Genomic DNA, 72,089 nt, shown 5'->3' on the forward strand with positions numbered 1-72,089 from the left:
GGGGGGGGGCGCTGTGCATGTGGGGGCGCCGGGGGCTGCGGTGCTATAGTTACACCCCCCCCCAATCCCCCGCAGACTTACCTATCTCGCTAGTCCCGGCGGCTCCGTTCTTCTGCTGAGGACCACCACAAAATGGCCGCCCCCATATAGCACACTGTTCTCTGAAACTGTCTGCTGAATGGGGGTGGCCATTTTGTGGTGGTCCTCAGCAGAAGAACGGAGCCGCCGGGACCAGCGAGATAGGTAAGGCTGCGGGGGATTGGGGGGGGGGGGGGTTGCATGGGCGGCGGGGCGGGTGCTTGGCAGGGCTGCGGGGGGCGCCCCCCTAACGGCGGGGGGGCGCCCAAAACGTAGCTACGCCACTGGGTCCCCCCCAGGCTTCACCCATCCAGGGCTGAAGCCCAGGCCTGTCACCAGCGTCCGTGGCCAGTGGACGCCGGCCTGATTGGGTAAAATCTCAGCTACGTAACATTGTTTTATGCAGGAGAACTACAAGTGCCAGCAGACCTCCCCCGCATGCTGGGACTTGGAGAACCACAAGACCCAGCATGCGGGGCATTAATGGGCCCGCTGGGACTGGTAGTCCACCTGTAAAAAAGAATGTTAACAGAAAACACACACACAGAAAAGTGTAACTTTATTTTACACACATACACACACCTCACTTTTACACCAATATACTTACCAATCCAGGATCCAGCGCTGGCTCCCTGCTCCACAGCCGGCTAACCCTGGACGGACAGCGGGATGAGACGGCTTTCTCCGGTGCAGATAACAGCCTCTGTAGCGCTACAGAGGCTGAGAGCATCTTCGGCTTATGCGTCAGCCAATCAGGGCAGAGCTATGCATCTCCATGGAGACGCATCAGCCAATCAAGCTCTCAGCCTCTGCACCGCTGGGACAGCACTACAGAAGGTGATTGCTGCGCCGGGGAAAGCCTGTTCATCCCGCTGTCCGTGTGGGGCGAACCGACTGTGGAGCAGGGAGCCAGCGCTGGATCCTGGATCTGGGTTGATATACAATGATATAGGGGGCACTAGGATTGATGGGGACAGAGAGATGGTGGGGCAGATCTGCTGCCTTTTTCTGCCTGGCCCTGTACACGACAACAGCCTCCCCCGCTGTGTCACCTCTGCAACTGCATCGGCCAATCCCTCCCCACCATGCGGTTCTCCGACCTGGCTAGTACACGTGACTGCCTGGCTAGTACACGTGACGTCCGCTCCCTCCTCTGCCACGCCCACCACGAGCCACGGCTGCACGCTCCGCCCCCTGGGGGCGTGTCCAACGCGTCTGTTACGTCATCAATCATGACCGTTACGTTGGGGCCAGATTACAGAGCGGTGGGAGACGAGGTGAGACGCGAGCTGGAGGCGGCCGTTACATTGTCAATGTTTCCATCTTCAGGTGGGTTATTTACAGCCATTGCCTGCCAGCATATGTCCCAGTACGGGGAGGGAGAGGAGGCAGAGGTAGCGGGCGGGGGTGTCTGCCACCGCGGGGTTGTTAAAGGCCGCTGCCAAATAGGGGCTGTCAGCAGCTCGGTGTCAGGAGGCAGAGTTCGGGGGCGCGGTCACCGGGACACTCATCATTCACATCCCCTCACTTACATATAGTGAGAGTGTTGACCGTGAGGGTAATTGATTGTCCGTTTTAGTCAAAATTGTACATTGCCCTCCGCTAGGACCAACCATCAATGGGAGGAGATGTTTTCCAGGCTAATCCTTCTCTTCCATGTCCAGCTTCCTGACCTATAGTGTTCTCCATGTCCAGCTTCCTGACCTATAGTGTTCTCCAGAAACCAGGTCAATTAATTACTCATTGAGGGGTAGATTTATTAACTCGGTGAAGTGATGAACTGTCTGTTTTTTTTTATCACCGGCCAATCAGCTCCTACCTGTCATTTTTCAAACCAAGCCTGTAACTTCACAGGTAGCAGCTGATTGGCCCGTGATTGGCCCTCTCGGCTGCCCTGTGCATAAGACCCATGCTCATGTGACCTCAGGGGTCAGTGTTTTGGAGGCGGTGCAATTCAGGTCAAGCCCCTTATTTATAACTGAAAGTGTTGTCTTCAAGAATTATTATTGACAGCCTCCTTTAGCAAATACAGTGGTTGGCTCCGCCCCTGGGACAAGCCATGAGTTAAGTTCCTTACCAGGCCGGCCCCTCCTCTCCAGTCTCCTATCCTCCGCCCTTCTGTATCCTACGCTCCTCTTAAGCCTGTGTTAATCCTCCCACCTCTCCACTTCATACACCGGGTAAGTTAGTAGTATAATGAAACCAATCACCTCGGCGCCCACCACTCTCCTTGTTCTGCTGTTCAGCCTGTCAAAAATGATGTGTGTATATTAGGTACTTGTGTATTTTCACGGTGCCACTTACGTAGTCACGTAGTGTCCCAGTTAGCATCAGCGTTGTGTTCCCGTAGTCAGCATAGTTAGTGTAGTCAGCTTGTGTCTGGGACTGTGTGTACGTTCGCGACTAACCGGAGCTTACCTAGTTAGCGTAGTCAGTCATTGTTACGCAGTTAGCTTAGTCAGCGTTACGCAGTTAGCATAGTCAGTCAGCGTTGTGTCACTGCTTATTACATTGTGTGGGAAGCATTGACCATTTTTAACCTGCCTGACATGACAGGTGTGAATGTGTTCCTGAAACACCCCCACTATCCACGTCAGCCCGAAGCGTGGCGAGCACACGCGGTACGTGTCCTCCCAACCTGTTCATACCCCCACTATCCGCATTGGTGTGGAGTTCATTTTATAAAGTGTGGCGAGCCCGAAGCGTGGCGACGGCAGCGATCTCCTCGAGGGGATGCGGGAAACAAGCCCGCAGTGCAGCAAGCCCTGTGAGGGGCCGTGGATTACTTTACATGTATTCCGTGTCCCCTCGTGGGGCTCGCTGCACTCACCACGCTTCGTGCTTGTGGCTCGCTGCACTACACTTTATAAAATCAACTCCACGCCAACGTGGATAGTGGGGGTATGAACTGGTCGGGAGGAGGTGTACTGCGTCCCCCCGAGGGGCTTGCTGCGCTCCCCACGCTTCGGGCTGACATGGATAGTGGGGGTTTTAAATGGAGGCATTTGCCACTATGTAGCATGGAGCACTGGCAAATGCATCCTTTATTGTGCATAAGACGCACTTGCGTCCGCACCCCACTTTGTGCAGGAGACGCACGCGCGGCTGAACCCCTAACCCTGACCATATCCCTGAAGCGGACACCATATACCGTATATTATATAGATCATTCTTTGCAGTTATAGTATTATTCTCTTTTTTTCCTTGCATTCCCCCCCCCCCCCCCTCATAATTATAATAATGATATTTATATAGCGCTTTTCTCCCAATGGGACTCAAAGTGCTTTACCATTGTCTTAACAGCTCAAAATACAAAACAAGCTTAACAGCCCCCCCCCCTTTATTTTTTTTAGTTTAATATATGTTTGCATTATTGGTTATATTCTAACCCACTGATGAGGGTTAATCTTGGTGTATTTGACAGCCAACATTTTTACTGTAGACCTTGGTATAAAAGATTGTTTTATACTAGCCCCGCTGGTACTAGATATTATAGTATTATGGTTTATATGTAATTGTAAGGGGTGTTTTTGTGTGTGTCATAAAATGGTGTCAGCGGCATAAATGAGTGTGGTATGTAAGGGGCATTTCGGTGTGTGTTCTAATAGGTAAAGGGCATTACGGTGTGTGGCATTACGTGTAATGGTCCTTACCGTGTGTAATGGGTCCTGCGGTGTGTGGTATATTGTATAATAGGCATTACGGTGTGTGGCATAATATGTAATGGGCCTTTTGGTGCATGGCACAATGTGTTAATTACAGTGTGGCACAATATGTAATAGGCACTACGGGTGTGGCATAATGTGTAGTTACTGTATAGTATTATTTCTTTCTTTTTTTCCTTTGCTTCAAAAAGTGATAATGTGGAGAGCGATAAACAACCAGCCAATCAGCTCCTACCTGACATTTTTCAAAATCAACCTTTAACATGACCGATTGGCTGGCTGTTTAACACTCTCCATGTTTTCTCTTTTTAAAGCTTGATACATCCGGCCCATTGTATGAGGCATGAATAAGGATTTTTTTCCCTCTGTGGTGGCCAATGTAGGGGTGTGTAGGTTACAAAACTGGGGTATAAAGTAGTCTTCTCTCCCTTTTTGGAATGTGTACCTATGGCAAGAACAAATTAGTTGTTTATAGATTATTATAGATTTATCCAGCATGCTGGATATTAATCACCGGGGTGGCGCATTGCTATCGCTATGGCCCCTACATTTGGTTTGCTAATGTAAAAAATCATGTGCACCGCAGGTGGGGCAGATGTAACATGTATAGAGAGAGAGAGTTAGATTTGGGTGAGTTATTTTGTTTCTGTGCAGGGTAAGTACTGGCTGCTTTCATTTTACACTGCAATATAGATATCAGTTTGAAATACATAATCCACCCAAATGTAACTCTCTAATACCCTAACATCTCTAATGTAATCTCTATCTCTAATATAATACCCTAACATTACATCTGCCCCACCTGCAGTACACATGGTTTGTCCAGTAGCAAACCAAATGTGCTTTGTGAATGAAACTGAATCAGGCCCTAAATTCTTTATTTAAAATTTACAAGCTACTAAGCCATTTCTTATTTTATTAATAAATGTAATTTTAATGATATAATCTTATTTTTTCTCTTGGTTGCTGCTTGGCTAAACGGCTCAAAACAAGGTGCCCCATTTGGTTAACTTGTTCTCCTTTCTCCCACTGGTATCCAATTAGAGGCTGTTTTTACTGGGCAAAAATGAACTAGGGATTGCATAAAAAATATGGGTTTAGGGGATAATTCTCCAATCCCATGCATTACAGCAGCTCCGGCTGCTATTTACCAAGGATTATGCTTTCCGTGCCTCACACGATCCCTGAAGTGCAGGCATTGTGTGATAAAGATGCCGGCATCAGGGCAAATTGGATAGCCCTCAGTGAAACACAGTATTTGGATACCAGCCTTTATATCTATGGAACTGGCCATCATTCACTGTTCGCTTTCGGCAAACAGCGAACATTGAATAGGGTGAATCAGATTTTCAGTAAAAAGATTCATCGCAGGGAGTGAAAACACCCCCAAAAACCTGTGAATCGGGAGCATTGAATACTGCCTTTAGGGGTAAATGTACTAAAAACCTCTAAATGTGTAAAGTGATGCTGTTGTCCATAGCAACCAATCAGATTCTTTCTATCATTTTCTAGGATGCAATAGAGAAATTATTTGAGCCAGAGTCTGATTGGTTGCTATGCACAACATCCCACTTTTTGCTTTTAGAAGCTTCAGTGTATATATTATTTAGTCTTAATAAATCCCCTAACACTAATTACTTTAACCCTCACCCTTAAGCACTAGTTAAAAGTCTGCCAAAATGAGGGCTTTTGGGATGTACTTTCACTTTGAGCTGTGACAGTATTACTTTAAGGTCTGACCGTTTGTAGCCCAACATTTTTATTTTCACCTACTTTTGTAAAATGAAGTGATAATATATAGGCCCCATATACCACTTTTACACCGCTGCACCCTTTCACACTTGATTGGGGTATGAAAACCGCAACCGGCGAATAACTTACAATGTAAGACACAGTAATAATAAATAAAAATAAATGTCATGAACATATTATCACGCCTCCTTTTTTTCAGGTAGACCTTCTCCACGAATGAATTGTGATGTCAACTACTTACCCAGCTACGTCTCTGGACTACTGTGACATCATTTTTACTACAGCATATTCCAAACGTCAAATTGCAGGAGCAGCTACCCACAACAGGTAAGCAGGCGCGATAATATCTTCCTGGCATACATGTATATTTATCAAATATGTATGGTCTTCCGTAAATTATGTTTAAAGTTTGATGAATTGAGGTCCTTATGTTATTTTATGCAGACAGCGAGCCAAATTGTTTTTTTATTGCATGTCAGTAATACTTTTTTTTCTACTAAAGTAGGTGAAAATAATAATTTTCACCTACTTTGCTAAAAAAAAAGTGATAATTTATAGGCCCCATGTACCCTTTCACATTTGATTGGGGTGTGAAAATCGGAACCTGGGAATAATTTGTTCCGTACACGGCTATGTGCCTGGAGGGTAAAAGCTGGAACCTGTGAATGAAATGTTCCCGACTTGGCAAGGTGCTTGGGGGGGTTAAGCCGGAACCGACGGATGAGATGTTCTGGCCACGACGAGGTGCTTTTAGGAGTGAAAGCCAGAACCGACGCATGAGATGTTCTGGACGCGACGGGATGCTTTTGGGAGTGAAAGCCGGAACCGACGCAGAAAATGTTCCGGCCACGGCGTAATGGTTGAGGGGTGAAAGCCAAAAACGGAGCATGAGATGTTCCGGCCGCTGTGACGTACTTATTTTCTACAAAAGTAAGTGAAAATTATAATTTTCACCTACATTGGCAGAAATGAAGTGATAATATATAGGCCCCATATATCACTTTCACACCATTGTACCCTATCACACTTGATTGGGATGTGAAAACTGGATCCGGCAAATAACTTGTCCATACAGTATGCAGCTATGTGCCTGGAGGGTGAAAGCTGGAACCTGTGAATGAAATGTCAGCGCCTTGGCAAGGTGCTTGGGGGTAAAGCCGGAACCGACGGATGAGATGTTCTGGCCGCGGCGAGGTGTTTTTGGAATTGAAAGCTGGAACCGACGCATGAGATGTTCTGGACGCGACGGGATGCTTCTGGGAGTGAAAGCCGGAACCGACGCAGAAAATGTTCTGGCCACAGCGTAATGGTTGGGGGATGAAAGCCAAAAACAGTATGAGATGTTCCAGCCACTGTGAGGTACTTATTTTCTATAAAAGTAAGTGAAAATTATCATTTTCACCTACATTGGTAGAAATGAAGTGATAATATATAGGCCCCATATATCACTTTCACACCATTGTACCCTATCACACTTGATTGGGATGTGGAAACTGGATCCGGCGAATAACTTGTCCATATGCAGCTATGTGCCTGGAGGGTGAAAGCTGGAACCTGTGAATGAAATGTCACCGCCTTGGCAAGGTGCTTTTGTGGGTGAAACCTGGAACCGGCACAAGAAATGTTCCGGAGTGATGGTTGGGCAGTGAAAGCCGGAACCGGCGCATGAGATGTACCGACTGCTGCAAGGTACTTATTTTCTACAAAAGTAGGTGAAAATTGTTATTTTCACCTGCTTTGGTAAAAGAAAAGTGATAATTTTTAGACCCCATATACCACTTTCACACCGCTGTACCCTTTCACATTTGATTGGGGTGTGAAAACCGGAATCTGGGAATAACTTGTACGCAGCTATGTGCCTGGAGGGTAAAATCTGGAACCTGTGATGAAATGTTCCTGACTTAGCAAGGTGCTTGGGGGTTGAAGCCGGATCCGACGGATGAGATGTTCTGGCCGTGACGAGGTGCTTTTGGAAGTGAAAGCTGGAACCGACGCATGAGATGTTCTGGCCGCGACGGTATGCTTTTGGGAGTGAAAGCCGGAACCGACAAATGAGATGTTCTGGCACGCGACGAGGTGCTTTTGGGAGTGAAAGCCGGAACCGACGCAAGGAGTGTTCCGGTCGCGGCGTGTGAGTTACTTATTTTCTACAAAAGTAGGTGAAAATTGTTATTTCCACCTACTTTGGTAAAAAAAATTTGATCATTTATAGGCCCCATATACCACTTTCACACCGCTGTACCCTTTCACATTAGATTGGGGTGTGAAAGCCGGAAACCGACGCATGAGATGTTTTGGCCGTGACGAGGATCTTTTGGGAGTGAAAGCCGGAACCGACGCATGAGATGTTCTGGCCCGCGACGAGGTGCTTTTGGGAGTGAAAGCCGGAACCGGTGCAGGAAATGTTATAACACTTGATTGGGGTGTGAAAACTGGATCTGGCGAATAACTTGTCCATATGCAGATATGTGCCTGGAGGGTAAAAGCTGGAACCTGTGAATGAAATGTTCCCACCTTGGCAAGGTGCTTGGGAGGGGTTGAAGCCTGAACCGACGTATGAGATATTCTGGCTGCGACGAGGTGCTTTTGGGGGTGAAAGTTGGAACCGGCGCAATAAATGTTCTGGCCGCGGCGTGGTGTTTGGGGGTGAAAGCCGGAAGCGGCGCATGAAATGTTCCGGACGCGTTGAGGTGCTTTGGAGAGGTGCCAGATCCGGAGCATGAGATTGTCATGCTTTTGCGATGGGCTTGAAGGCGGGTGAATGCCTAAACTGGCGCATGAGATGTTCCAGGCACTGTGAGGTGCTTTGGGGGGTGATAGTCCCTAACAGCTCCTCAAGACTGGCTGCTGCAGAGCACATACCCGGGGACCTGCTCAGTTTGAAAAACTGAGTAACGGGTCCACAGTTAAGGGTCTAATACAGGGGTGGGCAATAATTTCAGCTGGGGGGCCGCTTAACACTTCCAGTAAATGTTTGAGGGCCGTGCCCAGGAAAAGGGGGTGTGGCCATGAAAAGGGGGTGTGGTGACTCAAATGGGGGTGTCCTTGAGTGTAGTGTACCACACCATAAACCACTTATACACATTATGATAATGATCCAAAATGCATGTTATGCAACCGGGGTTAGGCCAAAATTCACGTTATCCCTCACAGATTGAGCCCAAATTTACATTATGACACCCGGATTGAGCCCAAGTTCATGTTATGTAGATTGCACTGGGCAGAGTATACACCACAGTGTCAGATATAACCTGTTTTAGAGGTTTAGTTCCCCTGCACTCTCCAAAGGCACACCAGATCACTAGCAGATGCATACTTCTCTAGTCACCAAAGCATTGGCGTTTCTGAGTGACAGCCTAGATGGGACGTGTGTGTATAATATATATATCTATATATATATATAGATATATCTATCTATCTATCTATCTATCTATCTATATATAGATATATCTATATATATATATAGATATATATATATATATACACACACACACACACACAGGAGTGTACAGTATACATGTCATGCATATATACACGTGTGTGTGTGTGTGTGTGTGTGTGTGTATATATATATATATATATATACACACATACAAACAGGAGGGTACAACATGCATGTGGGAGAATATATATTATATGCACACAGATACTAATATATATATATATATATATATATATATATATATATATAGTTATATATATATATATAGTTATATATATATATATATATATATATATATATATATATATATATAGTAAGGGCCAAGAGGAGGACACAGCATAGAGAGCAAACAGTAGACTCCTACTCATGGCCATGTCTCCACCTAGGGCACTGCAGCAACTGCAGCCGCAGCCGATACTCCTTTACCTGCATAGACACTGGATGGAATGCATTGCCTTCCAGTTCCTCGCCGCTGCACCTCCCATTCTCTGCTCTGCAGCACACGTGGGCTGGCGCGGCTCAATCGGAGCTCACAGGGACCCGAAAGGAGACTGAAAGAATCCAATCCGAGGCTCTCATCTTTGTCTCCGCCCCCCGATGCCGCCCAGCGTCTGACGACAAAAAGGAAATCCCGGCCAGCCACCCCGCCGTGAAAAGTAGTACCAGGTTACCTCAGCGGCGCCGCATGCTGTAGCGGGCCGCTTGTTATTGCTACCTGGTGGGGGGCAGAGTGCCAGGCAGGAACAGTTCGCGGGCCGCATCCGGCCCGCGGGCCGCCTGTTGCCCACCCCTGGTCTAATATGTGCTGTAGCATGTATTTGCAATCACTGGGGCAGGAACTGATAAGGATGACTTGTGTTGTCTGTATAGTACTGCATTTATGTGTGTTACGATGTGAGACACATTATTAATAAATATGCATGTATGTCATGAACATATTATCGCGCCTCCTTCTTCTTTTTTTCAGGTAGACCTTCTCCAAGAATGAATTGTGATGTCAACTACTTACCCAGCTACGTCTCTGGACTACTGTGACATCATTTTTACTACAGCATATTCCAAACGTCAAATTGCAGGAGCAGCTACCCACAACAGGTAAGCAGGCGCAATAATATCTTCCTGGCATACATGTATATTTATCAAATATGTATGGTCTTCCTTAAATTATGTTTAAAGTTTGATGAATTGAGGTCCTTATATTATTTTATGCAGACAGCGAGCCAAATCAGGGCTGATATCAGTGCGGGAGATAGCAGTGATATTGTCTGCATTGCTTTTTTATTGAATGTCAGTAATACTTTTTTCTACTAAAGTAGGTGAAAATAATAATTTTCACCTACTTTGGTAAAAAAAAAAAGTGATCATTTATAGGCCCCATATACCACTTTCACACCGCTGTACCCTTTCACATTTGATTGGGGTGTGAAAACCGGAACCGGCGAATAGCTTGTTATGTACGCGGCTATGTGCCTGGAGGGTAAAAGCTGGAACCTGTGAATGAAATATTCCCACCTTGGCAAGGTGCTTGGGGGGTAAAGCCGGAACCGACGGATGAGATGTTCTGGCCACGACGAGGTGCTTTTGGGAGTGAAAGCCAGAACCGACGCATGAGATGTTCTGGCCTGCGACGAGATGCTTTTGGGAATGAAAGCTGGAACCGACGCAGAAAATGTTCCGGCTGCGGCGTGATGGTTGGGGGGTGAAAGCCAAAAACGGAGCATGAGATGTTTCGGCCGTTGTGACGTACTTATTTTCTACAAAAGTAAGTGAAAATGATAAATTTCACCTACTTTGGTAGAAATGAAGTGATAATATATAGTCCCCATAAACCACTTTCACACCACTGTACCCTATCACACTTGATTGGGATGTGAAAACTGGATCCGGCAAATAACTTGTCCATATGCAGCTATGTGCCTGGAGGGTGAAAGCTGGAACCTGTGAATGAAATGTCACCGCCTTGGCAAGGTGCTTTTGTGGGTGAAACCTGGAACCGGCACAAGAAATGTTCCGGCGTGATGGTTGGGCAGTGAAAGCCGGAACTGGCGCATGAGATGTACCGACTGCTGCAAGGTACTTATTTTCTACAAAAGTAGGTGAAAATTGTTATTTTCACCTCCTTTGGTAAAAAAAAGTGATAATTTTTAGACCCCATATACCACTTTCACACCGCTGTACCATTTCACATTCGATTGGGGTGTGAAAACCGGAATCTGGGAATAACTTGTACGCAGCTATGTGCCTGGAGGGTAAAATCTGGAACCTGTGATGAAATGTTCCTGACTTAGCAAGGTGCTTGGGGGTTGAAGCCGGAACCGACGGATGAGATGTTCTGGCCGTGACAAGGTGCTTTTGGAAGTGAAAGCTGGAACCAACGCATGAGATGTTCTGGCCGCGACGGGATGCTTTTGGGAGTGAAAGCCAGAACCGACGCATGAGATGTTCTGGACGCGACGGGGTGCTTTTGGGAGTGAAAGCCGGAAACCGACGCATAAGATGTTCTGGCCTGCGACGAGATGCTTTTGGGAATGAAAGCTGGAACTGACGCAGAAAATGTTCCGGCTGCGGCGTGATGGTTGGGGGGTGAAAGCCAAAAACGGAGCATGAGATGTTTCGGCCGCTGTGACGTACTTATTTTCTACAAAAGTAAGTGAAAATGATAAATTTCACCTACTTTGGTAGAAATGAAGTGATAATATATAGTCCCCATAAACCACTTTCACACCACTGTACCCTATCACACTTGATTGGGATGTGAAAACTGGATCCGGCAAATAACTTGTCCATATGCAGCTACAGTATGTGCCTGGAGGGTGAAAGCTGGAACCTGTGAATGAAATGGTACTGCCTTGGCAAGGTGCTTTTGTGGGTGAAACCTGGAACCGGTGAAAGGAATGTTCCAGTAGCGGCGTGGTGGTTTGGCGGTGAAAGCCGAAACCGGCGCATGAGATGTACCGGCTGCTGTGAGGTACTTATTTTCTACAAAAGTAGGTGAAAATTGTTATTTCCACCTTCTTTGGTAAAAAAAATGTGATCATTTATAGGCCCCATATATTACTTTCACACCGCTGTACCCTTTCACATTCGATTGGGGTGTGAAAATCGGAACCTATGAATAATTTGTTCCGTACACGGCTATGTGCCTGGAGGGTAAAAGCTGGAACCTGTGAATGAAATGTTCCCGACTTGGCAAGGTGCTTGGGGGGTTAAGCCAGAACCGACGGATGAGATGTTCTGGCCACGACGAGGTGCTTTTTGGAGTGAAAGCCAGAACCGACGCATGAGATGTTCTGGACGCGACGGGATGCTTTTGGGCGTGAAAGCCGGCACCGACGCAGAAAATGTTCCGGCCACGGCGTAATGGTCGAGGGGTGAAAGCCAAAAATGGAGCATGAGATGTTCCGGCCGCTGTGACGTTCTTATTTTCTACAAAAGTAAATGAAAATTATAATTTTCACCTACATTGGCAGAAATGAAGTGATAATATATAGGCCCCATATATCACTTTCACACCATTGTACCCTATCACACTTGATTGGGATGTGGAAACTGGATCCGGCGAATAACTTGTCCATACAGTATGCAGCTATGTGCCTGGAGGGTGAAAGCTGGAACCTGTGAATGAAATGTCACCGCCTTGGCAAGGTGCTTGGGGGTAAAGCCGGAACCGACGGATGAGATGTTCTGGCCGCGGCGAGGTGTTTTTGGAACTGAAAGCTGGAACCGACGCATGAGATGTTCTGGACGCGACGGGATGCTTCTGGGAGTGAAAGCCGGAACCGACGCAGAAAATGTTCTGGCCACGGCGTAATGGTTGGGGGATGAAAGCCAAAAAAAGTATGAGATGTTCCAGCCACTGTGAGGTACTTATTTTCTATAACAGTAAGTGAAAATTATCATTTTCACCTACATTGATAGAAATGAAGTGATAATATATAGGCCCCATATATCACTTTCACACCATTGTACCCTATCACACTTCATTGGGATGTGGAAACTGGATCCGGCGAATAACTTGTCCATATGCAGCTATGTGGCTGGAGGGTGAAAGCTGGAACCTGTGAATGAAATGTCACCGCCTTCCAAGGTGCTTTTGTGGGTGAAACCTGGAACCGGCACAAGAAATGTTCCGGCGTGATGGTTGGGCAGTGAAAGCCAGAACCGGCGCATGAGATGTACCGACTGCTGCAAGGTACTTTTTTTCTACAAAAGTAGGTGAAAATTGTTATTTTCACCTGCTTTGGTAAAAGAAAAGTGATAATTTTTAGACCCCATATACCACTTTCACACCGCTGTACCCTTTCACATTCGATTGGGGTGTGAAAACCGGAATCTGGGAATAACTTGTACGCAGCTATGTGCCTGGAGGGTAAAATCTGGAACCTGTGATGAAATGTTCCTGACTTAGCAAGGTGCTTGGGGGTTGAAGCCGGAACCGACGGATGAGATGTTCTGGCCGCGACGGTATGCTTTTGGGAGTGAAAGCCGGAACCGACGCATGAGATGTTCTGGCACGCGACGAGGTGCTTTTGGGAGTGAAAGCCGGAACCGACGCAAGGAATGTTCCGGTAGCGGCGTGTGAGTTACTTATTTTCTACAAAAGTAGGTGAAAATTGTTATTTCCACCTACTTTGGTAAAAAAAATGTGATCATTTATAGGCCCCATATACCACTTTCACACCGCTGTACCCTTTCACATTAGATTAAGGTGTGAAAGCTGGAAACTGACGCATGAGATGTTCTGGCCTGCGACGAGGTGCTTTTTTTTGAGTGAAAGCCGGAACCGGTGCAGGAAATGTTATAACACTTGATTGGGGTGTGAAAACTGGATCTGGCGAATAACTTGTTCATATGCAGCTATGTGCCTGGAGGGTAAAAGCTGGAACCTGTGAATGAAATGTTTCCACCTTGGCAAGGTGCTTGGGAGGGGTTGAAGCCTGAACCGACGTATGAGATATTCTGGCTGCGACGAGGTGCTTTTGGGGGTGAAAGTTGGAACCGGTGCAATAAATGTTCTGGCCGCGGCGTGGTGTTTGGGGGTGAAAGCCGGAAGCGGCGCATGAAATGTTCCGGACGCGTTGAGGTGCTTTGGAGAGGTGCCAGATCCGGAGCATGAGATTGTCATGCTTTTGCGATGGGCTTGAAGGCTGGTGAAAGCCTAAACTGGCGCATGAGATGTTCCAGGCACTGTGAGGTGCTTTGGGGGGTGATAGTCCCTGACAGCTCCTCAAGACTGGCTGCTGCAGAGCACATACCCGGGGACCTGCTCAATTTGTAAAACTGAGTAACGGGTCCACAGTTAAGGGTCTAATATGTGCTGTAGCATGTATTTGCAATCACTGGGGCAGGAACTGATAAGGATGACTTGTGTTGTCTGTATAGTACTGCATTTATGTGTGTTACGATGTAAGACACATTATTAATAAATATGCATGTATGTCATGAACATATTATCGCACCTCCTTCTTCTTTTTTTCAGGTAGACCTTCTCCACGAATGAATTGTGATGTCAACTACTTACCCAGCTACGTCTCTGGACTACTGTGACATCATTTTTACTACAGCATATTCCAAACGTCAAATTGCAGGAGCAGCTACCCACAACAGGTAAGCAGGCGCGATAATATCTTCCTGGCATACATGTATATTTATCAAATATGTATGGTCTTCCTTAAATTATGTTTAAAGTTTGATGAATTGAGGTCCTTATATTATTTTATGCAGACAGCGAGCCAAATCAGGGCTGATATCAGTGCGGGAGATAGCAGTGATATTGTCTGCATTGCTTTTTTATTGAATGTCAGTAATACTTTTTTCTACTAAAGTAGGTGAAAATAAAAATTTTCACCTACTTTGGTAAAAAAAAAAAGTGATCATTTATAGGCCCCATATACCACTTTCACACCGCTGTACCCTTTCACATTTGATTGGGGTGTGAAAACCGGAACCGGCGAATAGCTTGTTATGTACGCGGCTATGTGCCTGGAGGTTAAAAGCTGGAACCTGTGAATGAAATGTTCCCACCTTGGCAAGGTGCTTGGGGGGTAAAGCCGGAACCGACGGATGAGATGTTCTGGCCACGACGAGGTGCTTTTGGGAGTGAAAGCCAGAACCGACGCATGAGATGTTCTGGCCTGCGACGAGATGCTTTTGGGAATGAAAGCTGGAACCGACGCAGAAAATGTTCCGGCTGCGGCGTGATGGTTGGGGGGGTGAAAGCCAAAAACGGAGCATGAGATGTTTCGGCCGCTGTGACGTACTTATTTTCTACAAAAGTAAGTGAAAATGATCAATTTCACCTACTTTGGTAGAAATGAAGTGATAATATATATAGTCCCCATAAACCACTTTCACACCACTGTACCCTATCACACTTGATTGGGATGTGAAAACTGGATCCGGCAAATAACTTGTCCATATGCAGCTATGTGCCTGGAGGGTGAAAGCTGGAACCTGTGAATGAAATGGTACTGCCTTGGCAAGGTGCTTTTGTGGGTGAAACCTGGAACCGGTGAAAGGAATGTTCCAGTAGTGGTGGTTTGGCGGTGAAAGCCGAAACCGGCGCATGAGATGTACCGGCTGCTGTGAGGTACTTATTTTCTACAAAAGTAGGTGAAAATTGTTATTTCCACCTTCTTTGGTAAAAAAAATGTGATCATTTATAGGCCCCATATATTACTTTCACACCGCTGTACCCTTTCACATTCGATTGGGGTGTGAAAATCGGAACCTGGGAATAATTTGTTCCGTACACGGCTATGTGCCTGGAGGGTAAAAGCTGGAACCTGTGAATGAAATGTTCCCGACTTGGCAAGGTGCTTGGGGGGTTAAGCCAGAACCGTCGGATGAGATGTTCTGGCCACGACGAGGTGCTTTTAGGAGTGAAAGCCAGAACCGACGCATGAGATGTTCTGGACGCGACGGGATGCTTTTGGGAGTGAAAGCCGGAACCGACGCAGAAAATGTTCCGGCCACGGCGTAATGGTTGAGGGGTGAAAGCCAAAAACGGAGCATGAGATGTTCCGGCCGCTGTGACGTTCTTATTTTCTACAAAAGTAAGTGAAAATTATCATTTTCACCTACATTGGCAGAAATGAAGTGATAATATATAGGCCCCATATATCACTTTCACACCATTGTACCCTATCAGACTTGATTGGGATGTGGAAACTGGATCCGGCGAATAACTTGTCTATACAGTATGCAGCTATGTGCCTGGAGGGTGAAAGCTGGAACCTGTGAATGAAATGTCACCACCTTGGCAAGGTGCTTGGGGGTAAAGCCGGAACCGACGGATGAGATGTTTTGGCCGCGGCGAGGTGTTTTTGGAACTGAAAGCTGGAACCGACGCATGAGATGTTCTGGACGCGATGGGATGCTTCTGGGAGTGAAAGCCGGAACCGACGCAGAAAATGTTCTGGCCACGGCGTAATGGTTGGGGGATGAAAGCCAAAAACAGTATGATGTTCCAGCCACTGTGAGGTACTTATTTTCTATAAAAGTAAGTGAAAATTATCATTTTCACCTACATTGGTAGAAATGAAGTGATAATATATAGGCCCCATATATCACTTTCACACCATTGTACCCTATCACACTTGATTGGGATGTGGAAACTGGATCCGGCGAATAACTTGTCCATATGCAGCTATGTGCCTGGAGGGTGAAAGCTGGAACCTGTGAATGAAATGTTACCGCCTTGGCAAGGTGCTTTTGTGGGTGAAACCTGGAACCGGCACAAGAAATGTTCTGGCGTGATGGTTGGGCAGTGAAAGCCAGAACCGGCGCATGAGATGTACCGACTGCTGCAAGGTACTTATTTTCTACAAAAGTAGGTGAAAATTGTTATTTTCACCTGCTTTGGTAAAAGAAAAGTGGTAATTTTTAGACCCCATATACCACTTTCACACCGCTGTACCCTTTCACATTCGATTGGGGTGTGAAAACCGGAATCTGGGAATAACTTGTACGCAGCTATGTGCCTGGAGGGTAAAATCTGGAACCTGTGATGAAATGTTCCTGACTTAGCAAGGTGCTTGGGGGTTGAAGCCGGAACCGACGGATGAGATGTTCTGGCCGTGACGAGGTGCTTTTGGAAGTGAAAGCTGGAACCGACGCATGAGATGTTCTGGCCGCGACGGGATGCTTTTGGGAGTGAAAGCCGGAACCGATGCATGAGATGTTCTGGCACGCGACGAGGTGCTTTTGGGAGTGAAAGCCGGAACCGACGCAAGGAATGTTCCGGTCGCGGCGTGTGTGTTACTTATTTTCTACAAAAGTAGGTGAAAATTGTTATTTCCACCTACTTTGGTAAAAAAAATGTGATCATTTATAGGCCCCATATACCACTTTCACACCGCTGTACCCTTTCACATTAGATTAAGGTGTGAAAGCCGGAAACCGACGCATGAGATGTTTTGGCCGTGACGAGGATCTTTTGGGAGTGAAAGCCGGAACCGACGCATGAGATGTTCTGGCCTGCGACGAGGTGCTTTTGGGAGTGAAAGCCGGAACCGGTGCAGGAAATGTTATAACACTTGATTGGGGTGTGAAAACTGGATCTGGCGAATAACTTGTCCATATGCAGCTATGTGCCTGGAGGGTAAAAGCTGGAACCTGTGAATGAAATGTTCCTACCTTGGCAAGGTGCTTGGGAGGGGTTGAAGCCTAAACCGACGTATGAGATATTCTGGCTGCGACGAGGTGCTTTTAGGGGTGAAAGTTGGAACCGGCGCAATAAATGTTCTGGCCGCGGCGTGGTGTTTGGGGGTGAAAGCCGGAAGCGGCGCATGAAATGTTCCGGACGCGTTGAGGTGCTTTGGAGAGGTGCCAGATCCGGAGCATGAGATTGTCATGCTTTTGCAATGGGCTTGAAGGCGGGTGAAAGCCTAAACTGGCGCATGAGATGTTCCAGGCACTGTGAGGTGCTTTGGGGGGTGATAGTCCCTGACAGCTCCTCAAGACTGGCTGCTGCCGAGCACATACCCGGGGACCTGCTCAGTTTGTAAAACTGAGTAACGGGTCCACAGTTAAGGGTCTAATATGTGCTGTAGCATGTATTTGCAATCACTGGGGCAGGAACTGATAAGGATGACTTGTGTTGTCTGTATAGTACTGCATTTATGTGTGTTACGATGTAAGACACATTATTAATAAATATGCATGTATGTCATGAACATATTATCGCGCCTCCTTCTTCTTTTTTTCAGGTAGACCTTCTCCACGAATGAATTGTGATGTCAACTACTTACCCAGCTACGTCTCTGGACTACTGTGACATCATTTTTACTACAGCATATTCCAAACGTCAAATTGCAGGAGCAGCTACCCACAACAGGTAAGCAGGCGCGATAATATCTTCCTGGCATACACGTATATTTATCAAATATGTATGGTCTTCCTTAAATTATGTTTAAAGTTTGATGAATTGAGGTCCTTATATTATTTTATGCAGACAGCGAGCCAAATCAGGGCTGATATCAGTGCGGGAGATAGCAGTGATATTGTCTGCATTGCTTTTTTATTGAATGTCAGTAATACTTTTTTCTACTAAAGTAGGTGAAAATAAAAATTTTCACCTACTTTGGTAAAAAAAAAGTGATCATTTATAGGCCCCATATACCACTTTCACACCGCTGTACCCTTTCACATTTGATTGGGGTGTGAAAACCGGAACCGGCGAATAGCTTGTTATGTACGCGGCTATGTGCCTGGAGGTTAAAAGCTGGAACCTGTGAATGAAATGTTCCCACCTTGGCAAGGTGCTTGGGGGGTAAAGCCGGAACCGACGGATGAGATGTTCTGGCCACGACGAGGTGCTTTTGGGAGTGAAAGCCAGAACCGACGCATGAGATGTTCTGGCCTGCGACGAGATGCTTTTGGGAATGAAAGCTGGATCCGACGCAGAAAATGTTCCGGCTGCGGCGTGATGGTTGGGGGGGTGAAAGCCAAAAACGGAGCATGAGATGTTTCGGCCGCTGTGACGTACTTATTTTCTACAAAAGTAAGTGAAAATGATCAATTTCACCTACTTTGGTAGAAATGAAGTGATAATATATATAGTCCCCATAAACCACTTTCACACCACTGTACCCTATCACACTTGATTGGGATGTGAAAACTGGATCCGGCAAATAACTTGTCCATATGCAGCTATGTGCCTGGAGGGTGAAAGCTGGACCCTGTGAATGAAATGGTACTGCCTTGGCAAGGTGCTTTTGTGGGTGAAACCTGGAACCGGTGAAAGGAATGTTCCAGTAGTGGTGGTTTGGCGGTGAAAGCCGAAACCGGCGCATGAGATGTACCGGCTGCTGTGAGGTACTTATTTTCTACAAAAGTAGGTGAAAATTGTTATTTCCACCTTCTTTGGTAAAAAAAATTTGATCATTTATAGGCCCCATATATTACTTTCACACCGCTGTACCCTTTCACATTCGATTGGGGTGTGAAAATCGGAACCTGGGAATAATTTGTTCCGTACACGGCTATGTGCCTGGAGGGTAAAAGCTGGAACCTGTGAATGAAATGTTCCCGACTTGGCAAGGTGCTTGGGGGGTTAAGCCAGAACCGTTGGATGAGATGTTCTGGCCACGACGAGGTGCTTTTAGGAGTGAAAGCCAGAACTGACGCATGAGATGTTCTGGACGCGACGGGATGCTTTTGGGAGTGAAAGCCGGAACCGACGCAGAAAATGTTCCGGCCACGGCGTAATGGTTGAGGGGTGAAAGCCAAAAACGGAGCATGAGATGTTCCGGCCGCTGTGACGTTCTTATTTTCTACAAAAGTAAGTGAAAATTATCATTTTCACCTACATTGGCAGAAATGAAGTGATAATATATAGGCCCCATATATCACTTTCACACCATTGTACCCTATCAGACTTGATTGGGATGTGGAAACTGGATCCGGCGAATAACTTGTCTATACAGTATGCAGCTATGTACCTGGAGGGTGAAAGCTGGAACCTGTGAATGAAATGTCACCACCTTGGCAAGGTGCTTGGGGGTAAAGCCGGAACCGACGGATGAGATGTTTTGGCCGCGGCGAGGTGTTTTTGGAACTGAAAGCTGGAACCGACGCATGAGATGTTCTGGACGCGACGGGATGCTTCTGGGAGTGAAAGCCGGAACCGACGCAGAAAATGTTCTGGCCACGGCGTAATGGTTGGGGGATGAAAGCCAAAAACAGTATGAGATGTTCCAGCCACTGTGAGGTACTTATTTTCTATAAAAGTAAGTGAAAATTATCATTTTCACCTACATTGGTAGAAATGAAGTGATAATATATAGGCCCCATATATCACTTTCACACCATTGTACCCTATCACACTTGATTGGGATGTGGAAACTGGATCCGGCGAATAACTTGTCCATATGCAGCTATGTGCCTGGAGGGTGAAAGCTGGAACCTGTGAATGAAATGTTACCGCCTTGGCAAGGTGCTTTTGTGGGTGAAACCTGGAACCGGCACAAGAAATGTTCTGGCGTGATGGTTGGGCAGTGAAAGCCAGAACCGGCGCATGAGATGTACCGACTGCTGCAAGGTACTTATTTTCTACAAAAGTAGGTGAAAATTGTTATTTTCACCTGCTTTGGTAAAAGAAAAGTGGTAATTTTTAGACCCCATATACCACTTTCACACCGCTGTACCCTTTCACATTCAATTGGGGTGTGAAAACCGGAATCTGGGAATAACTTGTACGCAGCTATGTGCCTGGAGGGTAAAATCTGGAACCTGTGATGAAATGTTCCTGACTTAGCAAGGTGCTTGGGGGTTGAAGCCGGAACCGACGGATGAGATGTTCTGGCCGTGACGAGGTGCTTTTGGAAGTGAAAGCTGGAACCGACGCATGAGATGTTCTGGCCGCGACGGGATGCTTTTGGGAGTGAAAGCCGGAACCGATGCATGAGATGTTCTGGCACGCGACGAGGTGCTTTTGGGAGTGAAAGCCGGAACCGACGCAAGGAATGTTCCGGTCGCGGCGTGTGTGTTACTTATTTTCTACAAAAGTAGGTGAAAATTGTTATTTCCACCTACTTTGGTAAAAAAAATTTGATCATTTATAGGCCCCATATACCACTTTCACACCGCTGTACCCTTTCACATTAGATTAAGGTGTGAAAGCCGGAAACCGACGCATGAGATGTTTTGGCCGTGACGAGGATCTTTTGGGAGTGAAAGCCGGAACCGACGCATGAGATGTTCTGGCCTGCGACGAGGTGCTTTTGGGAGTGAAAGCCGGAACCGGTGCAGGAAATGTTATAACACTTGATTGGGGTGTGAAAACTGGATCTGGCGAATAACTTGTCCATATGCAGCTATGTGCCTGGAGGGTAAAAGCTGGAACCTGTGAATGAAATGTTCCTACCTTGGCAAGGTGCTTGGGAGGGGTTGAAGCCTAAACCGACGTATGAGATATTCTGGCTGCGACGAGGTGCTTTTAGGGGTGAAAGTTGGAACCGGCGCAATAAATGTTCTGGCCGCGGCGTGGTGTTTGGGGGTGAAAGCCGGAAGCGGCGCATGAAATGTTCCGGACGCGTTGAGGTGCTTTGGAGAGGTGCCAGATCCGGAGCATGAGATTGTCATGCTTTTGCGATGGGCTTGAAGGCGGGTGAAAGCCTAAACTGGCGCATGAGATGTTCCAGGCACTGTGAGGTGCTTTGGGGGGTGATAGTCCCTGACAGCTCCTCAAGACTGGCTGCTGCAGAGCACATACCCGGGGACCTGCTCAGTTTGTAAAACTGAGTAACGGGTCCACAGTTAAGGGTCTAATATGTGCTGTAGCATGTATTTGCAATCACTGGGGCAGGAACTGATAAGGATGACTTGTGTTGTCTGTATAGTACTGCATTTATGTGTGTTACGATGTAAGACACATTATTAATAAATATGCATGTATGTCATGAACATATTATCGCGCCTCCTTCTTCTTTTTTTCAGGTAGACCTTCTCCACGAATGAATTGTGATGTCAACTACTTACCCAGCTACGTCTCTGGACTACTGTGACATCATTTTTACTACAGCATATTCCAAACGTCAAATTGCAAGAGCAGCTACCCACAACAGGTAAGCAGGCGCGATAATATCTTCCTGGCATACACGTATATTTATCAAATATGTATGGTCTTCCTTAAATTATGTTTAAAGTTTGATGAATTGAGGTCCTTATATTATTTTATGCAGACAGCGAGCCAAATCAGGGCTGATATCAGTGCGGGAGATAGCAGTGATATTGTCTGCATTGCTTTTTTATTGAATGTCAGTAATACTTTTTTCTACTAAAGTAGGTGAAAATAAAAATTTTCACCTACTTTGGTAAAAAAAAAAAGTGATCATTTATAGGCCCCATATACCACTTTCACACCGCTGTACCCTTTCACATTTGATTGGGGTGTGAAAACCGGAACCGGCGAATAGCTTGTTATGTACGCGGCTATGTGCCTGGAGGTTAAAAGCTGGAACCTGTGAATGAAATGTTCCCACCTTGGCAAGGTGCTTGGGGGGTAAAGCCGGAACCGACGGATGAGATGTTCTGGCCACGACGAGGTGCTTTTGGGAGTGAAAGCCAGAACCGACGCATGAGATGTTCTGGCCTGCGACGAGATGCTTTTGGGAATGAAAGCTGGATCCGACGCAGAAAATGTTCCGGCTGCGGCGTGATGGTTGGGGGGGTGAAAGCCAAAAACGGAGCATGAGATGTTTCGGCCGCTGTGACGTACTTATTTTCTACAAAAGTAAGTGAAAATGATCAATTTCACCTACTTTGGTAGAAATGAAGTGATAATATATATAGTCCCCATAAACCACTTTCACACCACTGTACCCTATCACACTTGATTGGGATGTGAAAACTGGATCCGGCAAATAACTTGTCCATATGCAGCTATGTGCCTGGAGGGTGAAAGCTGGACCCTGTGAATGAAATGGTACTGCCTTGGCAAGGTGCTTTTGTGGGTGAAACCTGGAACCGGTGAAAGGAATGTTCCAGTAGTGGTGGTTTGGCGGTGAAAGCCGAAACCGGCGCATGAGATGTACCGGCTGCTGTGAGGTACTTATTTTCTACAAAAGTAGGTGAAAATTGTTATTTCCACCTTCTTTGGTAAAAAAAATGTGATCATTTATAGGCCCCATATATTACTTTCACACCGCTGTACCCTTTCACATTCGATTGGGGTGTGAAAATCGGAACCTGGGAATAATTTGTTCCGTACACGGCTATGTGCCTGGAGGGTAAAAGCTGGAACCTGTGAATGAAATGTTCCCGACTTGGCAAGGTGCTTGGGGGGTTAAGCCAGAACCGTCGGATGAGATGTTCTGGCCACGACGAGGTGCTTTTAGGAGTGAAAGCCAGAACCGACGCATGAGATGTTCTGGACGCGACGGGATGCTTTTGGGAGTGAAAGCCGGAACCGACGCAGAAAATGTTCCGGCCACGGCGTAATGGTTGAGGGGTGAAAGCCAAAAACGGAGCATGAGATGTTCCGGCCGCTGTGACGTTCTTATTTTCTACAAAAGTAAGTGAAAATTATCATTTTCACCTACATTGGCAGAAATGAAGTGATAATATATAGGCCCCATATATCACTTTCACACCATTGTACCCTATCAGACTTGATTGGGATGTGGAAACTGGATCCGGCGAATAACTTGTCTATACAGTATGCAGCTATGTGCCTGGAGGGTGAAAGCTGGAACCTGTGAATGAAATGTCACCACCTTGGCAAGGTGCTTGGGGGTAAAGCCGGAACCGACGGATGAGATGTTTTGGCCGCGGCGAGGTGTTTTTCGAACTGAAAGCTGGAACCGATGCATGAGATGTTCTGGACGCGACGGGATGCTTCTGGGAGTGAAAGCCGGAACCGACGCAGAAAATGTTCTGGCCACGGCGTAATGGTTGGGGGATGAAAGCCAAAAACAGTATGAGATGTTCCAGCCACTGTGAGGTACTTATTTTCTATAAAAGTAAGTGAAAATTATAATTTTCACCTACATTGGTAGAAATGAAGTGATAATATATAGGCCCCATATATCACTTTCACACCATTGTACCCTATCACACTTGATTGGGATGTGGAAACTGGATCCGGCGAATAACTTGTCCATATGCAGCTATGTGCCTGGAGGGTGAAAGCTGGAACCTGTGAATGAAATGTTACCGCCTTGGCAAGGTGCTTTTGTGGGTGAAACCTGGAACCGGCACAAGAAATGTTCTGGCGTGATGGTTGGGCAGTGAAAGCCAGAACCGGCGCATGAGATGTACCGACTGCTGCAAGGTACTTATTTTCTACAAAAGTAGGTGAAAATTGTTATTTTCACCTGCTTTGGTAAAAGAAAAGTGGTAATTTTTAGACCCCATATACCACTTTCACACCGCTGTACCCTTTCACATTCGATTGGGGTGTGAAAACCGGAATCTGGGAATAACTTGTACGCAGCTATGTGCCTGGAGGGTAAAATCTGGAACCTGTGATGAAATGTTCCTGACTTAGCAAGGTGCTTGGGGGTTGAAGCCGGAACCGACGGATGAGATGTTCTGGCCGTGACGAGGTGCTTTTGGAAGTGAAAGCTGGAACCGACGCATGAGATGTTCTGGCCGCGACGGGATGCTTTTGGGAGTGAAAGCCGGAACCGATGCATGAGATGTTCTGGCACGCGACGAGGTGCTTTTGGGAGTGAAAGCCGGAACCGACGCAAGGAATGTTCCGGTCGCGGCGTGTGTTACTTATTTTCTACAAAAGTAGGTGAAAATTGTTATTTCCACCTACTTTGGTAAAAAAAATGTGATCATTTATAGGCCCCATATACCACTTTCACACCGCTGTACCCTTTCACATTAGATTAAGGTGTGAAAGCCGGAAACCGACGCATGAGATGTTTTGGCCGTGACGAGGATCTTTTGGGAGTGAAAGCCGGAACCGACGCATGAGATGTTCTGGCCTGCGACGAGGTGCTTTTGGGAGTGAAAGCCGGAACCGGTGCAGGAAATGTTATAACACTTGATTGGGGTGTGAAAACTGGATCTGGCGAATAACTTGTCCATATGCAGCTATGTGCCTGGAGGGTAAAAGCTGGAACCTGTGAATGAAATGTTCCTACCTTGGCAAGGTGCTTGGGAGGGGTTGAAGCCTAAACCGACGTATGAGATATTCTGGCTGCGACGAGGTGCTTTTAGGGGTGAAAGTTGGAACCGGCGCAATAAATGTTCTGGCCGCGGCGTGGTGTTTGGGGGTGAAAGCCGGAATCGGCGCATGAAATGTTCCGGACGCGTTGAGGTGCTTTGGAGAGGTGCCAGATCCGGAGCATGAGATTGTCATGCTTTTGCGATGGGCTTGAAGGCGGGTGAAAGCCTAAACTGGCGCATGAGATGTTCCAGGCACTGTGAGGTGCTTTGGGGGGTGATAGTCCCTGACAGCTCCTCAAGACTGGCTGCTGCAGAGCACATACCCGGGGACCTGCTCAGTTTGTAAAACTGAGTAACGGGTCCACAGTTAAGGGTCTAATATGTGCTGTAGCATGTATTTGCAATCACTGGGGCAGGAACTGATAAGGATGACTTGTGTTGTCTGTATAGTACTGCATTTATATGTGTTACGATGTAAGACACATTATTAATAAATATGCATGTATGTCATGAACATATTATCGCGCCTCCTTCTTCTTTTTTTCAGGTAGACCATCTCCACGAATGAATTGTGATGTCAACTACTTACCCAGCTACGTCTCTGGACTACTGTGACATCATTTTTACTACAGCGTATTCCAAACGTCAAATTGCAGGAGCAGCTACCCACAACAGGTAAGCAGGCGCGATAATATCTTCCTGGCATACATGTATATTTATCAAATATGTATGGTCTTCCTTAAATTATGTTTAAAGTTTGATGAATAGAGGTCCTTATATTATTTTATGCAGACAGCGAGCCAAATCAGGGCTGATATCAGTGCGGGAGATAGCAGTGATATTGTCTGCATTGCTTTTTTATTGAATGTCAGTAATACTTTTTTCTACTAAAGTAGGTGAAAATAATAATTTTCACCTACTTTGGTAAAAAAAAAAAGTGATAATTTATAGGCCCCCATATACCACTTTCACACCGCTGTACCCTTTCACATTTGATTGGGGTGTGAAAACCGGAACCGGCGAATAGCTTGTTATGTACGCGGCTATGTGCCTGGAGGTTAAAAGCTGGAACCTGTGAATGAAATGTTCCCACCTTGGCAAGGTGCTTGGGGGGTAAAGCCGGAACCGACGGATGAGATGTTCTGGCCACGACGAGGTGCTTTTGGGAGTGAAAGCCAGAACCGACGCATGAGATGTTCTGGCCTGCGACGAGATGCTTTTGGGAATGAAAGCTGGAACCGACGCAGAAAATGTTCCGGCTGCGGCGTGATGGTTGGGGGGGTGAAAGCCAAAAACGGAGCATGAGATGTTTCGGCCGCTGTGACGTACTTATTTTCTACAAAAGTAAGTGAAAATGATCAATTTCACCTACTTTGGTAGAAATGAAGTGATAATATATATAGTCCCCATAAACCACTTTCACACCACTGTACCCTATCACACTTGATTGGGATGTGAAAACTGGATCCGGCAAATAACTTGTCCATATGCAGCTATGTGCCTGGAGGGTGAAAGCTGGAACCTGTGAATGAAATGGTACTGCCTTGGCAAGGTGCTTTTGTGGGTGAAACCTGGAACCGGTGAAAGGAATGTTCCAGTAGTGGTGGTTTGGCGGTGAAAGCCGAAACCGGCGCATGAGATGTACCGGCTGCTGTGAGGTACTTATTTTCTACAAAAGTAGGTGAAAATTGTTATTTCCACCTTCTTTGGTAAAAAAAATGTGATCATTTATAGGCCCCATATATTACTTTCACACCGCTGTACCCTTTCACATTCGATTGGGGTGTGAAAATCGGAACCTGGGAATAATTTGTTCCGTACACGGCTATGTGCCTGGAGGGTAAAAGCTGGAACCTGTGAATGAAATGTTCCCGACTTGGCAAGGTGCTTGGGGGGTTAAGCCAGAACCGTCGGATGAGATGTTCTGGCCACGACGAGGTGCTTTTAGGAGTGAAAGCCAGAACCGACGCATGAGATGTTCTGGACGCGACGGGATGCTTTTGGGAGTGAAAGCCGGAACCGACGCAGAAAATGTTCCGGCCACGGCGTAATGGTTGAGGGGTGAAAGCCAAAAACGGAGCATGAGATGTTCCGGCCGCTGTGACGTTCTTATTTTCTACAAAAGTAAGTGAAAATTATCATTTTCACCTACATTGGCAGAAATGAAGTGATAATATATAGGCCCCATATATCACTTTCACACCATTGTACCCTATCACACTTGATTGGGATGTGGAAACTGGATCCGGCGAATAACTTGTCTATACAGTATGCAGCTATGTGCCTGGAGGGTGAAAGCTGGAACCTGTGAATGAAATGTCACCACCTTGGCAAGGTGCTTGGGGGTAATGCCGAACCGACGGATGAGATGTTTTGGCCGCGGCGAGGTGTTTTTGGAACTGAAAGCTGGAACCGACGCATGAGATGTTCTGGACGCGACGGGATGCTTCTGGGAGTGAAAGCCGGAACCGACGCAGAAAATGTTCTGGCCACGGCGTAATGGTTGGGGGATGAAAGCCAAAAACAGTATGAGATGTTCCAGCCACTGTGAGGTACTTATTTTCTATAAAAGTAAGTGAAAATTATCATTTTCACCTACATTGGTAGAAATGAAGTGATAATATATAGGCCCCATATATCACTTTCACACCATTGTACCCTATCACACTTGATTGGGATGTGGAAACTGGATCCGGCGAATAACTTGTCCATATGCAGCTATGTGCCTGGAGGGTGAAAGCTGGAACCTGTGAATGAAATGTTACCGCCTTGGCAAGGTGCTTTTGTGGGTGAAACCTGGAACCGGCACAAGAAATGTTCTGGCGTGATGGTTGGGCAGTGAAAGCCAGAACCGGCGCATGAGATGTACCGACTGCTGCAAGGTACTTATTTTCTACAAAAGTAGGTGAAAATTGTTATTTTCACCTGCTTTGGTAAAAAAAAAGTGGTAATTTTTAGACCCCATATACCACTTTCACACCGCTGTACCCTTTCACATTCGATTGGGGTGTGAAAACCGGAATCTGGGAATAACTTGTACGCAGCTATGTGCCTGGAGGGTAAAATCTGGAACCTGTGATGAAATGTTCCTGACTTAGCAAGGTGCTTGGGGGTTGAAGCCGGAACCGACGGATGAGATGTTCTGGCCGTGACGAGGTGCTTTTGGAAGTGAAAGCTGGAACCGACGCATGAGATGTTCTGGCCGCGACGGGATGCTTTTGGGAGTGAAAGCCGGAACCGATGCATGAGATGTTCTAGCACGCGACGAGGTGCTTTTGGGAGTGAAAGCCGGAACCGACGCAAGGAATGTTCCGGTCGCGGCGTGTGTGTTACTTATTTTCTACAAAAGTAGGTGAAAATTGTTATTTCCACCTACTTTGGTAAAAAAAATGTGATCATTTATAGGCCCCATATACCACTTTCACACCGCTGTACCCTTTCACATTAGATTAAGGTGTGAAAGCCGGAAACCGACGCATGAGATGTTTTGGCCGTGACGAGGATCTTTTGGGAGTGAAAGCCGGAACCGACGCATGAGATGTTCTGGCCTGCGACGAGGTGCTTTTGGGAGTGAAAGCCGGAACCGGTGCAGGAAATGTTATAACACTTGATTGGGGTGTGAAAACTGGATCTGGCGAATAACTTGTCCATATGCAGCTATGTGCCTGGAGGGTAAAAGCTGGAACCTGTGAATGAAATGTTCCTACCTTGGCAAGGTGCTTGGGAGGGGTTGAAGCCTAAACCGACGTATGAGATATTCTGGCTGCGACGAGGTGCTTTTAGGGGTGAAAGTTGGAACCGGCGCAATAAATGTTCTGGCCGCGGCGTGGTGTTTGGGGGTGAAAGCCGGAAGCGGCGCATGAAATGTTCCGGACGCGTTGAGGTGCTTTGGAGAGGTGCCAGATCCGGAGCATGAGATTGTCATGCTTTTGCGATGGGCTTGAAGGCGGGTGAAAGCCTAAACTGGCGCATGAGATGTTCCAGGCACTGTGAGGTGCTTTGGGGGGTGATAGTCCCTGACAGCTCCTCAAGACTGGCTGCTGCAGAGCACATACCCGGGGACCTGCTCAGTTTGTAAAACTGAGTAACGGGTCCACAGTTAAGGGTCTAATATGTGCTGTAGCATGTATTTGCAATCACTGGGGCAGGAACTGATAAGGATGACTTGTGTTGTCTGTATAGTACTGCATTTATGTGTGTTACGATGTAAGACACATTATTAATAAATATGCATGTATGTCATGAACATATTATCGCGCCTCCTTCTTCTTTTTTTCAGGTAGACCTTCTCCACGAATGAATTGTGATGTCAACTACTTACCCAGCTACGTCTCTGGACTACTGTGACATCATTTTTACTACAGCATATTCCAAACGTCAAATTGCAGGAGCAGCTACCCACAACAGGTAAGCAGGCGCGATAATATCTTCCTGGCATACACGTATATTTATCAAATATGTATGGTCTTCCTTAAATTATGTTTAAAGTTTGATGAATTGAGGTCCTTATATTATTTTATGCAGACAGCGAGCCAAATCAGGGCTGATATCAGTGCGGGAGATAGCAGTGATATTGTCTGCATTGCTTTTTTATTGAATGTCAGTAATACTTTTTTCTACTAAAGTAGGTGAAAATAAAAATTTTCACCTACTTTGGTAAAAAAAAAAAGTGATCATTTATAGGCCCCATATACCACTTTCACACCGCTGTACCCTTTCACATTTGATTGGGGTGTGAAAACCGTAACCGGCGAATAGCTTGTTATGTACGCGGCTATGTGCCTGGAGGTTAAAAGCTGGAACCTGTGAATGAAATGTTCCCACCTTGGCAAGGTGCTTGGGGGGTAAAGCCGGAACCGACGGATGAGATGTTCTGGCCACGACGAGGTGCTTTTGGGAGTGAAAGCCAGAACCGACGCATGAGATGTTCTGGCCTGCGACGAGATGCTTTTGGGAATGAAAGCTGGAACCGACGCAGAAAATGTTCCGGCTGCGGCGTGATGGTTGGGGGGGTGAAAGCCAAAAACGGAGCATGAGATGTTTCGGCCGCTGTGACGTACTTATTTTCTACAAAAGTAAGTGAAAATGATCAATTTCACCTACTTTGGTAGAAATGAAGTGATAATATATATAGTCCCCATAAACCACTTTCACACCACTGTACCCTATCACACTTGATTGGGATGTGAAAACTGGATCCGGCAAATAACTTGTCCATATGCAGCTATGTGCCTGGAGGGTGAAAGCTGGAACCTGTGAATGAAATGGTACTGCCTTGGCAAGGTGCTTTTGTGGGTGAAACCTGGAACCGGTGAAAGGAATGTTCCAGTAGTGGTGGTTTGGCGGTGAAAGCCGAAACCGGCGCATGAGATGTACCGGCTGCTGTGAGGTACTTATTTTCTACAAAAGTAGGTGAAAATTGTTATTCCACCTTCTTTGGTAAAAAAAATGTGATCATTTATAGGCCCCATATATTACTTTCACACCGCTGTACCCTTTCACATTCGATTGGGGTGTGAAAATCGGAACCTGGGAATAATTTGTTCCGTACACGGCTATGTGCCTGGAGGGTAAAAGCTGGAACCTGTGAATGAAATGTTCCCGACTTGGCAAGGTGCTTGGGGGGTTAAGCCAGAACCGTCGGATGAGATGTTCTGGCCACGACGAGGTGCTTTTAGGAGTGAAAGCCAGAACCGACGCATGAGATGTTCTGGACGCGACGGGATGCTTTTGGGAGTGAAAGCCGGAACGACGCAGAAAATGTTCCGGCCACGGCGTAATGGTTGAGGGGTGAAAGCCAAAAACGGAGCATGAGATGTTCCGGCCGCTGTGACGTTCTTATTTTCTACAAAAGTAAGTGAAAATTATCATTTTCACCTACATTGGCAGAAATGAAGTGATAATATATAGGCCCCATATATCACTTTCACACCATTGTACCCTATCACACTTGATTGGGATGTGGAAACTGGATCCGGCGAATAACTTGTCTATACAGTATGCAGCTATGTGCCTGGAGGGTGAAAGCTGGAACCTGTGAATGAAATGTCACCACCTTGGCAAGGTGCTTGGGGGTAAAGCCGGAACCGACGGATGAGATGTTTTGGCCGCGGCGAGGTGTTTTTGGAACTGAAAGCTGGAACCGACGCATGAGATGTTCTGGACGCGACGGGATGCTTCTGGGAGTGAAAGCCGGAACCGACGCAGAAAATGTTCTGGCCACGGCGTAATGGTTGGGGGATGAAAGCCCAAAACAGTATGAGATGTTCCAGCCACTGTGAGGTACTTATTTTCTATAAAAGAAAGTGAAAATTATCATTTTCACCTACATTGGTAGAAATGAAGTGATAATATATATGTTACGACCTCTGGTGTCACGCTGCCTGGCGAGGCACCGCGTGACACTGCTAGTGGGAGGTACAGACTGTTCAGAGTCACGCTGCCTGGCGAGGCACCACGTAACCCTGGGTAACGGGAGGAAAGTGGTCAGGTGTGAACCTGTGGCCGGGACCGCTGATTAGAACGGCCACGGCAAAACCCTATGCTGACTCTGTTGAGTCCCCCGGGCAGATGGAATGCCCCTGCGGTGATGCTAGGCTTCGCCTGTAGCCGCCGCGTTCGAATGAGCCGGTTAAGCCAGCTCAGACCCCGATGCAGCCAGGTGTTATGTGGAGACAAGGGGGAAGCGATCGCCAGGGGTGATCTCAAGAGGAATGACTGACTACGGGCCTATCTGATCCCAAACCCCTAACTAGCCGGCACCGGGCCAATGACGGGACAGTGCGACCGAGTCGCAAACACCTGTAGGACGGGGAACACAGAACTGGACCCAAAAGGAAGAAGTTCCCCAAAACCGGGCACAGAAGAGAAAGGGGAACACCCCTACCTACGGCAAATCTGATGACAAGAGACGGGATGAAGTACAGAGACGAGGACACTGATGAATAATACAGACTGCGGACGCACAGAAGGATATGGCCACGGCGGGCACCATAAGAGTACGGAAAAGAACCAGGCTCCACTGGAGCACTTACGTGACCCCTGGTAGGGCCCCCGAGGAGTCCACGTAGGCAAGATGGTACCGCCGGCTGAAATGACACGGAGCCGCCGAGGCCACCAGAAGATCCGCAGATGCCAGGAACCAGGACACAGGAACTGATGACACAGGACGCAGGAGGAGACGACGAGGACACAGGGACAAGGAATGCAGGGATGAGAGCAGGAAGCTCGGAAGAACCACCCTGAAGCGCAGAGCACTGGCAGCAAGTCCAGGCTCCAGGGACCGGCACAGGTATTAACTCTATAACCGGCGTCTGTGCCCAGCAGACGCCGGCTATTTATTTGAACTAAGCGCCTCTGTGACGCAGGCGCGCCGGGAGGACGTTTGGGGCCGTTGCCTAGCAACGCCCCGACGCCCCGCTGCGTCTGACGCCATCCGTGACGTCAGACGCGGCCTAAGCTGGGCGGAAGTTCGGGGCCGTTGCCTAGCAACGCCCCGCCGCCCGGCTTCCGACGGGGACCTGGGATGCTGCTCGGCCGCGTCACCAGGCTCCCCGCTAGCCCCCGCACTCGCCGTCCGTCCGGGTGCTGGGCATCCCGGACGGCGGCGCCTGACAGTACCCCCCCCTTGAGGAGGGGTTAACAACCCCTTACCACCGGGTTTGTAAGGAAATTGTTGAAAGAAGGACCTCCTGAGACTGGGCGCATGTAAATCCTCATCAAGAACCCACGACCTCTCTTCGGGACCAAAGCCCCTCCAATGAACAAGAAACTGCAATGAGCCTCTCACAAACTTGGAATCAAGAATCTTCTCCACACGGAATTCCTTCTGCCCATTTACCATTACTGGAGAAGAACCGCCCCTGAGCTTCCGTGGAAATCGTCGTGAAAAGATCACAGGCTTAAGAAGTGAAGCATGGAAGGTATTCACAATTCTGAGGGACTTAGGTAGCGCGAGCCTGAATGCTACCGGATTAACCCTCTTGATAATCTGAAACGGACCGATGAATCGAGGCCCTAACCTCGCCGATGATTGGTGGAGCTTGATATTCCGGGTTGAGAGCCACACCCAATCACCAACCTTAAAACGGCAAGGACGTCTAAATCTGTCCGCAAGTACCTTCTCTTTCAATGAAGCCTCCTTAAGCGCAGAGTGGATCTTTTTCCAAATGGCTCTGAGTCGGACCACAGTCGACGATGAGGACTCAGAGACCTCTGATCCAAGCGAGTTGGCCCGCGGATGAAAGCCATAAACTGCAAAAAAAGGTGACGTTTTAGAGGCCGAATGCCACGCATTGTTGTACGCAAATTCGGCTAAAGGGAGACACTCAACCCAGTCATTCTGCAACTTGGACACAAAACACCTGAGGTACTGTTTGAGAGACTGATTCAAACGTTCCGTTTGTCCGTTGGCCTGCGGATGGAATGCAGAAGTGAGGCTGGTCTTAACCTTAAGGGCGGAACAAAACAGTCTCCAAAATTGTGCCACAAACTGCGGGCCTCGGTCTGAGACAATGTCCACGGGTAATCCATGCAGCTTGAAGACATGCTGCACAAACAGGGTGACCAACTCTTTCGCAGAAGGTAATTGTCTAAGGGCCACAAAATGGGCCATCTTAGAAAACCTGTCGACGACTACCCAGATGACGGTACAATGAGCAGAGACAGGTAACTCCACGATAAAATCCATGGCCAGGTGGGACCACGGTCTGACCGGAATGGACAGTGGCATCAACTCCCCTATTGGTCGAACCCGTGGAACCTTATGTCGGGCGCACACCGGACAGGAGAGGACAAACTCCTTGGTATCTCGCGTCATGCCGGGCCACCAGGCCACACGGGACAGAAGCGCCAAAGTTTTGGCTACCCCAGGATGACCGGCAGTCTTAGAATCATGACACTCGGCCAACACCTTCCGTCTGAGAGACAAAGGAACAAACAATTTGTTCTCCGGAGTCTGGGGCGGAGCGTGACTCTGAGCCTGAAGAAGAAGACCTTCCAAGGTCTGGTGAATGCCCGCGTGGATACAAGAAGACGGGACGATGGGTTCCTGGCTAAATCTGCTCTCATGTTGGGGAATGAAACATCGAGAGAGAGCGTCCGCTCGGGCGTTTCTTGAACCAGGTCGAAAAGAGATGACAAAATTGAACCGCGTGAAGAAGAGAGCCCAGCGGGCTTGCCGAGCATTCAACCTCTTGGCGGATTCAATGTACTGAAGATTTTTGTGATCGGTCAGCACCAAAATCTGATGGGAAGCCCCCTCCAACCACTGTCGCCATTCGTCAAAGGCCCACTTGACAGCCAGTAACTCTCTATTGCCTACATCGTAGTTGGACTCCGCTTGAGAAAATTTCCTAGACATGTAGGCACATGGATGGAGCATCAAAGACTCGGGATCCTTTTGGGACAAAACTGCTCCGGCCCCAACTTCGGAAGCATCCACTTCAACGATAAAAGGCAAATCCGGATTTGGATGTTTGAGGACCGGTGCCGAGACAAAGGCCTGTTTGAGGGTCCCAAAAGCCTGCTCCACTTGAGGGGTCCACTGGGAAGGATCAGCCCCCTTCTTGGTCAGGGCTACTAGCGGAGCCACAATGGAGGAGAACGAATGGATGAACCGCCTATAGTAGTTAGCGAACCCGAGGAATCGTTGGATCGCCTTCAGATTCGTGGGTCGGACCCAGTCCACTACGGCTTGCACTTTTTTAGGATCCATTTGGAACCCCTGGGATGAAATTATGTACCCTAAAAAGGATACCTGAGGCACCTCGAACTCGCATTTCTCCAGCTTAGCGAATAAATGATTCTCCCGCAACTTCTGGAGAACTTGACGAACTTGCGCCCGGTGCGACACTAAGTCCTGAGAAAAGATTAAAATGTCGTCTAAATAGACAACTACAAATCTCCCCAAAAAGTCCCGAAGGACATCGTTTATTAAATCCTGAAAGACGGCCGGGGCGTTGGAAAGGCCGAAGGGCATCACCAAGTATTCGTAATGCCCCGTCTGAGTACTAAAAGCCGTCTTCCACTCATCCCCCTCCCTGATTCTGATCAAATTATAGGCGCCTCGGAGATCAATCTTGGAGAAGATGGTGGCAGACCGTAATTGGTCAAAAAGAACCGTGATAAGGGGAAGCGGATAGGTATTTTTTACCGTGATTTTATTGAGTGCGCGGAAGTCAATACACGGTCTTAACGTGCCATCCTTCTTGGCCACGAAAAAGAATCCAGCACTAAGAGGAGATTTGGATGGCCGAATGAAACCTTTTGTGAGGTTCTCTTGGATATAGTCATCCATAGCCTTGGTCTCAGGGGCGGACAAGGCATACAATCTGCCCTTGGGTAAGGGCGCATCCGGGATCAACTGGATGGCACAGTCATAGGGACGATGAGGCGGTAACAAGTCAGCCTTCCCCTTAGAAAAGACGTCTGCGAAGTCCAGATATGGCTGTGGAATTCCGGAAAGCGACAGGGAACCCAGGGGAAGCGAAACAGAAAAACAATGCTCGTGACAAGACTCATTCCAACGCGTAATCTCCCCTTGACTCCAATCAATGAGTGGGTTGTGCTTCTTAAGCCATGGGAACCCCAACACAATGGGAACTGCAGGGCAGGAGGTCAAATAAAAAGTAATTTCCTCTTGATGGAATAACCCCACCGACAACTGAAGTGGGGGTGTTTGTAAGGAAACCACCCCGTTGGAAAGAATACTCCCATCCAAACCCCGTAGAGTAATCGGTATAGGGAGCTTTACCTGGGGAATTCCCAATTCTTGGGCCGTGGAGATATCAAAGAAATTCCCTGCCGCGCCGCTGTCAATAAATGCTGACCCTGTGAACCTAGAGTTCTGGTAAGAGATGATTCCAGGGACTAATAGGGAGTTGAGAGAGGAAAACAGCTGAAGGCCTAAGTGAACCCTCTCTTCGTTCACTTGGCCCTGGCTTTTACTGACCGGAGGGGGCAGTTGCGGATAACATGCCCTTTACTCCCACAGTATAAGCAGAGACCGGAACTCATACGTCGACTCCTCTCCTCGGGAGAAATACGGGCTGCCCCAAGCTGCATTGGTTCTTCACTTTCCTCCGGAACCGCCGATACAAAGGAAATCGGCTGAGTTTTAGGCCCCCGTTCTGACCTACGCTCCCGGAGGCGACGATCAATCCGGATAGATAGCTCCATGAGCTTATCTAGTGAAGAAGGTGTGGGATATTGGATCAGGCAATCCTTAATTTCGTCAGATAGCCCGCAGCGAAACTGGCTGCGCAGCGCTGGGTCATTCCACCCACAGTCATTCGACCAGCGCCGAAACTCGGTACAGTACACCTCTGCTGGGTCCTTTCCCTGCTTAAGGGCCCGAAGGTGTGTCTCTGCTGAGGCCTCCCTGTCAGGATCATCGTACAACAGACCCAAGGAGCTGAAAAAGTTGTCCACCGAGGACAATGCCGGGCTGTCAGCAGGTAACCCAAAAGCCCAGGTTTGAGGGTCCCCCTGTAGGAGTGAGATGACTAACCCTACCCGCTGAGACTCAGACCCAGTCGACCGCGGCCGCAGTCGGAAGTACAGTTTGCAACTTTCCCGAAAGTTGAAAAAAGCCCTGCGATCCCCGGAAAACCGGTCTGGCAGGTTCATCTTAGGCTCGGGGGTGTTAGAATCAGAAGAGCGCACCCTCTGTTCCTGGGTAGCTACTTTGAGGGATAATTCCCGTACCATCTGGGTCAACCCCTGGACCTGATCTGAAAATGCCTGAGCAGAGGGATTCATGATGACTTCTAAGACAAACACACTACCCTAACCGGATGCTGGAGAATATAACAAGCACAACCACCCCTCCGTCACTATTTTGTGGCCGGTTATAATGTTACGACCTCTGGTGTCACGCTGCCTGGCGAGGCACCGCGTGACACTGCTAGTGGGAGGTACAGACTGTTCAGAGTCACGCTGCCTGGCGAGGCACCACGTAACCCTGGGTAACGGGAGGAAAGTGGTCAGGTGTGAACCTGTGGCCGGGACCGCTGATTAGAACGGCCACGGCAAAACCCTATGCTGACTCTGTTGAGTCCCCCGGGCAGATGGAATGCCCCTGCGGTGATGCTAGGCTTCGCCTGTAGCCGCCGCGTTCGAATGAGCCGGTTAAGCCAGCTCAGACCCCGATGCAGCCAGGTGTTATGTGGAGACAAGGGGGAAGCGATCGCCAGGGGTGATCTCAAGAGGAATGACTGACTACGGGCCTATCTGATCCCAAACCCCTAACTAGCCGGCACCGGGCCAATGACGGGACAGTGCGACCGAGTCGCAAACACCTGTAGGACGGGGAACACAGAACTGGACCCAAAAGGAAGAAGTTCCCCAAAACCGGGCACAGAAGAGAAAGGGGAACACCCCTACCTACGGCAAATCTGATGACAAGAGACGGGATGAAGTACAGAGACGAGGACACTGATGAATAATACAGACTGCGGACGCACAGAAGGATATGGCCACGGCGGGCACCATAAGAGTACGGAAAAGAACCAGGCTCCACTGGAGCACTTACGTGACCCCTGGTAGGGCCCCCGAGGAGTCCACGTAGGCAAGATGGTACCGCCGGCTGAAATGACACGGAGCCGCCGAGGCCACCAGAAGATCCGCAGATGCCAGGAACCAGGACACAGGAACTGATGACACAGGACGCAGGAGGAGACGACGAGGACACAGGGACAAGGAATGCAGGGATGAGAGCAGGAAGCTCGGAAGAACCACCCTGAAGCGCAGAGCACTGGCAGCAAGTCCAGGCTCCAGGGACCGGCACAGGTATTAACTCTATAACCGGCGTCTGTGCCCAGCAGACGCCGGCTATTTATTTGAACTAAGCGCCTCTGTGACGCAGGCGCGCCGGGAGGACGTTCGGGGCCGTTGCCTAGCAACGCCCCGACGCCCCGCTGCGTCTGACGCCATCCGTGACGTCAGACGCGGCCTAAGCTGGGCGGAAGTTCGGGGCCGTTGCCTAGCAACGCCCCGCCGCCCGGCTTCCGACGGGGACCTGGGATGCTGCTCGGCCGCGTCACCAGGCTCCCCGCTAGCCCCCGCACTCGCCGTCCGTCCGGGTGCTGGGCATCCCGGACGGCGGCGCCTGACAATATAGGCCCCATATATCACTTTCACACCATTGTACCCTATCACACTTGATTGGGATGTGGAAACTGGATCCGGCGAATAACTTGTCAGTATGCAGATATGTGCCTGGAGGGTGAAAGCTGGAACCTGTGAATGAAATGTTACCGCCTTGGCAAGGTGCTTTTGTGGGTGAAACCTGGAACCGGCACAAGAAATGTTCTGGCGTGATGGTTGGGCAGTGAAAGCCAGAACCGGCGCATGAGATGTACCGACTGCTGCAAGGTACTTATTTTCTACAAAAGTAGGTGAAAATTGTTATTTTCACCTGCTTTGGTAAAAGAAAAGTGGTAATTTTTAGACCCCATATACCACTTTCACACCGCTGTACCCTTTCACATTCGATTGGGGTGTGAAAACCGGAATCTGGGAATAACTTGTACGCAGCTATGTGCCTGGAGGGTAAAATCTGGAACCTGTGATGAAATGTTCCTGACTTAGCTAGGTGCTTGGGGGTTGAAGCCGGAACCGACGGATGAGATGTTCTGGCCGTGACGAGGTGCTTTTGGAAGTGAAAGCTGGAACCGACGCATGAGATGTTCTGGCCGCGACGGGATGCTTTTGGGAGTGAAAGCCGGAACCGATGCATGAGATGTTCTGGCACGCGACGAGGTGCTTTTGGGAGTGAAAGCCGGAACCGACGCAAGGAATGTTCCGGTCGCGGCGTGTGTGTTACTTATTTTCTACAAAAGTAGGTGAAAATTGTTATTTCCACCTACTTTGGTAAAAAAAATGTGATCATTTATAGGCCCCATATACCACTTTCACACCGCTGTACCCTTTCACATTAGATTAAGGTGTGAAAGCCGGAAACCGACGCATGAGATGTTTTGGCCGTGACGAGGATCTTTTGGGAGTGAAAGCCGGAACCGACGCATGAGATGTTCTGGCCTGCGACGAGGTGCTTTTGGGAGTGAAAGCCGGAACCGGTGCAGGAAATGTTATAACACTTGATTGGGGTGTGAAAACTGGATCTGGCGAATAACTTGTCCATATGCAGCTATGTGCCTGGAGGGTAAAAGCTGGAACCTGTGAATGAAATGTTCCTACCTTGGCAAGGTGCTTGGGAGATGTTGAAGCCTAAACCGACGTATGAGATATTCTGGCTGCGACGAGGTGCTTTTAGGGGTGAAAGTTGGAACCGGCGCAATAAATGTTCTGGCCGCGGCGTGGTGTTTGGGGGTGAAAGCCGGAAGCGGCGCATGAAATGTTCCGGACGCGTTGAGGTGCTTTGGAGAGGTGCCAGATCCGGAGCATGAGATTGTCATGCTTTTGCGATGGGCTTGAAGGCGGGTGAAAGCCTAAACTGGCGCATGAGATGTTCCAGGCACTGTGAGGTGCTTTGGGGGGTGATAGTCCCTGACAGCTCCTCAAGACTGGCTGCTGCAGAGCACATACCCGGGGACCTGCTCAGTTTGTAAAACTGAGTAACGGGTCCACAGTTAAGGGTCTAATATGTGCTGTAGCATGTATTTGCAATCACTGGGGCAGGAACTGATAAGGATGACTTGTGTTGTCTGTATAGTACTGCATTTATATGTGTTACGATGTAAGACACATTATTAATAAATATGCATGTATGTCATGAACATATTATCGCGCCTCCTTCTTCTTTTTTTCAGGTAGACCATCTCCACGAATGAATTGTGATGTCAACTACTTACCCAGCTACGTCTCTGGACTACTGTGACATCATTTTTACTACAGCGTATTCCAAACGTCAAATTGCAGGAGCAGCTACCCACAACAGGTAAGCAGGCGCGATAATATCTTCCTGGCATACATGTATATTTATCAAATATGTATGGTCTTCCTTAAATTATGTTTAAAGTTTGATGAATAGAGGTCCTTATATTATTTTATGCAGACAGCGAGCCAAATCAGGGCTGATATCAGTGCGGGAGATAGCAGTGATATTGTCTGCATTGCTTTTTTATTGAATGTCAGTAATACTTTTTTCTACTAAAGTAGGTGAAAATAATAATTTTCACCTACTTTGGTAAAAAAAAAAAAGTGATAATTTATAGGCCCCATATACCACTTTCACACCGCTGTACCCTTTCACATTTGATTGGGGTGTGAAAACCGGAACCGGCGAATAGCTTGTTATGTACGCGGCTATGTGCCTGGAGGGTAAAAGCTGGAACCTGTGAATGAAATGTTCCCACCTTGGCAAGGTGCTTGGGGGGTAAAGCCGGAACCGACGGATGAGATGTTCTGGCCTGCGACGAGATGCTTTTGGGAATGAAAGCTGGAACCGACGCAGAAAATGTTCCGGCTGCGGCGTGATGGTTTGGGGGTGAAAGCCAAAAACGGAGCATGAGATGTTTCGGCCGCTGTGACGTACTTATTTTCTACAAAAGTAAGTGAAAATGATCAATTTCACCTACTTTGGTAGAAATGAAGTGATAATATATAGTCCCCATAAACCACTTTCACACCACTGTACCCTATCACACTTGATTGGGATGTGAAAACTGGATCCGGCAAATAACTTGTCCATATGCAGCTATGTGCCTGGAGGGTGAAAGCTGGAACCTGTGAATGAAATGGTACTGCCTTGGCAAGGTGCTTTTGTGGGTGAAACCTGGAACCGGTGAAAGGAATGTTCCAGTAGCGGCGTGGTGGTTTGGCGGTGAAAGCCAAAACCGGCGCATGAGATGTACCGGCTGCTGTGAGGTACTTATTTTCTACAAAAGTAGGTGAAAATTGTTATTTCCACCTTCTTTGGTAAAAAAAATGTGATCATTTATAGGCCCCATATATTACTTTCACACCGCTGTACCCTTTCACATTCGATTGGGGTGTGAAAATCGGAACCTGGGAATAATTTGTTCCGTACACGGCTATGTGCCTGGAGGGTAAAAGCTGGAACCTGTGAATGAAATGTCACCGCCTTGGCAAGGTGCTTGGGGGGTTAAGCCAGAACCGACGGATGAGATGTTCTGGCCACGACGAGGTGCTTTTAGGAGTGAAAGCCAGAACCGACGCATGAGATGTTCTGGACGCGACGGGATGCTTCTGGGAGTGAAAGCCGGAACCGACGCAGAAAATGTTCTGGCCACGGCGTAATGGTTGAGGGGTGAAAGCCAAAAACGGAGCATGAGATGTTCCGGCCGCTGTGACGTTCTTATTTTCTACAAAAGTAAGTGAAAATTATCATTTTCACCTACATTGGCAGAAATGAAGTGATAATATATAGGCCCCATATATCACTTTCACACCATTGTACCCTATCACACTTGATTGGGATGTGGAAACTGGATCCGGCGAATAACTTGTCCATACAGTATGCAGCTATGTGCCTGGAGGGTGAAAGCTGGAACCTGTGAATGAAATGTCACCGCCTTGGCAAGGTGCTTGGTGGTAAAACCGGAACCGACGGATGAGATGTTCTGGCCGCAGCGAGGTGTTTTTGGAACTGAAAGCTGGAACCAACGCATGAGATGTTCTGGACGCGACGGGATGCTTCTGGGAGTGAAAGCCGGAACCGCCGCAGAAAATGTTCTGTACACGGCGTAATGGTTGGGGGATGAAAGCCAAAAACAGTATGAGATGTTCCAGCCACTGTGAGGTACTTATTTTCTATAAAAGTAAGTGAAAATGATCATTTTCACCTACATTGGTAGAAATTAAGTGATAATATATAGGCCCCATATATCACTTTCACACCATAGTACCCTATCACACTTGATTGGGATGTGGAAACTGGATCCGGCGAATAACTTGTCCATATGCAGCTATGTGCCTGGAGGGTGAAAGCTGGAACCTGTGAATGAAATGTCACCGCCTTGGCAAGGTGCTTTTGTGGGTGAAACCTGGAACCGGCACAAGAAATGTTCCGGCGTGATGGTTGGGCAGTGAAAGCCAGAACCGGCGCATGAGATGTACCGACTGCTGCAAGGTACTTATTTTCTACAAAAGTAGGTGAAAATTTTTATTTTCACCTGCTTTGGTAAAAGAAAAGTGATAATTTTTAGACCCCATATACCACTTTCACACCGCTGTACCCTTTCACATTCGATTGGGGTGTGAAAACCGGAATCTGGGAATAACTTGTACGCAGCTATGTGCCTGGAGGGTAAAATCTGGAACCTGTGATGAAATGTTCCTGACTTAGCAAGGTGCTTGGGGGTTGAAGCCGGAACCGACGGATGAGATGTTCTGGCCGTGACGAGGTGCTTTTGGAAGTGAAAGCTGGAACCGACGCATGAGATGTTCTGGCCGCGACGGTATGCTTTTGGGAGTGAAAGCCGGAACCGACGCATGAGATGTTCTGGCACGCGACGAGGTGCTTTTGGGAGTGAAAGCCGGAACCGACGCAAGGAATGTTCCGGTCGCGGCGTGTGAGTTACTTATTTTCTACAAAAGTAGGTGAAAATTGTTATTTCTACCTACTTTGGTAAAAAAAATGTGATCATTTATAGGCCCCATATACCACTTTCACACCGCTGTACCCTTTCACATTAGATTAAGGTGTGAAAGCCGGAAACCGACGCATGAGATGTTTTGGCCGTGACGAGGATCTTTTGGGAGTGAAAGCCGGAACCGACGCATGAGATGTTCTGGCCTGCGACGAGGTACTTTTGGGCGTGAAAGCCGGAACCGGTGCAGGAAATGTTATAACACTTGATTGGGGTGTGAAAACTGGATCTGGCGAATAACTTGTCCATATGCAGCTATGTGCCTGGAGGGTAAAAGCTGGAACCTGTGAATGAAATGTTCCCACCTTGGCAAGGTGCTTGGGAGGGGTTGAAGCCTGAACCGACGTATGAGATATTCTGGCTGCGACAAGGTGCTTTTGGGGGTGAAAGTTGGAACCGGCGCAATAAATGTTCTGGCTGCGGCGTGGTGTTTGGGGGTGAAAGCCGGAAGCGGCACATGAAATGTTCCGGACGCGTTGAGGTGCTTTGGAGAGGTGCCAGATCCGGAGCATGAGATTGTCATGCTTTTGCGATGGGCTTGAAGGCGGGTGAAAGCCTAAACTGGCGCATGAGATGTTCCAGGCACTGTGAGGTGCTTTGGGGGGTGATAGTCCCTGACAGCTCCTCAAGACTGGCTGCTGCAGAGCACATACCCGGGGACCTGCTCAGTTTGTAAAACTGAGTAACGGGTCCACAGTTAAGGGTCTAATATGTGCTGTAGCATGTATTTGCAATCACTGGGGCAGGAACTGATAAGGATGACTTGTGTTGTCTGTATAGTACTGCATTTATGTGTGTTACGATGTAAGACACATTATTAATAAATATGCATGTATGTCATGAACATATTATCGCGCCTCCTTCTTCTTTTTTTCAGGTAGACCTTCTCCACGAATGAATTGTGATGTCAACTACTTACCCAGCTACGTCTCTGGACTACTGTGACATCATTTTTACTACAGCATATTCCAAACGTCAAATTGCAGGAGCAGCTACCCACAACAGGTAAGCAGGCGCGATAATATCTTCCTGGCATACATGTATATTTATCAAATATGTATGGTCTTCCTTAAATTATGTTTAAAGTTTGATGAATTGAGGTCCTTATATTATTTTATGCAGACAGCGAGCCAAATCAGGGCTGATATCAGTGCGGGAGATAGCAGTGATATTGTCTGCATTGCTTTTTTATTGAATGTCAGTAATACTTTTTTCTACTAAAGTAGGTGAAAATAATAATTTTCACCTACTTTGGTAAAAAAAAAAAGTGATAATTTATAGGCCCCATATACCACTTTCACACCGCTGTACCCTTTCACATTTGATTGGGGTGTGAAAACCGGAACCGGCGAATAGCTTGTTATGTACGCGGCTATGTGCCTGGAGGGTAAAAGCTGGAACCTGTGAATGAAATGTTCCCACCTGGGCAAGGTGCTTGGGGGGTAAAGCCGGAACCGACGGATGAGATGTTCTGGCCACGACGAGGTGCTTTTGGGAGTGAAAGCCAGAACCGACGCATGAGATGTTCTGGCCTGCGACGAGATGCTTTTGGTAATGAAAGCTGGAACCGACACAGAAAATGTTCCGGCTGCGGCGTGATGGTTGGGGGGTGAAAGCCAAAAACGGAGCATGAGATGTTTCGGCCGCTGTGACGTACTTATTTTCTACAAAAGTAAGTGAAAATGATCAATTTCACCTACTTTGGTAGAAATTAAGTGATAATATATAGTCCCCATAAACCACTTTCACACCACTGTACCCTATCACACTTGATTGGGATGTGAAAACTGGATCCGGCAAATAACTTGTCCATATGCAGCTATGTGCCTGGAGGGTGAAAGCTGGAACCTGTGAATGAAATGTCACCGCCTTGGCAAGGTGCTTTTGTGGGTGAAACCTGGAACCGGCACAAGAAATGTTCCAGCGCGATGGTTGGGCAGTGAAAGCCGGAACCGGCGCATGAGATGTACCGACTGCTGCAAGGTACTTATTTTCTACAAAAGTAGGTGAAAATTGTTATTTTCACCTCCTTTGGTAAAAAAAAAGTGATAATTTTTAGACCCCATATACCACTTTCACACCGCTGTACCCTTTCACATTCGATTGGGGTATGAAAACCGGAATCTGGGAATAACTTGTACGCAGCTATGTGCCTGGAGGGTGTAATCTGGAACCTGTGATGAAATGTTCCTGACTTAGCAAGGTGCTTGGGGGTTGAAGCCGGAACCGACGGATGAGATGTTCTGGCCGTGACGAGGTGCTTTTGGAAGTGAAAGCTGGAACCAACGTATGAGATGTTCTGGCCGCGACGGGATGCTTTTGGGAGTGAAAGCCAGAACCGACGCATGAGATGTTCTGGACACGACGGGATGCTTTTGGGAGTGAAAGCCGGAACCGACGCATAAGATGTTCTGGCCTGCGATGAGATGCTTTTGGGAATGAAAGCTGGAACCGACGCAGAAAATGTTCCGGCTGCGGCGTGATGGTTGGGGGGTGAAAGCCAAAAACGGAGCATGAGATGTTTCGGCCGCTGTGTGGTACTTATTTTCTACAAAAGTTAGTGAAAATGATAAATTTCACCTACTTTGGTAGAAATGAAGTGATAATATATAGTCCCCATAAACCACTTTCACACCACTGTACCCTATCACACTTGATTGGGATGTGAAAACTGGATCCGGCAAATAACTTGTCCATATGCAGCTATGTGCCTGGAGGGTGAAAGCTGGAACCTGTGAATGAAATGGTACTGCCTTGGCAAGGTGCTTTTGTGGGTGAAACCTGGAACCGGTGAAAGGAATGTTCCAGTAGCGGCGTGGTGGTTTGGCGGTGAAAGCCGAAACCGGCGCATGAGATGTACCGGCTGCTGTGAGGTACTTATTTTCTACAAAAGTAGGTGAAAATTGTTATTTCCACCTTCTTTGGTAAAAAAAATGTGATCATTTATAGGCCCCATATATTACTTTCACACCGCTGTACCCTTTCACATTCGATTGGGGTGTGAAAATCGGAACCTGGGAATAATTTGTTCCATACACGGCTATGTGCCTGGAGGGTAAAAGCTGGAACCTGTGAATGAAATGTTCCCGACTTGGCAAGGTGCTTGGGGGGTTAAGCCAGAACCGACGGATGAGATGTTCTGGCCACGACGAGGTGCTTTTAGGAGTGAAAGCCAGAATCGACGCATGAGATGTTCTGGACGCGACGGGATGCTTTTGGGAGTGAAAGCCGGAACCGACGCAGAAAATGTTCCGGCCACGGCGTAATGGTTGAGTGGTGAAAGCCAAAAACGGAGCATGAGATGTTCCGGCCGCTGTGACGTTCTTATTTTCTACAAAAGTAAGTGAAAATGATCATTTTCACCTACATTGGCAGAAATGAAGTGATAATATATAGGCCCCATATATCACTTTCACACCATTGTACCCTATCACACTTGATTGGGATGTGGAAACTGGATCCGGCGAATAACTTGTCCATACAGTATGCAGCTATGTGCCTGGAGGGTGAAAGCTGGAACCTGTGAATGAAATGTCACCGCCTTGGCAAGGTGCTTGGTGGTAAAACCGGAACCGACGGATGAGATGTTCTGGCCGCGGCGAGGTGTTTTTGGAACTGAAAGCTGGAACCGACGCATGAGATGTTCTGGACGCGACGGGATGCTTCTGGGAGTGAAAGCCGGAACCGCCGCAGAAAATGTTCTGGCCACGGCGTAATGGTTGGGGGATGAAAGCCAAAAACAGTATGAGATGTTCCAGCCACTGTGAGGTACTTATTTTCTATAAAAGTAAGTGAAAATGATCATTTTCACCTACATTGGTAGAAATGAAGTGATAATATATAGGCCCCATATATCACTTTCACACCATAGTACCCTATCACACTTGATTGGGATGTGGAAACTGGATCCGGCGAATAACTTGTCCATATGCAGCTATGTGCCTGGAGGGTGAAAGCTGGAACCTGTGAATGAAATGTCACCGCCTTGGCAAGGTGCTTTTGTGGGTGAAACCTGGAACCGGCACAAGAAATGTTCCTGCGTGATGGTTGGGCAGTGAAAGCCAGAACCGGCGCATGAGATGTACCGACTGCTGCAAGGTACTTATTTTCTACAAAAGTAGGTGAAAATTGTTATTTTCACCTGCTTTGGTAAAAGAAAAGTGATAATTTTTAGACCCCATATACCACTTTCACACCGCTGTACCCTTTCACATTCGATTGGGGTGTGAAAACCGGAATCTGGGAATAACTTGTACGCAGCTATGTGCCTGGAGGGTAAAATCTGGAACCTGTGATGAAATGTTCCTGACTTAGCAAGGTGCTTGGGGGTTGAAGCCGGAACCGACGGATGAGATGTTCTGGCCGTGACGAGGTGCTTTTGGAAGTGAAAGCTGGAACCGACGCATGAGATGTTCTGGCCGCGACGGTATGCTTTTGGGAGTGAAAGCCGGAACCGACGCATGAGATGTTCTGGCACGCGACGAGGTGCTTTTGGGAGTGAAAGCCGGAACCGACGCAAGGAATGTTCCGGTCGCGGCGTGTGAGTTACTTATTTTCTACAAAAGTAGGTGAAAATTGTTATTTCTACCTACTTTGGTAAAAAAAATGTGATCATTTATAGGCCCCATATACCACTTTCACACCGCTGTACCCTTTCACATTAGATTAAGGTGTGAAAGCCGGAAACCGAAGCATGAGATGTTTTGGCCGTGACGAGGATCTTTTGGGAGTGAAAGCCGGAACCGACGCATGAGATGTTCTGGCCTGCGACGAGGTGCTTTTGGGAGTGAAAGCCGGAACCGGTGCAGGAAATGTTATAACACTTGATTGGGGTGTGAAAACTGGATCTGGCGAATAACTTGTCCATATGCAGCTATGTGCCTGGAGGGTAAAAGCTGGAACCTGTGAATGAAATGTTCCCACCTTGGCAAGGTGCTTGGGAGGGGTTGAAGCCTGAACCGACATATGAGATATTCTGGCTGCGACGAGGTGCTTTTGGGGGTGAAAGTTGGAACCGACGCAATAAATGTTCTGGCCGCGGCGTGGTGTTTGGGGGTGAAAGCCGGAAGCGGCGCATGAAATGTTCCGGACTCGTTGAGGTGCTTTGGAGAGGTGCCAGATCCGGAGCATGAGATTGTCATGCTTTTGCGATGGGCTTGAAGGCGGGTGAAAGCCTAAACTGGCGCATGAGATGTTCCAGGCACTGTGAGGTGCTTTGGGGGGTGATAGTCCCTGACAGCTCCTCAAGACTGGCTGCTGCAGAGCACATACCCGGGGACCTGCTCAGTTTGTAAAACTGAGTAACGGGTCCACAGTTAAGGGTCTAATATGTGCTGTAGCATGTATTTGCAATCACTGGGGCAGGAACTGATAAGGATGACTTGTGTTGTCTGTATAGTACTGCATTTATGTGTGTTACGATGTAAGACACATTATTAATAAATATGCATGTATGTCATGAACATATTATCGCGCCTCCTTCTTCTTTTTTTCAGGTAGACCTTCTCCACGAATGAATTGTGATGTCAACTACTTACCCAGCTACGTCTCTGGACTACTGTGACATCATTTTTACTACAGCATATTCCAAACGTCAAATTGCAGGAGCAGCTACCCACAACAGGTAAGCAGGCGCGATAATATCTTCCTGGCATACATGTATATTTATCAAATATGTATGGTCTTCCTTAAATTATGTTTAAAGTTTGATGAATTGAGGTCCTTATATTATTTTATGCAGACAGCGAGCCAAATCAGGGCTGATATCAGTGCGGGAGATAGCAGTGATATTGTCTGCATTGCTTTTTTATTGAATGTCAGTAATACTTTTTTCTACTAAAGTAGGTGAAAATAATAATTTTCACCTACTTTGGTAAAAAAAAAAAAGTGATAATTTATAGGCCCCATATACCACTTTCACACCGCTGTACCCTTTCACATTTGATTGGGGTGTGAAAACCGGAACCGGCGAATAGCTTGTTATGTACGCGGCTATGTGCCTGGAGGGTAAAAGCTGGAACCTGTGAATGAAATGTTCCCACCTGGTCAAGGTGCTTGGGGGGTAAAGCCGGAACCGACGGATGAGATGTTCTGGCCACGACGAGGTGGTTTTGGGAGTGAAAGCCAGAACCGACGCATGAGATGTTCTGGCCTGCGACGAGATGCTTTTGGGAATGAAAGCTGGAACCGACGCAGAAAATGTTCCGGCTGCGGCGTGATGGTTGGGGGGTGAAAGCCAAAAACGGAGCATGAGATGTTTCGGCCGCTGTGACGTACTTATTTTCTACAAAAGTAAGTGAAAATGATCAATTTCACCTACTTTGGTAGAAATGAAGTGATAATATATAGTCCCCATAAACCACTTTCACACCACTGTACCCTATCACACTTGATTGTTACATAGTTACATAGTAGGTAAGGCTGAAAAAAGACTTGCGTCCATCTAGTTCAACCTGGTATAGATATCCATTGCTGATTTGGTTGGTTCTGGTATTTTACAGACAAATTATATTTCTTATTTGTACCCATGGATGTTTTTCTCCAGTAAATGTTTGTCCAACTTTGCCTTGAACGCATTTAATGAGCCAGCCGTTACCACCTCTCTGGGAAGAGAGTTCCAGAGTTTGACTGTTCTGACCGTAAAGAAATTCTTTCTACTAGCTGAATGAAATCTTTTTTCTTCTAATCTATACTCATGCCCTCGCGTCCTAGATTCCTTTCTAGTAGAAAATAGGGTGTGTGACAGTTCCTTATATTGGCCCTTTATATACTTGTACATGTTGAGCATGTCCCCCCTTAAACGTCTCTTTTCTAATGTAAATAGTCCCAAATTGCTTAATCTCTCCCCGTAGCTTAAATTCTCCATTCCCCTAATAAGCTTTGTTGCTCGCCTTTGGACTTTTTCTAATTCTATGATGTCCTTTTTATAGTGTGGGGCCCAGAACTGTACTCCGTACTCTAGGTGAGGTCTCACCAATGCTTTATATAGTGGCATAATCACCCTTGAGTCCCTAGTTTCCATTCCCCTCTTAATACATGCCAGAATTTTGTTGGCCTTTTTTGTAGCTACATTACAATGGGCACTACATCCTAGATTGCTGTCTATTTGGACTCCTAGATCCTTTTCAAGTATGGAATTACCCAGTTCCTCTCCGCTAAGGTTGTAACTTGCACACTGGTTGTGTCTCCCAAGGTGCATAACCTTACATTTATCTACATTGAACCTCATCTTCCATTTTTTTGCCCACTCATCTAGAATTGCAAGATCATTTTGAAGCATGGTGACATCTTCTGGTGATTTGATGACTTTGCTAAGTTTTGTATCGTCCGCAAAGATGGATACATTGCTGAGTAACCCTATCCCAATATCGTTAATAAAAATGTTAAACAAAATGGGCCCCAAAACCGAACCCTGGGGCACTCCACTTAGTACCGGTATCATATCTGATACGGCACCATTCACAACCACTCTTTGTTCTCTATTACATAGCCAATTCCCTACCCATCTGCAGATATTTTCACCCAATCCTAGGTTCTCCATTTTATTAATCAATCTCTTGTGTGGGACAGTATCAAATGCTTTAGCAAAATCTAGGAAAATCACATCTACAGCATTTTCATTATCGAGGTTTTTGCTAACCTCTTCATAGAACCCTAGTAGATTAGTTTGGCATGAACGATTTTTCACGAACCCATGTTGGTTAGTACTGAGTAGAAGGTGATGATCTAAATATTCCTGGATACCATCCCTTAAAAATCCTTCAAATAGTTTACCCACAATTGATGTTAAACTAACGGGTCTGTAATTAGCTGGATCTTCCTTTTTTCCTTTTTTGAATATTGGCACTACCTCTGCTATTCTCCAATCTTTTGGTACTATACCTGACGATAGTGACTTGCTAAAGATATAATGTAGGGGGGTAGCTAGTTCATCCCTTAATTCCATTAATACCCTCGGATGAATCCCATCTGGCCCTGGTGACTTATTTGTTTTGAGTTTGCTTAGCCTCAGTATTATTTCTTTCGGCGTGAAATCCACAATGAGATCTGGCTTATTTGTCCCGTTTGTGGTAAATGTTCGTTCCACAGTCTGCTCTCCCTTAGTAAATACTGATGAGAAGAACTCATTTAACAGTTTTGCTTTCCCCTTGTCCTCAGTAACACTTTTTCCACTAGTATCAGTTAGTGGGCCTATGTTTTCCTTAATTAAACGTTTACTATTTATGTATTTAAAAAATTTCTTTGGGTTGTTTTTGCTTTCAGTGGCTATGCACTCTTCATATAATATTTTAGCTGCTTTGATTACCCCTTTACAAGTTTTGTTTGATTCTTTGTATTTTGCGAATGCCTCCTCATTCAAGTTATTTTTATAGAATTTAAAGGCTCTGGTTTTATTGTTGATAGCTGACCTTACTTCTTTGTCCAACCATGGTGGCTTTTTTTTGTTGAATTTACCTTTAGTTACTTTAGGAATGTATTCAATAGTTAGTGAATCAAGCACCTTTTTTAGAGTATCCCACATTTCCTCTGCATTTTTTCCCTCCATAACCGTTTCCCACCCAATTCCTGTTAGGGCTTCCCTGAATAATTCAAAGTTCGCTTTTCTGAAGTTTAGTATTTTTGCAGATCCTTTTTGATGTAATTTACTGAAGTTGATTTCCAGTGAAACCATATTGTGATCACTATTCCCTAATTGTTCAATTACTTTTGTGTTTGAAACTAAGTCTGTGTTATTTGTTAATACTAAGTCCAAGAGCGCCTCATCACGAGTTGGAGTTTCTACCGTTTGTGTAATAAACTGGTCTTTAAGTAAGCTTAAGAACCCATTGCTTCTTGCTGATTTACCTGTTTCGTTTTCCCAATCAATGTCGGGTAAATTAAAATCCCCCATAATTAATACCTGACCCTGATTTGATGCTTGTTTGATTTGGTTTAAAAGAAGAGACTCTTCCCTTTCATTTATATTTGGTGGTCTATAGCATACCCCTATTATAAATTTGTTTTTTGGTTTCTTATTATTGTCGGTTATCTCTGCCCACACTGTCTCCGAGTTGTCGTCTTCCAGGTCTGTGCTCATATTTTTCTCACATGATGTTAAGTTATTATTTACATATAGGCACACACCCCCGCCCCTTCTATTTTCCCTGTCTTTCCTGTAGAGTGTATATCCCTCCATGTTTAATGCCCAGTCATGCGACTCATTACACCATGTTTCTGTAATACCAATGATGTCGTAGTCATCCCTACTGATCACCGTTTCAAGCTCCCCGATTTTACTCACTAAGCTTCTTGCATTAGCCAGTAAGCATTTTAATTTATGTTTATTTTTAGATATGGCTCTAATATTGTGATTAGTTTCACCCCAGGACCCATTTGAATTCTTTACTAGCTTCCTCTTTCCCCTCTCCCCTTCAATAGACTCTCTACAGGCCTCCTCACCATGCACACTGCCTGCCCTCTCCATAGTTCCGGGAATTCTTCCTCTGTCATTCCCTTCTTCCCGTATACTAAGATCATCTGTACCTAAGAACTGTAATGGGGTAACGTGACTGTTACAACATAACATTTTATTACATGACATTCCTGATGTGGGATGTGAAAACTGGATCCGGCAAATAACTTGTCCATATGCAGCTATGTGCCTGGAGGGTGAAAGCTGGAACCTGTGAATGAAATGTCACCGCCTTGGCAAGGTGCTTTTGTGGGTGAAACCTGGAACCGGCACAAGAAATGTTCCAGCGCGATGGTTGGGCAGTGAAAGCCGGAACCGGCGCATGAGATGTACCGACTGCTGCAAGGTACTTATTTTCTACAAAAGTAGGTGAAAATTGTTATTTTCACCTCCTTTGGTAAAAAAAAGTGATAATTTTTAGACCCCATATACCAATTTCACACCGCTGTACCCTTTCACATTCGATTGGGGTGTGAAAACCGGAATCTGGGAATAACTTGTACGCAGCTATGTGCCTGGAGGGTAAAATCTGGAACCTGTGATGAAATGTTCCTGACTTAGCAAGGTGCTTGGGGGTTGAAGCCGGAACCGACGGATGAGATGTTCTGGCCACGACGAAGTGCTTTTGGGAGTGAAAGCCAGAACCGACGCATGAGATGTTCTGGCCTGCGACGAGATGCTTTTGGGAATGAAAGCTGGAACCGACGCAGAAAATGTTCCGGCTGCGGCGTGATGGTTGGAGGGTGAAAGCCAAAAACGGAGCATGAGATGTTTCGGCCGCTGTGACGTACTTATTTTCTACAAAAGTAAGTGAAAATGATCAATTTCACCTACTTTGGTAGAAATGAAGTGATAATATATAGTCCCCATAAACCACTTTCACACCACTGTACCCTATCACACTTGATTGGGATGTGAAAACTGGATCCGGCAAATAACTTGTCCATATGCAGCTATGTGCCTGGAGGGTGAAAGCTGGAACCTGTGAATGAAATGTCACCGCCTTGGCAAGGTGCTTTTGTGGGTGAAACCTGGAACCGGCACAAGAAATGTTCCAGCGCGATGGTTGGGCAGTGAAAGCCGGAACCGGCGCATGAGATGTACCGACTGCTGCAAGGTACTTATTTTCTACAAAAGTAGGTGAAAATTGTTATTTTCACCTCCTTTGGTAAAAAAAAGTGATAATTTTTAGACCCCATATACCACTTTCACACCGCTGTACCCTTTCACATTCGATTGGGGTGTGAAAACCGGAATCTGGGAATAACTTGTACGCAGCTATGTGCCTGGAGGGTAAAATCTGGAACCTGTGATGAAATGTTCCTGACTTAGCAAGGTGCTTGGGGGTTGAAGCCGGAACCGACGGATGAGATGTTCTGGCCGTGACGAGGTGCTTTTGGAAGTGAAAGCTGGAACCAACGTATGAGATGTTCTGGCCGCGACGGGATGCTTTTGGGAGTGAAAGCCAGAACCGACGCATGAGATGTTCTGGACACGACGGGATGCTTTTGGGAGTGAAAGCCGGAACCGACGCATAAGATGTTCTGGCCTGCAATGAGATGCTTTTGGGAATGAAAGCTGGAACCGACGCAGAAAATGTTCCGGCTGCGGCGTGATGGTTAGGGGGTGAAAGCCAAAAACGGAGCATGAGATGTTTCGGCCGCTGTGTGGTACTTATTTTCTACAAAAGTTAGTGAAAATGATAAATTTCACCTACTTTGGTAGAAATGAAGTGATAATATATAGTCCCCATAAACCACTTTCACACCACTGTACCCTATCACACTTGATTGGGATGTGAAAACTGGATTCGGCAAATAACTTGTCCATATGCAGCTATGTGCCTGGAGGGTAAAAGCTGGAACCTGTGAATGAAATGTTCCCACCTGGGCAAGGTGCTTGGGGGGTAAAGCCGGAACCGACGGATGAGATGTTCTGGCCACGACGAGGTGCTTTTGGGAGTGAAAGCCAGAACCGACGCATGAGATGTTCTGGCCTGCGACGAGATGCTTTTGGGAATGAAAGCTGGAACCGACGCAGAAAATGTTCCGGCTGCGGCGTGATGGTTGGGGGGTGAAAGCCAAAAACGGAGCATGAGATGTTTCGGCCGCTGTGACGTACTTATTTTCTACAAAAGTAAGTGAAAATGATCAATTTCACCTACTTTGGTAGAAATGAAGTGATAATATATAGTCCCCATAAACCACTTTCACACCACTGTACCCTATCACACTTGATTGGGATGTGAAAACTGGATCCGGCAAATAACTTGTCCATATGCAGCTATGTGCCTGGAGGGTGAAAGCTGGAACCTGTGAATGAAATGTCACCGCCTTGGCAAGGTGCTTTTGTGGGTGAAACCTGGAACCGGCACAAGAAATGTTCCAGCGCGATGGTTGGGCAGTGAAAGCCGGAACCGGCGCATGAGATGTACCGACTGCTGCAAGGTACTTATTTTCTACAAAAGTAGGTGAAAATTGTTATTTTCACCTCCTTTGGTAAAAAAAAGTGATAATTTTTAGACCCCATATACCACTTTCACACCGCTGTACCCTTTCACATTTGATTGGGGTGTGAAAACCGGAATCTGGGAATAACTTGTACGCAGCTATGTGCCTGGAGGGTAAAATCTGGAACCTGTGATGAAATGTTCCTGACTTAGCAAGGTGCTTGGGGGTTGAAGCCGGAACCGACGGATGAGATGTTCTGGCCGTGACGAGGTGCTTCTGGAAGTGAAAGCTGGAACCAACGTATGAGATGTTCTGGCCGCGACGGGATGCTTTTGGGAGTGAAAGCCAGAACCGACGCATGAGATGTTCTGGACACGACGGGATGCTTTTGGGAGTGAAAGCCGGAACCGACGCATAAGATGTTCTGGCCTGCAATGAGATGCTTTTGGGAATGAAAGCTGGAACCGACGCAGAAAATGTTCCGGCTGCGGCGTGATGGTTAGGGGGTGAAAGCCAAAAACGGAGCATGAGATGTTTCGGCCGCTGTGTGGTACTTATTTTCTACAAAAGTTAGTGAAAATGATAAATTTCACCTACTTTGGTAGAAATGAAGTGATAATATATAGTCCCCATAAACCACTTTCACACCACTGTACCCTATCACACTTGATTGGGATGTGAAAACTGGATTCGGCAAATAACTTGTCCATATGCAGCTATGTGCCTGGAGGGTGAAAGCTGGAACCTGTGAATGAAATGGTACTGCCTTGGCAAGGTGCTTTTGTGGGTGAAACCTGGAACCGGTGAAAGGAATGTTCCAGTAGCGGCGTGGTGGTTTGGCGGTGAAAGCCGAAACCGGCGCATGAGATGTACCGGCTGCTGTGAGGTACTTATTTTCTACAAAAGTAGGTGAAAATTGTTATTTCCACCTTCTTTGGTAAAAAAAATTTGATCATTTATAGGCCCCATATATTACTTTCACACCGCTGTACCCTTTCACATTCGATTGGGGTGTGAAAATCGGACCCTGGAAATAATTTGTTCCGTACACGGCTATGTGCCTGGAGGGTAAAAGCTGGAACCTGTGAATGAAATGTTCCCGACTTGGCAAGGTGCTTGGGGGGTTAAGCCAGAACCGACGGATGAGATGTTCTGGCCACGACGAGGTGCTTTTAGGAGTGAAAGCCAGAACCGACGCATGAGATGTTCTGGACGCGACGGGATGCTTTTGAGAGTGAAAGCCGGAACCGACGCAGAAAATGTTCCGGCCACGGCGTAATGGTTGAGGAGTGAAAGCCAAAAACGGAGCATGAGATGTTCCGGCCGCTGTGACGTTCTTATTTTCTACAAAAGTAAGTGAAAATTATCATTTTCACCTACATTGGCAGAAATGAAGTGATAATATATAGGCCCCATATATCACTTTCACACCATTGTACCCTATCACACTTGATTGGGATGTTTGAACTGGATCCGGCGAATAACTTACAGTCGATACAGTATGCAGCTATGTGCCTGGAGGGTGAAAGCTGGAACCTGTGAATGAAATGTCACCGCCTTGGCAAGGTGCTTGGGGGTAAAGCCGGAACCGACGGATGAGATGTTCTGGCCGCGGCGAGGTGTTTTTGGAACTGAAAGCTGGAACCGACGCATGAGATGTTCTGGACGCGACGGGATGCTTCTGGGAGTGAAAGCCGGAACCGACGCAGAAAATGTTCTGGCCACGGCGTAATGGTTGGGGGATGAAAGCCAAAAACAGTATGAGATGTTCCAGCCACTGTGAGGTACTTATTTTCTATAAAAGTAAGTGAAAATTATCATTTTCACCTACATTGGTAGAAATGAAGTGATAATATATAGGCCCCATACATCACTTTCACACCATTGTACCCTATCACACTTGATTGGGATGTGGAAACTGGATCCAGCGAATAACTTGTCCATATGCAGCTATGTGCCTGGAGGGTGAAAGCTGGAACCTGTGAATGAAATGTCACCGCCTTGGCAAGGTGCTTTTGTGGGTGAAACCTGGAACCGGCACAAGAAATGTTCCGGCGTGATGGTTGGGCAGTGAAAGCCAGAACCGGCGCATGAGATGTACCGACTGCTGCAAGGTACTTATTTTCTACAAAAGTAGGTGAAAATTGTTATTTTCACCTGCTTTGGTAAAAGAAAAGTGATAATTTTTAGACCCCATATACCACTTTCACACCGCTGTACCCTTTCACATTCGATTGGGGTGTGAAAACCGGAATCTGGGAATAACTTGTACGCAGCTATGTGCCTGGAGGGTAAAATCTGGAACCTGTGATGAAATGTTCCTGACTTAGCAAGGTGCTTGGGGGTTGAAGCCGGAACCGACGGATGAGATGTTCTGGCTGTGACGAGGTGCTTTTGGAAGTGAAAGCTGGAACCAACGCATGAGATGTTCTGGACGCGACGGGATGCTTTTGGGAGTGAAAGCCGGAACCGACGCATAAGATGTTCTGGCCTGCGACGAGATGCTTTTGGGAATGAAAGCTGGAACCGACGCAGAAAATGTTCCGGCTGCGGCGTGATGGTTGGGGGGTGAAAGCCAAAAACGGAGCATGAGATGTTTCGGCCGCTGTGTGGTACTTATTTTCTACAAAAGTAAGTGAAAATGATAAATTTCACCTACTTTGGTAGAAATGAAGTGATAATATATAGTCCCCATAAACCACTTTCACACCACTGTACCCTATCACACTTGATTGGGATGTGAAAACTGGATCCGGCAAATAACTTGTCCATATGCAGCTATGTGCCTGGAGGGTGAAAGCTGGAACCTGTGAATGAAATGTCACCGCCTTGGCAAGGTGCTTTTGTGGGTGAAACCTGGAACCGGCACAAGAAATGTTCCAGCGCGATGGTTGGGCAGTGAAAGCCGGAACCGGCGCATGAGATGTACCGACTGCTGCAAGGTACTTATTTTCTACAAAAGTAGGTGAAAATTTTTATTTTCACCTGCTTTGGTAAAAGAAAAGTGATAATTTTTAGACCCCATATACCACTTTCACACCGCTGTACCCTTTCACATTCGATTGGGGTGTGAAAACCGGAATCTGGGAATAACTTGTACGCAGCTATGTGCCTGGAGGGTAAAATCTGGAACCTGTGATGAAATGTTCCTGACTTAGCAAGGTGCTTGGGGGTTGAAGCCGGAACCGACGGATGAGATGTTCTGGCCGTGACGAGGTGCTTTTGGAAGTGAAAGCTGGAACCGACGCATGAGATGTTCTGGCCGCGACGGTATGCTTTTGGGAGTGAAAGCCGGAACCGACGCATGAGATGTTCTGGCACGCGACGAGGTGCTTTTGGGAGTGAAAGCCGGAACCGACGCAAGGAATGTTCCGGTCGCGGCGTGTGAGTTACTTATTTTCTACAAAAGTAGGTGAAAATTGTTATTTCTACCTACTTTGGTAAAAAAAATGTGATCATTTATAGGCCCCATATACCACTTTCACACCGCTGTACCCTTTCACATTAGATTAAGGTGTGAAAGCCGGAAACCGACGCATGAGATGTTTTGGCCGTGACGAGGATCTTTTGGGAGTGAAAGCCGGAACCGACGCATGAGATGTTCTGGCCTGCGACGAGGTACTTTTGGGCGTGAAAGCCGGAACCGGTGCAGGAAATGTTATAACACTTGATTGGGGTGTGAAAACTGGATCTGGCGAATAACTTGTCCATATGCAGCTATGTGCCTGGAGGGTAAAAGCTGGAACCTGTGAATGAAATGTTCCCACCTTGGCAAGGTGCTTGGGAGGGGTTGAAGCCTGAACCGACGTATGAGATATTCTGGCTGCGACAAGGTGCTTTTGGGGGTGAAAGTTGGAACCGGCGCAATAAATGTTCTGGCTGCGGCGTGGTGTTTGGGGGTGAAAGCCGGAAGCGGCACATGAAATGTTCCGGACGCGTTGAGGTGCTTTGGAGAGGTGCCAGATCCGGAGCATGAGATTGTCATGCTTTTGCGATGGGCTTGAAGGCGGGTGAAAGCCTAAACTGGCGCATGAGATGTTCCAGGCACTGTGAGGTGCTTTGGGGGGTGATAGTCCCTGACAGCTCCTCAAGACTGGCTGCTGCAGAGCACATACCCGGGGACCTGCTCAGTTTGTAAAACTGAGTAACGGGTCCACAGTTAAGGGTCTAATATGTGCTGTAGCATGTATTTGCAATCACTGGGGCAGGAACTGATAAGGATGACTTGTGTTGTCTGTATAGTACTGCATTTATGTGTGTTACGATGTAAGACACATTATTAATAAATATGCATGTATGTCATGAACATATTATCGCGCCTCCTTCTTCTTTTTTTCAGGTAGACCTTCTCCACGAATGAATTGTGATGTCAACTACTTACCCAGCTACGTCTCTGGACTACTGTGACATCATTTTTACTACAGCATATTCCAAACGTCAAATTGCAGGAGCAGCTACCCACAACAGGTAAGCAGGCGCGATAATATCTTCCTGGCATACATGTATATTTATCAAATATGTATGGTCTTCCTTAAATTATGTTTAAAGTTTGATGAATTGAGGTCCTTATATTATTTTATGCAGACAGCGAGCCAAATCAGGGCTGATATCAGTGCGGGAGATAGCAGTGATATTGTCTGCATTGCTTTTTTATTGAATGTCAGTAATACTTTTTTCTACTAAAGTAGGTGAAAATAATAATTTTCACCTACTTTGGTAAAAAAAAAAAGTGATAATTTATAGGCCCCATATACCACTTTCACACCGCTGTACCCTTTCACATTTGATTGGGGTGTGAAAACCGGAACCGGCGAATAGCTTGTTATGTACGCGGCTATGTGCCTGGAGGGTAAAAGCTGGAACCTGTGAATGAAATGTTCCCACCTGGGCAAGGTGCTTGGGGGGTAAAGCCGGAACCGACGGATGAGATGTTCTGGCCACGACGAGGTGCTTTTGGGAGTGAAAGCCAGAACCGACGCATGAGATGTTCTGGCCTGCGACGAGATGCTTTTGGTAATGAAAGCTGGAACCGACACAGAAAATGTTCCGGCTGCGGCGTGATGGTTGGGGGGTGAAAGCCAAAAACGGAGCATGAGATGTTTCGGCCGCTGTGACGTACTTATTTTCTACAAAAGTAAGTGAAAATGATCAATTTCACCTACTTTGGTAGAAATGAAGTGATAATATATAGTCCCCATAAACCACTTTCACACCACTGTACCCTATCACACTTGATTGGGATGTGAAAACTGGATCCGGCAAATAACTTGTCCATATGCAGCTATGTGCCTGGAGGGTGAAAGCTGGAACCTGTGAATGAAATGTCACCGCCTTGGCAAGGTGCTTTTGTGGGTGAAACCTGGAACCGGCACAAGAAATGTTCCAGCGCGATGGTTGGGCAGTGAAAGCCGGAACCGGCGCATGAGATGTACCGACTGCTGCAAGGTACTTATTTTCTACAAAAGTAGGTGAAAATTGTTATTTTCACCTCCTTTGGTAAAAAAAAAGTGATAATTTTTAGACCCCATATACCACTTTCACACCGCTGTACCCTTTCACATTCGATTGGGGTATGAAAACCGGAATCTGGGAATAACTTGTACGCAGCTATGTGCCTGGAGGGTGTAATCTGGAACCTGTGATGAAATGTTCCTGACTTAGCAAGGTGCTTGGGGGTTGAAGCCGGAACCGACGGATGAGATGTTCTGGCCGTGACGAGGTGCTTTTGGAAGTGAAAGCTGGAACCAACGTATGAGATGTTCTGGCCGCGACGGGATGCTTTTGGGAGTGAAAGCCAGAACCGACGCATGAGATGTTCTGGACACGACGGGATGCTTTTGGGAGTGAAAGCCGGAACCGACGCATAAGATGTTCTGGCCTGCGATGAGATGCTTTTGGGAATGAAAGCTGGAACCGACGCAGAAAATGTTCCGGCTGCGGCGTGATGGTTGGGGGGTGAAAGCCAAAAACGGAGCATGAGATGTTTCGGCCGCTGTGTGGTACTTATTTTCTACAAAAGTTAGTGAAAATGATAAATTTCACCTACTTTGGTAGAAATGAAGTGATAATATATAGTCCCCATAAACCACTTTCACACCACTGTACCCTATCACACTTGATTGGGATGTGAAAACTGGATCCGGCAAATAACTTGTCCATATGCAGCTATGTGCCTGGAGGGTGAAAGCTGGAACCTGTGAATGAAATGGTACTGCCTTGGCAAGGTGCTTTTGTGGGTGAAACCTGGAACCGGTGAAAGGAATGTTCCAGTAGCGGCGTGGTGGTTTGGCGGTGAAAGCCGAAACCGGCGCATGAGATGTACCGGCTGCTGTGAGGTACTTATTTTCTACAAAAGTAGGTGAAAATTGTTATTTCCACCTTCTTTGGTAAAAAAAATGTGATCATTTATAGGCCCCATATATTACTTTCACACCGCTGTACCCTTTCACATTCGATTGGGGTGTGAAAATCGGAACCTGGGAATAATTTGTTCCATACACGGCTATGTGCCTGGAGGGTAAAAGCTGGAACCTGTGAATGAAATGTTCCCGACTTGGCAAGGTGCTTGGGGGGTTAAGCCAGAACCGACGGATGAGATGTTCTGGCCACGACGAGGTGCTTTTAGGAGTGAAAGCCAGAATCGACGCATGAGATGTTCTGGACGCGACGGGATGCTTTTGGGAGTGAAAGCCGGAACCGACGCAGAAAATGTTCCGGCCACGGCGTAATGGTTGAGTGGTGAAAGCCAAAAACGGAGCATGAGATGTTCCGGCCGCTGTGACGTTCTTATTTTCTACAAAAGTAAGTGAAAATGATCATTTTCACCTACATTGGCAGAAATGAAGTGATAATATATAGGCCCCATATATCACTTTCACACCATTGTACCCTATCACACTTGATTGGGATGTGGAAACTGGATCCGGCGAATAACTTGTCCATACAGTATGCAGCTATGTGCCTGGAGGGTGAAAGCTGGAACCTGTGAATGAAATGTCACCGCCTTGGCAAGGTGCTTGGTGGTAAAACCGGAACCGACGGATGAGATGTTCTGGCCGCGGCGAGGTGTTTTTGGAACTGAAAGCTGGAACCGACGCATGAGATGTTCTGGACGCGACGGGATGCTTCTGGGAGTGAAAGCCGGAACCGCCGCAGAAAATGTTCTGGCCACGGCGTAATGGTTGGGGGATGAAAGCCAAAAACAGTATGAGATGTTCCAGCCACTGTGAGGTACTTATTTTCTATAAAAGTAAGTGAAAATGATCATTTTCACCTACATTGGTAGAAATGAAGTGATAATATATAGGCCCCATATATCACTTTCACACCATAGTACCCTATCACACTTGATTGGGATGTGGAAACTGGATCCGGCGAATAACTTGTCCATATGCAGCTATGTGCCTGGAGGGTGAAAGCTGGAACCTGTGAATGAAATGTCACCGCCTTGGCAAGGTGCTTTTGTGGGTGAAACCTGGAACCGGCACAAGAAATGTTCCTGCGTGATGGTTGGGCAGTGAAAGCCAGAACCGGCGCATGAGATGTACCGACTGCTGCAAGGTACTTATTTTCTACAAAAGTAGGTGAAAATTGTTATTTTCACCTGCTTTGGTAAAAGAAAAGTGATAATTTTTAGACCCCATATACCACTTTCACACCGCTGTACCCTTTCACATTCGATTGGGGTGTGAAAACCGGAATCTGGGAATAACTTGTACGCAGCTATGTGCCTGGAGGGTAAAATCTGGAACCTGTGATGAAATGTTCCTGACTTAGCAAGGTGCTTGGGGGTTGAAGCCGGAACCGACGGATGAGATGTTCTGGCCGTGACGAGGTGCTTTTGGAAGTGAAAGCTGGAACCGACGCATGAGATGTTCTGGCCGCGACGGTATGCTTTTGGGAGTGAAAGCCGGAACCGACGCATGAGATGTTCTGGCACGCGACGAGGTGCTTTTGGGAGTGAAAGCCGGAACCGACGCAAGGAATGTTCCGGTCGCGGCGTGTGAGTTACTTATTTTCTACAAAAGTAGGTGAAAATTGTTATTTCTACCTACTTTGGTAAAAAAAATGTGATCATTTATAGGCCCCATATACCACTTTCACACCGCTGTACCCTTTCACATTAGATTAAGGTGTGAAAGCCGGAAACCGAAGCATGAGATGTTTTGGCCGTGACGAGGATCTTTTGGGAGTGAAAGCCGGAACCGACGCATGAGATGTTCTGGCCTGCGACGAGGTGCTTTTGGGAGTGAAAGCCGGAACCGGTGCAGGAAATGTTATAACACTTGATTGGGGTGTGAAAACTGGATCTGGCGAATAACTTGTCCATATGCAGCTATGTGCCTGGAGGGTAAAAGCTGGAACCTGTGAATGAAATGTTCCCACCTTGGCAAGGTGCTTGGGAGGGGTTGAAGCCTGAACCGACATATGAGATATTCTGGCTGCGACGAGGTGCTTTTGGGGGTGAAAGTTGGAACCGACGCAATAAATGTTCTGGCCGCGGCGTGGTGTTTGGGGGTGAAAGCCGGAAGCGGCGCATGAAATGTTCCGGACTCGTTGAGGTGCTTTGGAGAGGTGCCAGATCCGGAGCATGAGATTGTCATGCTTTTGCGATGGGCTTGAAGGCGGGTGAAAGCCTAAACTGGCGCATGAGATGTTCCAGGCACTGTGAGGTGCTTTGGGGGGTGATAGTCCCTGACAGCTCCTCAAGACTGGCTGCTGCAGAGCACATACCCGGGGACCTGCTCAGTTTGTAAAACTGAGTAACGGGTCCACAGTTAAGGGTCTAATATGTGCTGTAGCATGTATTTGCAATCACTGGGGCAGGAACTGATAAGGATGACTTGTGTTGTCTGTATAGTACTGCATTTATGTGTGTTACGATGTAAGACACATTATTAATAAATATGCATGTATGTCATGAACATATTATCGCGCCTCCTTCTTCTTTTTTTCAGGTAGACCTTCTCCACGAATGAATTGTGATGTCAACTACTTACCCAGCTACGTCTCTGGACTACTGTGACATCATTTTTACTACAGCATATTCCAAACGTCAAATTGCAGGAGCAGCTACCCACAACAGGTAAGCAGGCGCGATAATATCTTCCTGGCATACATGTATATTTATCAAATATGTATGGTCTTCCTTAAATTATGTTTAAAGTTTGATGAATTGAGGTCCTTATATTATTTTATGCAGACAGCGAGCCAAATCAGGGCTGATATCAGTGCGGGAGATAGCAGTGATATTGTCTGCATTGCTTTTTTATTGAATGTCAGTAATACTTTTTTCTACTAAAGTAGGTGAAAATAATAATTTTCACCTACTTTGGTAAAAAAAAAAAAGTGATAATTTATAGGCCCCATATACCACTTTCACACCGCTGTACCCTTTCACATTTGATTGGGGTGTGAAAACCGGAACCGGCGAATAGCTTGTTATGTACGCGGCTATGTGCCTGGAGGGTAAAAGCTGGAACCTGTGAATGAAATGTTCCCACCTGGTCAAGGTGCTTGGGGGGTAAAGCCGGAACCGACGGATGAGATGTTCTGGCCACGACGAGGTGGTTTTGGGAGTGAAAGCCAGAACCGACGCATGAGATGTTCTGGCCTGCGACGAGATGCTTTTGGGAATGAAAGCTGGAACCGACGCAGAAAATGTTCCGGCTGCGGCGTGATGGTTGGGGGGTGAAAGCCAAAAACGGAGCATGAGATGTTTCGGCCGCTGTGACGTACTTATTTTCTACAAAAGTAAGTGAAAATGATCAATTTCACCTACTTTGGTAGAAATGAAGTGATAATATATAGTCCCCATAAACCACTTTCACACCACTGTACCCTATCACACTTGATTGTTACATAGTTACATAGTAGGTAAGGCTGAAAAAAGACTTGCGTCCATCTAGTTCAACCTGGTATAGATATCCATTGCTGATTTGGTTGGTTCTGGTATTTTACAGACAAATTATATTTCTTATTTGTACCCATGGATGTTTTTCTCCAGTAAATGTTTGTCCAACTTTGCCTTGAACGCATTTAATGAGCCAGCCGTTACCACCTCTCTGGGAAGAGAGTTCCAGAGTTTGACTGTTCTGACCGTAAAGAAATTCTTTCTACTAGCTGAATGAAATCTTTTTTCTTCTAATCTATACTCATGCCCTCGCGTCCTAGATTCCTTTCTAGTAGAAAATAGGGTGTGTGACAGTTCCTTATATTGGCCCTTTATATACTTGTACATGTTGAGCATGTCCCCCCTTAAACGTCTCTTTTCTAATGTAAATAGTCCCAAATTGCTTAATCTCTCCCCGTAGCTTAAATTCTCCATTCCCCTAATAAGCTTTGTTGCTCGCCTTTGGACTTTTTCTAATTCTATGATGTCCTTTTTATAGTGTGGGGCCCAGAACTGTACTCCGTACTCTAGGTGAGGTCTCACCAATGCTTTATATAGTGGCATAATCACCCTTGAGTCCCTAGTTTCCATTCCCCTCTTAATACATGCCAGAATTTTGTTGGCCTTTTTTGTAGCTACATTACAATGGGCACTACATCCTAGATTGCTGTCTATTTGGACTCCTAGATCCTTTTCAAGTATGGAATTACCCAGTTCCTCTCCGCTAAGGTTGTAACTTGCACACTGGTTGTGTCTCCCAAGGTGCATAACCTTACATTTATCTACATTGAACCTCATCTTCCATTTTTTTGCCCACTCATCTAGAATTGCAAGATCATTTTGAAGCATGGTGACATCTTCTGGTGATTTGATGACTTTGCTAAGTTTTGTATCGTCCGCAAAGATGGATACATTGCTGAGTAACCCTATCCCAATATCGTTAATAAAAATGTTAAACAAAATGGGCCCCAAAACCGAACCCTGGGGCACTCCACTTAGTACCGGTATCATATCTGATACGGCACCATTCACAACCACTCTTTGTTCTCTATTACATAGCCAATTCCCTACCCATCTGCAGATATTTTCACCCAATCCTAGGTTCTCCATTTTATTAATCAATCTCTTGTGTGGGACAGTATCAAATGCTTTAGCAAAATCTAGGAAAATCACATCTACAGCATTTTCATTATCGAGGTTTTTGCTAACCTCTTCATAGAACCCTAGTAGATTAGTTTGGCATGAACGATTTTTCACGAACCCATGTTGGTTAGTACTGAGTAGAAGGTGATGATCTAAATATTCCTGGATACCATCCCTTAAAAATCCTTCAAATAGTTTACCCACAATTGATGTTAAACTAACGGGTCTGTAATTAGCTGGATCTTCCTTTTTTCCTTTTTTGAATATTGGCACTACCTCTGCTATTCTCCAATCTTTTGGTACTATACCTGACGATAGTGACTTGCTAAAGATATAATGTAGGGGGGTAGCTAGTTCATCCCTTAATTCCATTAATACCCTCGGATGAATCCCATCTGGCCCTGGTGACTTATTTGTTTTGAGTTTGCTTAGCCTCAGTATTATTTCTTTCGGCGTGAAATCCACAATGAGATCTGGCTTATTTGTCCCGTTTGTGGTAAATGTTCGTTCCACAGTCTGCTCTCCCTTAGTAAATACTGATGAGAAGAACTCATTTAACAGTTTTGCTTTCCCCTTGTCCTCAGTAACACTTTTTCCACTAGTATCAGTTAGTGGGCCTATGTTTTCCTTAATTAAACGTTTACTATTTATGTATTTAAAAAATTTCTTTGGGTTGTTTTTGCTTTCAGTGGCTATGCACTCTTCATATAATATTTTAGCTGCTTTGATTACCCCTTTACAAGTTTTGTTTGATTCTTTGTATTTTGCGAATGCCTCCTCATTCAAGTTATTTTTATAGAATTTAAAGGCTCTGGTTTTATTGTTGATAGCTGACCTTACTTCTTTGTCCAACCATGGTGGCTTTTTTTTGTTGAATTTACCTTTAGTTACTTTAGGAATGTATTCAATAGTTAGTGAATCAAGCACCTTTTTTAGAGTATCCCACATTTCCTCTGCATTTTTTCCCTCCATAACCGTTTCCCACCCAATTCCTGTTAGGGCTTCCCTGAATAATTCAAAGTTCGCTTTTCTGAAGTTTAGTATTTTTGCAGATCCTTTTTGATGTAATTTACTGAAGTTGATTTCCAGTGAAACCATATTGTGATCACTATTCCCTAATTGTTCAATTACTTTTGTGTTTGAAACTAAGTCTGTGTTATTTGTTAATACTAAGTCCAAGAGCGCCTCATCACGAGTTGGAGTTTCTACCGTTTGTGTAATAAACTGGTCTTTAAGTAAGCTTAAGAACCCATTGCTTCTTGCTGATTTACCTGTTTCGTTTTCCCAATCAATGTCGGGTAAATTAAAATCCCCCATAATTAATACCTGACCCTGATTTGATGCTTGTTTGATTTGGTTTAAAAGAAGAGACTCTTCCCTTTCATTTATATTTGGTGGTCTATAGCATACCCCTATTATAAATTTGTTTTTTGGTTTCTTATTATTGTCTGTTATCTCTGCCCACACTGTCTCCGAGTTGTCGTCTTCCAGGTCTGTGCTCATATTTTTCTCACATGATGTTAAGTTATTATTTACATATAGGCACACACCCCCGCCCCTTCTATTTTCCCTGTCTTTCCTGTAGAGTGTATATCCCTCCATGTTTAATGCCCAGTCATGCGACTCATTACACCATGTTTCTGTAATACCAATGATGTCGTAGTCATCCCTACTGATCACCGTTTCAAGCTCCCCGATTTTACTCACTAAGCTTCTTGCATTAGCCAGTAAGCATTTTAATTTATGTTTATTTTTAGATATGGCTCTAATATTGTGATTAGTTTCACCCCAGGACCCATTTGAATTCTTTACTAGCTTCCTCTTTCCCCTCTCCCCTTCAATAGACTCTCTACAGGCCTCCTCACCATGCACACTGCCTGCCCTCTCCATAGTTCCGGGAATTCTTCCTCTGTCATTCCCTTCTTCCCGTATACTAAGATCATCTGTACCTAAGAACTGTAATGGGGTAACGTGACTGTTACAACATAACATTTTATTACATGACATTCCTGATGTGGGATGTGAAAACTGGATCCGGCAAATAACTTGTCCATATGCAGCTATGTGCCTGGAGGGTGAAAGCTGGAACCTGTGAATGAAATGTCACCGCCTTGGCAAGGTGCTTTTGTGGGTGAAACCTGGAACCGGCACAAGAAATGTTCCAGCGCGATGGTTGGGCAGTGAAAGCCGGAACCGGCGCATGAGATGTACCGACTGCTGCAAGGTACTTATTTTCTACAAAAGTAGGTGAAAATTGTTATTTTCACCTCCTTTGGTAAAAAAAAGTGATAATTTTTAGACCCCATATACCAATTTCACACCGCTGTACCCTTTCACATTCGATTGGGGTGTGAAAACCGGAATCTGGGAATAACTTGTACGCAGCTATGTGCCTGGAGGGTAAAATCTGGAACCTGTGATGAAATGTTCCTGACTTAGCAAGGTGCTTGGGGGTTGAAGCCGGAACCGACGGATGAGATGTTCTGGCCACGACGAAGTGCTTTTGGGAGTGAAAGCCAGAACCGACGCATGAGATGTTCTGGCCTGCGACGAGATGCTTTTGGGAATGAAAGCTGGAACCGACGCAGAAAATGTTCCGGCTGCGGCGTGATGGTTGGAGGGTGAAAGCCAAAAACGGAGCATGAGATGTTTCGGCCGCTGTGACGTACTTATTTTCTACAAAAGTAAGTGAAAATGATCAATTTCACCTACTTTGGTAGAAATGAAGTGATAATATATAGTCCCCATAAACCACTTTCACACCACTGTACCCTATCACACTTGATTGGGATGTGAAAACTGGATCCGGCAAATAACTTGTCCATATGCAGCTATGTGCCTGGAGGGTGAAAGCTGGAACCTGTGAATGAAATGTCACCGCCTTGGCAAGGTGCTTTTGTGGGTGAAACCTGGAACCGGCACAAGAAATGTTCCAGCGCGATGGTTGGGCAGTGAAAGCCGGAACCGGCGCATGAGATGTACCGACTGCTGCAAGGTACTTATTTTCTACAAAAGTAGGTGAAAATTGTTATTTTCACCTCCTTTGGTAAAAAAAAGTGATAATTTTTAGACCCCATATACCACTTTCACACCGCTGTACCCTTTCACATTCGATTGGGGTGTGAAAACCGGAATCTGGGAATAACTTGTACGCAGCTATGTGCCTGGAGGGTAAAATCTGGAACCTGTGATGAAATGTTCCTGACTTAGCAAGGTGCTTGGGGGTTGAAGCCGGAACCGACGGATGAGATGTTCTGGCCGTGACGAGGTGCTTTTGGAAGTGAAAGCTGGAACCAACGTATGAGATGTTCTGGCCGCGACGGGATGCTTTTGGGAGTGAAAGCCAGAACCGACGCATGAGATGTTCTGGACACGACGGGATGCTTTTGGGAGTGAAAGCCGGAACCGACGCATAAGATGTTCTGGCCTGCAATGAGATGCTTTTGGGAATGAAAGCTGGAACCGACGCAGAAAATGTTCCGGCTGCGGCGTGATGGTTAGGGGGTGAAAGCCAAAAACGGAGCATGAGATGTTTCGGCCGCTGTGTGGTACTTATTTTCTACAAAAGTTAGTGAAAATGATAAATTTCACCTACTTTGGTAGAAATGAAGTGATAATATATAGTCCCCATAAACCACTTTCACACCACTGTACCCTATCACACTTGATTGGGATGTGAAAACTGGATTCGGCAAATAACTTGTCCATATGCAGCTATGTGCCTGGAGGGTAAAAGCTGGAACCTGTGAATGAAATGTTCCCACCTGGGCAAGGTGCTTGGGGGGTAAAGCCGGAACCGACGGATGAGATGTTCTGGCCACGACGAGGTGCTTTTGGGAGTGAAAGCCAGAACCGACGCATGAGATGTTCTGGCCTGCGACGAGATGCTTTTGGGAATGAAAGCTGGAACCGACGCAGAAAATGTTCCGGCTGCGGCGTGATGGTTGGGGGGTGAAAGCCAAAAACGGAGCATGAGATGTTTCGGCCGCTGTGACGTACTTATTTTCTACAAAAGTAAGTGAAAATGATCAATTTCACCTACTTTGGTAGAAATGAAGTGATAATATATAGTCCCCATAAACCACTTTCACACCACTGTACCCTATCACACTTGATTGGGATGTGAAAACTGGATCCGGCAAATAACTTGTCCATATGCAGCTATGTGCCTGGAGGGTGAAAGCTGGAACCTGTGAATGAAATGTCACCGCCTTGGCAAGGTGCTTTTGTGGGTGAAACCTGGAACCGGCACAAGAAATGTTCCAGCGCGATGGTTGGGCAGTGAAAGCCGGAACCGGCGCATGAGATGTACCGACTGCTGCAAGGTACTTATTTTCTACAAAAGTAGGTGAAAATTGTTATTTTCACCTCCTTTGGTAAAAAAAAGTGATAATTTTTAGACCCCATATACCACTTTCACACCGCTGTACCCTTTCACATTCGATTGGGGTGTGAAAACCGGAATCTGGGAATAACTTGTACGCAGCTATGTGCCTGGAGGGTAAAATCTGGAACCTGTGATGAAATGTTCCTGACTTAGCAAGGTGCTTGGGGGTTGAAGCCGGAACCGACGGATGAGATGTTCTGGCCGTGACGAGGTGCTTCTGGAAGTGAAAGCTGGAACCAACGTATGAGATGTTCTGGCCGCGACGGGATGCTTTTGGGAGTGAAAGCCAGAACCGACGCATGAGATGTTCTGGACACGACGGGATGCTTTTGGGAGTGAAAGCCGGAACCGACGCATAAGATGTTCTGGCCTGCAATGAGATGCTTTTGGGAATGAAAGCTGGAACCGACGCAGAAAATGTTCCGGCTGCGGCGTGATGGTTAGGGGGTGAAAGCCAAAAACGGAGCATGAGATGTTTCGGCCGCTGTGTGGTACTTATTTTCTACAAAAGTTAGTGAAAATGATAAATTTCACCTACTTTGGTAGAAATGAAGTGATAATATATAGTCCCCATAAACCACTTTCACACCACTGTACCCTATCACACTTGATTGGGATGTGAAAACTGGATTCGGCAAATAACTTGTCCATATGCAGCTATGTGCCTGGAGGGTGAAAGCTGGAACCTGTGAATGAAATGGTACTGCCTTGGCAAGGTGCTTTTGTGGGTGAAACCTGGAACCGGTGAAAGGAATGTTCCAGTAGCGGCGTGGTGGTTTGGCGGTGAAAGCCGAAACCGGCGCATGAGATGTACCGGCTGCTGTGAGGTACTTATTTTCTACAAAAGTAGGTGAAAATTGTTATTTCCACCTTCTTTGGTAAAAAAAATTTGATCATTTATAGGCCCCATATATTACTTTCACACCGCTGTACCCTTTCACATTCGATTGGGGTGTGAAAATCGGACCCTGGAAATAATTTGTTCCGTACACGGCTATGTGCCTGGAGGGTAAAAGCTGGAACCTGTGAATGAAATGTTCCCGACTTGGCAAGGTGCTTGGGGGGTTAAGCCAGAACCGACGGATGAGATGTTCTGGCCACGACGAGGTGCTTTTAGGAGTGAAAGCCAGAACCGACGCATGAGATGTTCTGGACGCGACGGGATGCTTTTGAGAGTGAAAGCCGGAACCGACGCAGAAAATGTTCCGGCCACGGCGTAATGGTTGAGGAGTGAAAGCCAAAAACGGAGCATGAGATGTTCCGGCCGCTGTGACGTTCTTATTTTCTACAAAAGTAAGTGAAAATTATCATTTTCACCTACATTGGCAGAAATGAAGTGATAATATATAGGCCCCATATATCACTTTCACACCATTGTACCCTATCACACTTGATTGGGATGTTTGAACTGGATCCGGCGAATAACTTACAGTCGATACAGTATGCAGCTATGTGCCTGGAGGGTGAAAGCTGGAACCTGTGAATGAAATGTCACCGCCTTGGCAAGGTGCTTGGGGGTAAAGCCGGAACCGACGGATGAGATGTTCTGGCCGCGGCGAGGTGTTTTTGGAACTGAAAGCTGGAACCGACGCATGAGATGTTCTGGACGCGACGGGATGCTTCTGGGAGTGAAAGCCGGAACCGACGCAGAAAATGTTCTGGCCACGGCGTAATGGTTGGGGGATGAAAGCCAAAAACAGTATGAGATGTTCCAGCCACTGTGAGGTACTTATTTTCTATAAAAGTAAGTGAAAATTATCATTTTCACCTACATTGGTAGAAATGAAGTGATAATATATAGGCCCCATACATCACTTTCACACCATTGTACCCTATCACACTTGATTGGGATGTGGAAACTGGATCCAGCGAATAACTTGTCCATATGCAGCTATGTGCCTGGAGGGTGAAAGCTGGAACCTGTGAATGAAATGTCACCGCCTTGGCAAGGTGCTTTTGTGGGTGAAACCTGGAACCGGCACAAGAAATGTTCCGGCGTGATGGTTGGGCAGTGAAAGCCAGAACCGGCGCATGAGATGTACCGACTGCTGCAAGGTACTTATTTTCTACAAAAGTAGGTGAAAATTGTTATTTTCACCTGCTTTGGTAAAAGAAAAGTGATAATTTTTAGACC

At 46.6% G+C, this 72,089-nt stretch overlaps 1 long non-coding RNA gene across 4 annotated transcripts; it reads left to right on the forward strand.

The window, feature by feature from the left end:
- Positions 1-18,149: 18,149 nt before the first annotated feature.
- Positions 18,150-47,928, forward strand: LOC146053273 (uncharacterized). Of its 4 annotated transcripts, none has more exons than XR_014467711.1 (5): positions 18,150-18,274; positions 25,607-25,734; positions 29,339-29,466; positions 39,831-39,958; positions 43,510-47,928. It is a non-coding gene; the product is annotated as an uncharacterized LOC146053273 (long non-coding RNA). The 4 variants fall into 4 exon arrangements; XR_014467714.1 differs by having other exon boundaries at positions 43,514-47,928; XR_014467713.1 differs by having other exon boundaries at positions 29,343-29,466.
- The last annotated feature ends 24,161 nt before the right edge of the window (positions 47,929-72,089 follow it).

This window comes from Crinia signifera, unplaced genomic scaffold (assembly GCF_055691185.1).
Source record: "Crinia signifera unplaced genomic scaffold, ASM5569118v1 HAP2_SCAFFOLD_135, whole genome shotgun sequence".
NCBI lineage: Eukaryota > Metazoa > Chordata > Amphibia > Anura > Myobatrachidae > Crinia > Crinia signifera.